A 72,089-nucleotide genomic window follows, 5' to 3' on the forward strand; every position below is an offset into this window, starting at 1 on the left:
CTTTTCCCAATATGCTCATTGCCATTTTGCCCTGATGACAGAGTCCTTTGCCTTACAGAAGCTTTGTAGCATTATGAAATCCATTTTGTTAATTGTTGATCTTAGAACATAAGCCATTGGTGTTTTTTTAAGGAAATTTTCTCCAGTGTCTATGTGTTTGAGATTCTTAACCAACTTTTTCTTCTATTAGGTTGAGTGTATCTGGTTTGATGTGGAGGTCTTTGATTCACTTGGAATTAACCTTTGTACAGGGCTATGAGAATAGATTGACTATATAAACAAACTGAAAGAAAAAACCCACATGATCATTTCATTAAATGCTGAAAAAGCATTTAACAAAATTCAACACCCCTTCATGATAAAAGTCCAGGAAGGAATAAGCATTCAAGGCCCATACCTATACATAGTAAAAGTCATATACAGCAAACCAGTAGCTAACATTAAGCTAAATGGAAAGAAAATTGAAGCAAATTGAAGAAAATTGAAGTCCCACTAAAATCAGGGACTAGACAAACCTACTTATTCAGTATAGTTCTTAAAGTCCTAGCTAGAGCAATCAGACAACAAAGGAGATAAAAGTTATAAAGTTTGGAAAAGAAGAAATCAAAATATGACTATTTGCAGATGATATGATTTTATATTTAAGTGATCCCAAAAGTTCCACCAGAGAGCTACTAAACCTGATAAATACCTTCAGCAAAGTGGCTCGGTATAAAATTAACTCAAATAAATCAGTAGCCTTCATCTGCACCAAAGAGAAACAAGCCTACAAAGAAATTAGGAAAATGACACCCTTCATAATAGTCCCAAATAAAATAAAATACCTCAGTGTGACTTTAACCAAGCAAGTAAAAGGTCTATATGATAAGAACTTCAAGTCTTTGAAGAAAGAAATTGAAGAAGATCTCAGAAGATGGAAAGATCTCCCTTGTTCATGGATTGGCAGGATTAATATAGTAAAAACATCCATTTTACCAAAAGTGATCTACATATTCAATGCAATCCCCATCAAAATTGCAATCCAATTCTTCATAGAGGTAAACAGAGCAGTTTGCAAATTAATCTGGATTAACAAAAAACCCAGGATAGCTAAAACTATTCTCAACAACAAAAGACTTCCGGGGGAATCACCATCCCTGAACTCAAGCAGTATTACAGAGCAGTATTGATGAAAACTGTATGGTATTGGTACAGAGACAGGCAGATAGACCAGTGGAGTAGATTTAAAGACCCAGAAATGAACCCCCGCGCCTATAGTCACTTGATTTTTGACAAAGGTGCCAAAACAATCAAATGGAAAAAAAGATAGCACTTTCAACAAATTATGCTGGTTCAACTGGGGGTCAGCATGTAGAAGATTGTAGATGGACTTGAACTTTGTACAGGGTGATAAGAATGGGTTTAAGTGGATCAAGGACCATCCAGATACATTCAAACTAATAGAAGAAAAAGTGGGGAAGAATCTCGAACACATGGGCACTGGAGAAAATTTCCTGAACAAAACACCAATGGCTTATGCTCTAAGATCAAGAATCGACAAATGGGATATCATAAAGCTACTAAGCTTCTGTAAGGAAAAGGACACTGTTTTTATGACAAAACAGTAACAGACAGATTGGAAAAAGATCTTTACCATTTCTACACCTGATAGAGGGTTATATCCAAAATATACAAGGAACTCATGAAGTTAGACTGCAGGAAGACAAATAACCCTATTAAAAATAGGGTTCAGAGCTAAAGAAAGAATTCACATCCTAGGAATATCAAATGGATGAGAGTCACCTAAAGAAATATTCAACATCTTTAGTCATAAGGGAAATGCAAGTCAAAAGAACTCTGAGATTCCACCTAACACCAGTGAGAATGGCTAAGATCAAAAACTTCAGTGACAGCAGATGCTCAAGAGGATGTGGAGAAAGGGGAACATTCCTCCAATTTTGGTGGAATTGCAGACTGGTACAACCATTCTGGAAATCAGTCTGGAGGTTCCTCAGAAAATTGGACATTGCACGACCTGAGGACCCAGCCATACCTCTCTTGGGCATGTACCCAAAAGATGCTCCAACATACCACAAAGACACATGCTCCACTATGTTTTCAGCAACCTCATTTACAATAGCCGGAAGCTGGAAAGAACCCAGATGCCCTTCAACAGAGGAATGGATACAGAAAATGTGGTAAATGTATACAATGGAATACTACTTAGCAATCAAAAACAATGACTTCATGAAATTCATAGGCAAATGGATGGAACTGGAAAACATCATTCTGAGTGATGTATCCACATCACAGGAAAGCACATATGCAATCATTGATGAGTGGATATTAGCAGAAAAGCTCAATTTACCCAAGATGCACAGACCACATGAAACTCAAGAAGGATGACGAAAATGCAGATGCTTCACTCCTTCTTTAAAAGGGGAACAAGAATACCCGTAGGAGGGGATAGGGAGGCAAAGTTTAGAACAGAGATGAAGGAACCCCCATTCAAAGACTGCCCCACACGTGGCCCATGCATGTACAGCAACCAAACTAGATAAGATGGATGAAGCAAAGTGGTTCAGTCTGACAGGAACCGGATATAGATCTCTCCTGAGAGATGCAGCAGGAATATGGCAATTACATAGGCGAATGCCAGCAACAAACCACTGAACCGAGAATGGCACCCCTGTTGAAGGAATTCGAGAAAGGTCTGAAAGAGCTAAATGGCTTTGAGTCCCCATATGAACAACAATACCAACAACCAGATTTTCCAGAGACTAAGCCACTACCCAAATATTCTCGGGTCCAAATTTATAGGTAGCAATGAAAACCAGTAAGGTCACCTGTGGAAGGGGAAGCCCTTGGCCCTAACAAGGCTGAACCGCCAATTAACAGAATTGTTGGGGAAAGGGCAGTAATGTGGGGAGGATGGGGAGGTGAACAAACATATAGATGGAGAAGGGGAGGGGTTATGGAGATGTTGGCCTGGAAACCGGGAAAGTGAATAACATTTGAAATGCAAATAAGAAATACCCAATTTAATAAAGATGGAAAAAAATAGAATGGATCGGATGGCATTCTTCTATGTGCTGACCTCCACTTGAACCAGCATCCTTTGCTGAAAATGCTATCTTTTTTCCATTGGATGGTTTTGGCTCCTTTGTCAAAAATCAAGCAAACATAGGTTTGTGGGTTCATTTCTGGGTCTTTAATTCTATTCCACTGGTCTATCTGCCTCTTTTTGTACCAATACCATAGAGTTTTTTTAAAATCACTATCTCTCTGTAATACTGCTTGAGTTCAGGAATAGTGATTTCCCCAGAAGTCCTTTTATTGCTGACGATAGTTTTAGCTATCCTGGGTTTGTTTTCCATTCCAGATGAATTTGCAAAATGTCCTGTCTAACTCTATGAAGAATTGGATTGGAATTTTGACGGTGATTGCTTTGAATCTGCAGATGGCTTTTGGGAAAATGGCCATTTTTGCTATTTTAATCCTTCCAACCCATGAGAGATCTTTGTATCTTCTGAGATCTTCTTGAATTTCTTTCTTCAGAGACTTGAAGTTCTTATCATTTAGATGTTTCACTTGCTAGATTAAAGTCACACCGAGGTAACTTATATTATTTGGAACTATTATGTAGACTGCCATTTCCCTAATTTCTTTCTCAGCTTGTTTATGTTCTGTGTAGAGGAAGGCTACTGATATGTTTGAGATAATTTTGTACCCAGACACTTTGCTGAAGGTGTTTATCAGGTTTAGTAGTTCTCTGGTGGAACTTTTGGGGTCACTTAAATATACTGTCATATCATCTACAAATAGTGATATTCTACTTCTTCCTTTCCAATCTGTGTCCTTTTGTCCTTTGTTGTCTGATTGCTCTGGCTAGAACTTCAAGAACTATGTTGTGTAAGTAGGGAGAGAGTGTTTAGCCTTGTTTAGACACTGAATTCAGTGTGATTGCTTCAAGTTTCTCTCCTTTTAGTTTAATGTTAGCTACTGGTTTGCTGTATATGGCTTTTACTGTCTTCAGGTATGGGCCTTGAGTTCCTAAACTTTCTAGTCCTTATATCATGAAGGGGAGTTGAATTTTGCCAAATGCTTTCTCATAATCTAATGAAATAATCATGTGGTTTTTATCTTTGAGTTTGTTTGTATGATGGCTTTTGTTGATGGTTTTCCATGTATTAAACCATCCCTCCATCCCTGGGATGGAGCCAACTTGATCATGATGGATCATTGTTTTGATGTGTCCTTGGATTCAGTTTGCAAGAATTTTATTGAGTATTTTCGTGTTGATATTCATAAGGGAAATTGGTCTCAAGATCTCTTTCTTTGTTGGGTTGTTTCGTTGTTTAGGTATAAGAGTAATTGTGGCTTCTCAGAAGGAATTCGGTAGTGCTCTGTCTCTTTCACTTTTGTGGAATAGTTTGGAAAGTATTTGTATGAGATCTTCTATGAAGGTCTGATAGAATTCTTCACTAAACCCTTCTGTTCCTGGAGTCTTTGGTTGGGAAAGTTTTAATGACCGCTTCTATTTCTTTAGTAGATATGGAGTTGTTTCAATGGCTCATCTCTTCCTGATTTAACTTTGATACCTGCTATTTGTCTAGAAAATTGTTCATTCCCTCCTGGTTTTCAAGTTTTGTTGTATATAGGTTTTTGTAATAGGATCTGATGATTTTTTGAATTTCCTCTGATTTTGTTGTTATGTCTCCGTTTTCATTTCTGATTTTGTTAATTTGCATGCACTTTCTGTGCCTTCTAGTTAGTCTGGCTAAGGGTTTATCTATCTTTTTGATTTTCTCAAAGAACCAGCTTTTCCTTCTGTTGATCCTTTGTGTAATGCTTTCTTTCTCTACTTGCTTGATTTCAACCCTGAGTTTGATTATTTCATGCCTTCTACCCCTCTTTGTGTATTTGCTTCTTTTTGTTCTAGAGCTATTAGGTGTGATGTCAACCTGTTGATGTATGCTCTCTCCTGTTTCTTTCTGCAGACACTCAGAGCTATAAGTTTTCCTCTTAGCACAGCTTTCATTTTGTTCCATAAGTTTGGGAATGTTGTATCTTCATTTTCATTAAATTCTAAGAAGTCTTTAATTTCTTTCTTTATTTCTTCCTTGACCAGGTTATCATAGAATAGAGCATTGTTCACTCTCCATATATGGGCGGGTGTTATATCCTTCTTGTTTTTGAAGAGCAGCCTTAGCCTGTGGTGCTCTGACAGGACTCATGGGATTATTTCTATCTTTGTTTAGCTCTTGAGGCCTGTTTTGTGACTGATTATATGTTCAAATTTGGAGAAAGTACCATGAAGGAGTGAGAACAAGGTATATTCTTTTGTTTTGTTTTGTTAATGTTCCATCAATATCTGTTAAGTCCATTTGGCTCATGACTTCTTTTTGTCTATGTCTCTGTTTCATTTCTGTTTCCATGATCTGTCCATTGATGAGAAAGGGGTGTTGAAATTTCCTACTATGAATGTATGAGTTGTAATGTGTGCTTTGAGCATTAGTAAGGTTTCTTTTGTGTATGTAGCTTCCCTTGTATTTGGATCATCATTATTTAGAATTGAGAGTTCATCTTGGGGGACTTTTCCTTTGATGAATATGAAATGTCCTTCCTTATCTTTTTTGATGACTTTTGATCGAAAGTTGATTTTTTTCAATAATAGAATAGCTATTCCAGCTTGCTTCTTTAGACCAGTTGATTGGAAAGTGGTTTTCCAGCCTTTTATTCTGAGGTAATGTCTATCTTTGACCCTGAGGTGTGTGTTCTCTAGGCAGCAAAATGCTGGGTTCTCATAATGTATCCAGTTTGTTAATCTGTGTCTTTTTATTGGGGAATTGAGTCCATTGATATTGAAAGATATTGAGGAATAGTGGTTGTTGCTTCCTGCTACTTTCATATTTGGAGGTGAGATTATGTTTGTGTGACTCTCTCTCTCTCTCTCTCTCTCTCTCTCTCTCTTTGCAAAAAGATTAGTTTCTTGCTTTTTCTAGTGTGTAGCTTGCCTCCTTGTTTCGTGCATTGCCATTTATTATCTTTTGTAGGAATGATTTTGTAAAAAGATATTTGTAAATTTGATTTGTTATGGAATATCTTGGTCTCTCCATCTATGTTAATTGAGAGTTTTGCTGGATGCAATAACCTGGGCTGGCGTTTGTGTTCTCTTAGGGTCTGTATGACATCTGTCCAGGATCTTCTGTCTTTCATAGTCTCTGGTGAGAAATCTAGTGTGATTCTGATAGGTCTGCCTTTATATGTTACCTGACATTTTTCCCTTATTGCTTTTAATATTCTTTCTTTGTTTTGTTCATTTGGTGTTTCGACTATTATGTGACAGGTGTAGTTTCTTTTCTGGTCCAATCTATTTGGAGTTCGGTAGGCTTCTTGTGTGTTTATTGGCATCTCTTTTTTAGGTTAGGGAAGTTTTCTTCTAAGATTTTGTTGAAGATATTTACTGGTCATTTAAGTTGGAAATCTTCACTCTCTTCTATACCTATTATCCTTAGGTTTGATCTTCTCATTGTGTCCTGGATTTCTTGTATGTTTTTGGCTAGGAGTTTTTGTTCTAACTCCTCTATTGGGGGCCCCATTTTCAGTCCAATGGTTCATTAAGAGCATCTGACTCTGTCTTTCTCAGGTTCTCTTTTGGGTATTATCATTCTCTAATGACCAAATATTCAAATCTATAAGCCTATAGGTAATATTTTTCTTCAATGTTCCAGACAATGTAATATTATAGGAAAGGTATTGTAGAACAAAAACACTAAAGAAATTCATGCTATTTACAAAGGCAAAAAAAGTGGATTGGGGATAGACAGGTATAGAACACCATAACTGTGAGTGAGTGTGTGTGTGTGTGTGTGTGTGTGTGTGTGTGTGTATAAAAGTTAATTTTTGCATAGTAATACACTTTCACTGATAGATTTGTTATTCTAATAAGTCATATGATGTGATGTCCTTGCTAACTACTTCCTTGGTGTCTCTTCTAACATGGTGAGGTGTGAGGTAAAGGTTTTGTTTGTGTCATCTCTGCAACAAGAAACATATTTTGGCTTCCCTGGTACAGAATGAAAATCTGAATGAAGACATATGATTCCTTGGAAGAAACTTTCTCAAGAATGTGAACATTTCTTGCAAAACATGCACAAAACTTTGTACTTACATGGTGATGACTCTGTTTCATATTAAGTATTTGAATGCTACCTATGCCCTTAGGTTGCTAACATGGGAGTGCCAATTTGGGGAAAGCATGTTATCTTAGAGCATTACTATATTTTCCTACTGTTAATATAGACTACATAAAATGAACAAGAATTTATCTAAACATTTATGTAAATGAAAGGTGTAAATAAACAGCTTGCAGAATGTCATCAATCAATGTAGATGAAATAGCAATGATTCAGTAACTCTAAATTGACTCTACAATTCTATAATTTTGGAAAGCTTGCCTTCTAAAAGTGTCAAAATGATTTTTTACTTTTCTATAAACAGAATCTATGCTTCATGGTGTATACATTACATTAGTAAATAAGATCCTAAATTTTTGGCTTCAAGTGGCACGACATGGACCTTACTGAAAAAAGTTTGATTTCAAAAGCAGTGTACCGAGGAGGCAACTTAATGGGCCTTGGCTGCTGAGAGTGGCTTTTATTTTAAAATGAAATTATATCACTTCCTGTACATTAATTAATATGATATGCCTGATTATTTTATCACAATGGAAATATTTCCTGGAAATCTGAAACAAGATTGCTATAGGTAGCTGTTATTTTATGATAATTATACTTTTGTAGGTTTTTCAAGAGAATTTGGAAGAGATTATGACTTAGCTGTATTGTGCCTCTCCTGCTCTCACATACTAGACATCTCAGGAACTCTCCATGCATAATGTAATGCTAACTTTCATGTGTATGATACAAATGGCATTGCCATTGCTACACCACCCCTTCTTCCTATATCTATAGGAGGATGATACATGAGTTATTCAAAATAGCATGTATTTATGGCAAAGATACTAAGGTCAATGTCACTATACTGATAGAGACAAATCAGAAACTGGTTGAACTAAGAGGAACAACCCTTCAAGATTGAGCAGAAATTGACAATTTATGGATAAAGACCACATTGTCTGTAAATATCTATGTGGCAGATGATGCTTTAACATTTGAGACTTCTCACATAACATGCAGGATCATCTAGATTTTGCATAGGAGCATTAGATAACAATTCTTCTAGAAAAATTCATAAACTATGATAAGTAAATATACATGAAAACACCACATGATGCCAATGACCTGACAAGTCCACATCATTTCTGTGGGAAAGGCACAGGCCTGAAAAGACAATGATTGGGTCTTGCCACATATCTAAAGATGATAAGACATAATACCACGTGTGTTTCCTCTCACTGAACTCGTTCTCACTTAAGGTAACTGTAAATATCAACCATGTTTTGATTGCTTGCAAAGTAAAGAAAAAAAGTAATACTTTGTTTGTGGCACTATTAAACTCAGTTGCTTAAACTCTGCTGGCTATCACGTGCAGAATTTTGGCATTTACTGAAATCTACAAAAACATAACTTCACTGACTGAAGTGGGTCGAGATTGAAACATGTCAAATTAAAATTATCCTAGAAGTGAAAAATCTAGTACACCAAATGAAAACATCAGTGGAGAGCCTATTCAATATGCAGTACAGTATATCAGGATAGGAGAAGTAGTGCAGAAATTGAGTCTAAATTTAAAACAGAACAGAATCAGACCATCAGTAGTTAAGACACAACTAAAAACAAAGAACCCCACAAACCTTTGAATCCTAGTCATAGACGAAGATACCAAACATGACACTAAGAGCATAGAGGATATTTTTAATAAAGTTATAGCAGAAACATCTTATGACCTATTGAAAGAGATGTTCACCATCGTACCAGAAGCTGACAGAGTGACAAAAGAACAGGAATAGAATAGGAACTTTCCATGATGGTATTATAGTGAAAACACTACAGAAGAAACATTTTTGTTTCTTTTTTTATTTTGCCAATAATCCTCTGCGTATTTTCTTTTGATGCCTTTTGAGTTAAGTAAATATGTATGTTTTTATTTATATATTCATATATGTTTTATAACGGTAGTTTTATGATAGTCTTTAGATAATGTTTCATGTACCAGAAATTAGCCTTAAAGTCACTATAGATAACCTTGAACTGCAGATGATTCCTTCTCTACTTCTGGATGACAGACGGTTGCAGTAAAATTAACCACAATGCCATATTTATGCAGTTATGGAATCAAACCAGAGTTTCCGACATGCCAAGCAGTGAATTCTTTTCCCTGAGCTATTCTTATTGACATAATATCACAGTACATATGCATGGCTAATGACCACCTTCATGCTCTGCCTCAGTCTTTTGAGGTCTGGAATTTCATGTCTGTGCCATCACAAACAGATATGTGTGAAGTTTAAAAATTACTTTACTTCTTTTAAACCTTTTTATGATTATGAGGAAGGTAACTTACTAGTAATGGCCTGTGAGTTATTTCCTGCACCTGTGTTGTTGAATGATGTATACTCACTTCCCGTAGTTCAGAGAACAGATTATGATTATTATTACATAGATTTTATGACTAATGTTTCTTGATCTGGGTTAAAGAGAGCATTTATTAACATTCTACCCATCTGCAGTCTATGTTGGCAAGTTGTGTTCTCCATGAAAAGTTGGATAGGGGAGAATCTCTCCTTATACTCCCTTAGTTACTTAGCAGAACATGGGGTATTACCCTGGTACCACTATCATCCCCTACAGGTCTTCCTGTGTCTCTTCTCATGACTCTTTTTATGGACTGTTACTTTTTTTTTATACATGTAATGTTCCCCAGAAACCATGTGTATAGACATGGTCCTTAGCTATAATGGGAAAGTTATGGGCTTTGTTGCATAAAGCATGATTCTGGAAATGGAGGAATCTTTGCAGATTATAGTTCAGATACACATCCTAACAAAAACTGTGCTTCTGGTCACCTGGAAATTTGAGCATTCAACCTCATCCTCCAGTTTCCAAAGTCTAGAGCTATTTCCACCATAATACCTTTCCCACCATCATAAACTGTATTTCTTGATTGATCCTCACTGTACTTAATTTCATTGGTTGCTATGTACAGCAATAAAAATTTAACTTACATATTCTTTCCCTCAAAGACAAATAATTCTCTACTAAATAATTCTCATTGATTTATCATTTCTTATCATTACAAAATTATGAAGTCCTAATTTATTATTAGTAATTATATTTATATAATATATTGAAGTTAATATTGACTTGGAGACTCCATGAATGATGACAGTTGAGCTTCCTGGAGAAGGCCTACTGTTTGGCACAGCTGCACAATGCAATGAGTGTATATTTGCAAAGCACAGCCTCGGGGGCTTCATCTCAAGATTGCTTCTTGTGACTGATGTGCCTTATCATGCTTTTTGCTACTTTATTCCTTATAGCTGGCACAGTGTAATTGGTAGTGCAGAAAAGCTCATTGAATGTAGCCTGGTGTGATTACTTTCTAGGTTATAGCTCACTCTACTGGGAAATTTTCCTACAGATCAAAATGAATATGAACTTTCATTAAATAATATGGTTTAGATGAATTAATGATATTATGGAATTCATGATTTGATTTAAACATATGTAGGAAGTTACTGTACTTGATAGAATGCTTTAGGATACTGTTTAAATTGTATTTCCAGAGACATATAATAAAAGTATAATTAAGAACAGAATTGCCCACTTGGGGAATAGTGAGTACTACATCAGTTAGAAAAAGGAGTACACTGACCTTTCATGAATTGCAATCACATAATTGCTCTTGGTGAAAAAATAGGCCTGAGACAAGCTAATAATCAAAGAAAATATTTCATTCTAGTTGCATCTGAGTTCCTAGATCTTGTGATCTAGGGATATGGCCATAGGTTTCCTTGTGCACCATGAAAAGAAATGGTTATAAAGAGTGGTTAGCTCTATGATGATTACTAATTTTACCTGGATAAGACATTAAAAATAAGACATAGGGTAAATGATAATTAGTTTTCTAGGTAAATACAAATTGTTGTCAGCTGAGCATAGGAAAATGTTTACCTTTGTAAATTGCCTTGTTTAAACTTTGTTAATCAATGACAAGAGAATTATTGCTTTGTGGATATGATGAAATTGTGGAAAGGTAGATGGGGAATGGTGAGTTAGATATGAGTTCAAAAGAATAATACATCATCAATAATCCTGTTGGAATTTCCTATTGTATAATAATTTTAATCTGTTTTTGAAGTATAGGTATTTTGATGATTGCTTTTACAGAATATGTAACTCTTGGCTGTGAGGTAATAGTTTTCTTAGATAGAGAACTCTGTCTTAGGTGGTACAAAAAGACTGAGAGAAAAATAAATTAGTCGAAGCTTGCTTGTTGGAGTTTGCTCCATCCATCAAAATGTGTGTATGCATTTACATGTACGGTTTGAGTTTTGGTCCGTACTATCAGTGAGTGAATTTTTATATGTTTATCTGTATGCATGCCTGTATGTGTACGTAGGCATGTTTGAACTTGTAGGAGCTTTGCTACATCCATCAAATATTTACATATGTATGAATATATGCATTTAAATTTGTTGGCACAAGTTTGTTGGAAGTTGCTTCATCCACCAAGAACTTGTGGATGAGTGTGTGCTTTATATTGTTGTGACTCCACAACTCCTCTTTGAATTTTGGAACATATTGTCAGAACTTGGCTTAGACAGTTAACAGTCAGTATCATGTTTGAACTGAGTAGTAAATTACCTACTATCCACAGTTTTTCCTTATGTATTTAAGGATCACTTTCTCTTACTTGCTTTGGAATAAATCTGGGACAGCAGCACTACTGCCTCAGATACTATACATGTAAACTAGAAGGTGTTCTTTAAGTTGAAGTGAGTATCTCATGGACCTACCTTTTCCTTTCCTGTTGAGTTGCCATCATCTAAGTCTGTTCAATTTATTTTTCACAAGTCATATTTTCAAAGTGAGATGGTCTCCTTAGATCTTTCTGAATCCCACTTCCCAAACTAAAGTCCTAAACCATTCCCATTTAAAGGGTTTAAGTACTGATCATGATAGTGAAACATGTAGTTGTAATTAAAAGTCCAGACATGAGAATATTGCTAAATGTTGAAAAATATATGAAGTAGTTTTGTCATCATAACCAAGTATTTTCTCTTATTCCCTCTACATCAATCTTCCCATAAAGCTAACATTTAGGATTCTCAGCTCTAGAAGAAGGTGGAGTTCAAGGACTGTGTCTACTACTTAAGACAACAGGATGTGGCAGATAATTCTAGCCCTGAATCATGCTGAGGCCCATCAATAAGTAGCACATCAAGGCTATCACTACTCCATTTACTGAGCACAGTACTTTTCAGATCCCTTTTTTGAGTATATTCAGACCAAAGAGTTGAAATTTGAATTATGTTGAAACATAGAGTAGAAACTTACCCTTAAGTATCTCCAAAGAAGTACAGAAAGTAAGGAGAGTGGGGATAAAGAAAAAGGACTACTGGACAGAATTGGTGAACAAGCAGGTTTAAGAAAGAAGTTTAATGAACTTTAGATTAAACGAACGCATGGTGATGGGTCAGAAGTTCTAGTAATAATACATGGTGAGATGGGTCCTAAAACTGTTATCTACTTCATTTCCTCCAAGTAGGCCCTACCATGAGTACCCTGGTAAAGGCAGTAAGAGGAGATTTACCTGAACCCATTGCCTTCAGATATCTGGAGCACACATATCTCACTGGCCACAAAGTTCCCTAATGTCAAGATACAATTTACATACATCTCAAAATGCATGATGGCAGGATTCACTGAAGGCTGTTATTAGGAAGTAATTCTGACAATTGGTGTTTTCCCAGGGAAGAATTTTGAGTTAATCACAGACCCGATATCCAGCCTTGTTACACTGGGTTTTCCATAGTTGTAGAGATCAGAGCTCCAGATACTTATCTTTTTCTTTCATTTCAAATTGTTGGCTGCCCTGTTCTCTAGACAATAGTAGATCCTGACCAATATACTACATTTCTAAACAGAGATTTCCATACTGGGCCAGGGAAAACAAAGTCTGAAGTTTTGACACACCTTGGAGAAATGGCAGAGTCTGAAGATCAAGACTGAATGAGGGAATAATCATCATGAATGAAGAGGAAGTGTCTGTATTCTGAATTCCCAGAGTGGAAATTCACAGAGTGTTCATGTATTTGTAAACAGAAATGTCTTCGTTCTTCATATGCTCTCTTCCTTAAGCATGTAGTCTCCATCAAAATAAAATGCAGTTGAGAATGTTCCTCATATACTTTCTTTTTAAGCTAGTTTCCAATCAGCAAAACTTCTTTCCATTCCTCTATATTAGGTACTTGTGTTTCTTAGCTTGACACTAGTTTTGTTTACCTGCCTAGAATGTTGGTTTTGGACTGACCACTACATAATTTCTTCCATTTGTCTTAGGCCTTGTAACTCTTTACTCTCATTTTTCTACTGGATATGCATTTACTTGCTTATAGAACACACATAGCTATTGGCTCTAAGTCTTAATTTGTTTTGAGACTTAGCATTCAAAGTTGGTGAAAGAGTGAGATGCCATGAATTCAGCAATCTGCAAGAACATGCCTTATTTCATCTATCAAAATCCAGGTCACTATTTGAGAAGATTTAAACATGGTTGCTTTATAAAGACATATAGTTGGGGAACCATCATTATTATGTAATCTAGAAACTAGTATCCTTTTTTTTTTTTTTTTTTTTTTTTATTAACTTGAGTATTTCTTATATACATTTCGAGTGTTATTCCCTTTCCCGGTTTCCGGGCAAACATCCCCCTCCCCCCTCCCCTTCCTTATGGGTGTTCCCCTCCCAACCCTCCCACCATTGCCGCCCTCCCCCCAAAGACTAGTTCACTGGGGGTTCAGTCTTAGCAGGACCCAGGGCTTCCCCTTCCACTGGTGCTCTTACTAGGATATTCATTGCTACCTATGGGGTCAGAGTCCAGGGTCAGTCCATGTATAGTCTTTAGGTAGTGGCTTAGTCCCTGGAAGCTCTGGTTGCTTGGCATTGTTGTACTTTTGGGGTCTCGAGCCCCTTCAAGCTCTTCCAGTTCTTTCTCTGATTCCTTCAATAGGGGACCTATTCTCAGTTCAGTGGTTTGCTGCTGGCATTCGCCTCTGTATTTGCTGTATTCTGGCTGTGTCTCTCAGGAGCGATCTACATCCGGCTCCTGTCGGTCTGCACTTCTTTGCTTCATCCATCTAGTCCAATTGGGTGGCTGTATATGTATGGGCCAAATGTGGGACAGGCTCTGAATGGGTGTTCCTTCAGTCTCTGTTTTAATCTTTGCCTCTCCCTTCCCTGCCAAGGGTATTCTTTTTCCTCATTTAAAGAAGGAGTGAAGCATTCACATTTTGATCATCCGTCTTGAGTTTCGTTTGTTCTAGGGATCTAGGGTAATTCAAGCATTTGGGCTAATAGCCACTTATCAATGAGTGCATACCATGTATGTCTTTCTGTGATTGGGTTAGTTCACTCAGGATGATATTTTCCAGTTCCAACCATTTGCCTACGAATTTCATAAACTCGTTGTTTTTGATAGCTGAGTAGTATTCCATTGTGTAGATGTACCACATTTTCTGTATCCATTCCTCTGTTGAAGGGCATCTGGGTTCTTTCCATTTTCTGGCTATTATAAATAAGGCTGCGATGAACATAGTGGAGCACGTGTCTCTTTTATATGTTGAGGCATCTTTTGGGTATATGCCCAAGAGAGGTATAGCTGGATCCTCAGGCAGTTCAATGTCCAATTTTCTGAGGAACCTCCAGACTGATTTCCAGAATGGTTTTACCAGTCTGCAATCCCACCAACAATGGAGGAGTGTTCCTCTTTCTCCACATCCTCGCCAGCATCTGCTGTCACCTGAGTTTTTGATCTTAGCCATTCTCACTGGTGTGAGGTGAAATCTCAGGGTTGTTTTGATTTGCATTTCCCTTATGACTAAAGATGTTGAACATTTCTTTAGGTGTTTCTCAGCCATTCGGCATTCCTCAGCTGTGAATTCTTTGTTTAGCTCTGAACCCCATTTTTTAATAGGGTTATTTGTTTCCCTGCGGTCTAACTTCTTGAGTTCTTTGTATATTTTGGATATAAGGCCTCTATCTGTTGTAGGGTTGGTAAAGATCTTTTCCCAATCTGTTGGTTGCCGTTTTGTCCTAACCACAGTGTCCTTTGCCTTACAGAAGCTTTGCAGTTTTATGAGATCCCATTTGTCAATTCTTGATCTTAGAGCATAAGCCATTGGTGTTTTGTTCAGGAAATTTTTTCCAGTGCCCATGTGTTCCAGATGCTTCCCTAGTTTTTCTTCTATTAGTTTGAGTGTGTCTGGTTTGATGTGGAGGTCCTTGATCCACTTCGACTTAAGCTTTGTACAGGGTGATAAGCATGGATCGATCTGCATTCTTCTACATGTTGCCCTCCAGTTGAACCAGCACCATTTGCTGAAAATGCTATCTTTTTTCCATTGGATGGTTTTGGCTCCTTTGTCAAAAATCAAGTGACCATAGGTGTGTGGGTTCATTTCTGGGTCTTCAATTCTATTCCATTGGTCTATCTGTCTGTCTCTGTACCAATACCATGCAGTTTTTATCACTATTGCTCTGTAATACTGCTTGAGTTCAGGGATAGTGATTCCCCCTGAAGTCCTTTTATTGTTGAGGATAGCTTTAGCTATCCTGGGTTTTTTGTTATTCCAGATGAATTTGCAAATTGTTCTGTCTAACTCTTTGAAGAATTGGATTGGTATTTTGATGGGGATTGCATTGAATCTGTAGATTGCGTTTGGTAAAATGGCCATTTTTACTATATTAATCCTGCCAATCCATGAGCATGGGAGATCTTTCCATCTTCTGAGGTCTTCTTCAATTTCTTTCTTCAGTGTCTTGAAGTTCTTATTGTACAGATCTTTTACTTGCTTGGTTAAAGTCACACCGAGGTACTTTATATTATTTGGGTCTATTATGAAGGGTGTCGTTTCCCTAATTTCTTTCTCGGCTTGTTTCTCTTTTGTATAGAGGAAGGCAACTGATTTATTTGAGTTAATTTTATACCCAGCCACTTTGCTGAAGTTGTTTATCAGGTTTAGTAGTTCTCTGGTGGAACTTTTGGGATCACTTAAATATACTATCATATCATCTGCAAATAGTGATATTTTGACCTCTTCTTTTCCGATCTGTATCCCTTTGATCTCCTTTTGTTGTCTGATTGCTCTGGCTAGAACTTCAAGAACTATATTGAATAAGTAGGGAGAGAGTGGGCAGCCTTGTCTAGTCCCTGATTTTAGTGGGATTGCTTCAAGTTTCTCTCCATTTAGTTTAATGTTAGCAACTGGTTTGCTGTATATGGCTTTTACTATGTTTAGGTATGGGCCTTGAATTCCTATTCTTTCCAGGACTTTTATCATGAAGGGGTGTTGAATTTTGTCAAATGCTTTCTCAGCATCTAATGAAATGATCATGTGGTTCTGTTCTTTCAGTTTGTTTATATAATGGATCACGTTGATGGTTTTCCGTATATTAAACCATCCCTGCATGCCTGGGATGAAGCCTACTTGATCATGGTGGATGATTGTTTTGATGTGCTCTTGAATTCGGTTTGCCAGAATTTTATTGAGTATTTTTGCGTCGATATTCATAAGGGAAATTGGTCTGAAGTTCTCTTTCTTTGTTGTGTCTTTGTGTGGTTTAGGTATAAGAGTAATTGTAGATTCGTAGAAGGAATTCGGTAGGGCTCCATCTGTTTCAATTTTGTGGAATAGTTTGGATAATATTGGTATGAGGTCTTCTATGAAGGTTTGATAGAATTCTGCACTAAACCCATCTGGACCTGGGCTCTTTTTGGTTGGGAGACCTTTAATGACTGCTTCTATTTCCTTAGGAGTTATGGGGTTGTTTAACTGGTTTATCTGTTCCTGATTTAACTTTGATACCTGGTATCTGTCTAGGAAATTGTCCATTTCCTGAAGATTTTCAAATTTTGTTGAATATAGGTTTTTATAGTAAGATCTGATGATTTTTTGAATTTCCTCTGAATCTGTAGTTATGTCTCCCTTTTCATTTCTGATTTTGTTAATTTGGACGCACTCTCTGTGTCCTCTCGTTAGTCTGGCTAAGGGTTTATCTATCTTGTTGATTTTCTCAAAGAACCAACTTTTGGTTTTGTTGATTCTTTCTATGGTCCTTTTTGTTTCTACTTGGTTGATTTCAGCTCTGAGTTTGATTATTTCCTGCCTTCTACTCCTCCTGGGTGTATTTGCTTCTTTTTGTTCTAGAGCTTTTAGGTGTGCTGTCAAGCTGCTGACATATGCTCTTTCCTGTTTCTTTCTGCAGGCACTCAGCGCTATGAGTTTTCCTCTTAGCACAGCTTTCATTGTGTCCCATAAGTTTGAGTATGTTGTATCTTCATTTTCATTAAATTCTAAAAAGTTTTTAATTTCTTTCTTTATTTCTTCCTTGACCAGGTTATCATTGAGTAGAGCATTGTTCAATTTCCACGTATATGTGGGCATTCTTCCCTTATTGTTATTGAAGACCAGTTTTAGGCCGTGGTGGTCCGATAGCACGCATGGGATTATTTCTATCTTTCTGTACCTGTTGAGGCCCGTTTTTTGACCAATTATATGGTCAATTTTGGAGAAAGTACCATGAGGAGCTGAGAAGAAGGTATATCCTTTTGCTTTAGGATAGAATGTTCTATAAATATCCGTTAAGTCCATTTGGCTCATGACTTCTCTTAGTCTGTCGACATCACTGTTTAATTTCTGTTTCCATGATCTGTCCATTGATGAGAGTGGGGTGTTGAAATCTCCCACTATTATTGTGTGAGGTGCAATGTGTGTTTTGAGCTTTAGTAAGGTTTCTTTTACGTATGTAGGTGCCCTTGTATTTGGGGCATAGATATTTAGGATTGAGAGTTCATCTTGGTGGATTTTTCCTTTGATGAATATGAAGTGTCCTTCCTTATCTTTTTTGATGACTTTTAGTTGGAAATTGATTTTATTTGATATTAGAATGGCTACTCCAGCTTGCTTCTTCTGACCATTTGCTTGGAAAGTTGTTTTCCAGCCTTTCACTCTGAGGTAGTGTCTGTCTTTGTCTCTGAGGTGTGTTTCCTGTAGGCAGCAGAATGCAGGGTCCTCGTTGCGTATCCAGTTTGTTAATCTATGTCTTTTTATTGGGGAGTTGAGGCCATTGATATTGAGAGATATTAAGGAATAGTGATTATTGTTTCCCTTTATATTCATATTTGGATGTGAGGTTATGTTTGTGTGCTTTCATTCTCTTTGTTTTGTTGCCAAGACGATTAGTTTCTTGCTTCTTCTAGGGTATAGCTTGCCTCCTTATGTTGGGCTTTACCATTTATTATCCTTTGTAGTGCTGGATTTGTAGAAAGATATTGTGTAAATTTGGTTTTGTCATGGAATATCTTGGTTTCTCCATCAATGTTAATTGAGAGTTTTGCTGGATACAGTAACCTGGGCTGGCATTTGTGTTCTCTTAGGGTCTGTATGACATCAGTCCAGGATCTTCTGGCCTTCATAGTTTCTGGCGAGAAGTCTGGTGTGATTCTGATAGGTCTCCCTTTATATGTTACTTGACCTTTTTCCCTTACTGCTTTTAATATTCTTTCTTTATTTTGTGCGTTTGGTGTTTTGACAATTATGTGACGGGAGGTGTTTCTTTTCTGGTCCAATCTATTTGGAGTTCTGTAGGCTTCTTGTATGCCTATGGGTATCTCTTTTTTTAGGTTAGGGAAGTTTTCTTCTATGATTTTGTTGAAGATATTTACTGGTCCTTTGAGCTGGGAGTCTTCACTCTCTTCTATACCTATTATCCTTAGGTTTGATCTTCTCATTGAGTCCTGGATTTCCTGTATGTTTTGGACCAGTAGCTTTTTCCGCTTTACATTATCTTTGACAGTTGAGTCAATGATTTCTATGGAATCTTCTGCTCCTGAGATTCTCTCTTCCATCTCTTGTATTCTGTTGGTGAAGCTTGTATCTACAGCTCCTTGTCTCTTCTTTTGGTTTTCTATATCCAGGGTTGTTTCCATGTGTTCTTTCTTGATTGCTTCTATTTCCATTTTTAATTCCTTCATCTGTTTGATTGTGTTTTCCTGGAATTCTTTCAGGGATTTTTGCCATTCCTCTCTGTAGGCCTCTACTTGTTTATTAATGATTTCCTGTGTTTCCCTAAGTGTGTTCATGTCTTTCTTGAAGTCCTCCAGCATCATGATCAAATATGATTTTGAAACTAGATCTTGCTTTTCTGGTGTGTTTGGATATTCCATGTTTGTTTTGGCGGGAGAATTGGGCTCCGATGATGGCATGCAGTCTTGGTTTCTGTTGCTTGGGTTCCTGCGCTTGCCTCTCGCCATCAGATTATCTCTAGTGTTACTTTGTTCTGCTATTTCTGACAGTGGCTAGACTGACCTATAAGCCTGTGTGTCAGGAGTGCTGTAGACCTGTTTTCCTCTCTTTCAGTCAGTTATGGGGACAGTGTGTTCTGCTTTCCGGCGTGTAGTTTTTCCTCTCTACAGGTCTTCAGCTGTTCCTGTGGGCCTGTGTCTTGAGTTCACCAGGCAGCTTTCTTGCAGCAGAAAATTTGGTCTTACCTGTGGTCCCGAAGCTCAGGTTCGCTCGTGGGGTGCTGCCCAGGGGCTCTCTGCAGCGGCAGCAACCAGGAAGACCTGTGCCGCCCCTTCCGGGAGCTTCAGTGCACCAGGGTTCCAGATGGTCTTTGGCTTTTTCCTCTGGCGTCCGAGATGTGTGTGCAGGGAGCAGTCTCTTCTGGTTTCCCAGGCTTGTCTGCCTCTCTGAAGGTTTAGCTCTCCCTCCCACGGGATTTGGGTGCAGAGAACTGTTTATCTGGTCTGTTTCTTTCAGGTTCCGGCGGTGTCTCAGGCGCAGAAGTCCTGCCGCTCCTGGGCCCTCCCCCACGGGAGCCCAGAGGCCTTATACAGTTTCCTCTTGGGCCAGGGATGTGGGCAGGGGTGAGCAGTGTTGGTGGTCTCTTCCGCTCTGCAGCCTCAGGAGTGCCCACCTGACCAGGCAGTTGGGTCTCTCTCTCACCAGGTCTGGGAGCAGAGAGCTGCTGCGGGCCGGGATCCGCGGGTGTGGGACTTCCGGTAAACACAGACCGTTCCTCCTAGAGAAATTCTGCTTCCGTGTCCCAAGCTCACCAGGCAGCTTTCTTGCAGCAGAAAATTTGGTCTTACCTGTGGTCCCGAGGCTCAGGTTCGCTCGTGGGGTGCTGCCCAGGGGCTCTCTGCAGCGGCAGCAACCAGGGAGACCTGTGCCGCCCCTTCCGGGAGCTTCAGTGCACCAGGGTTCCAGATGGTCTTTGGCTTTTTCCTCTGGCGTCCGAGATGTGTGTGCAGGGAGCAGTCTCTTCTGGTTTCCCAGGCTTGTCTGCCTCTCTGAAGGTTTAGCTCTCCCTCCCACGGGATTTGGGTGCAGAGAACTGTTTATCTGGTCTGTTTCTTTCAGGTTCCGGCGGTGTCTCTGAAACTAGTATCCTTTTAATCAGAGCTTTGGTAGATTCTCATAATTTTCAGGCAGCAGATTGATTTATTGCCTCTATAGATTTGTTGGCCTTGATTTAAGCAAATTGGGAAATTGGAAATTGACTTTCCTTAGGTTGATGAAGAATTTGAACATTTTCTTATTTACATTTTTACTAGTTGCCTACCCTATTTTGAAAAGCTTCATTTTATTTGCTGTGAGGGGGACACTTTTTCTGAATGAATGAGATTCAGTATGTTATTTGATAAGAAGTGTCTAATGCTGATCCAGCTATTTTCCATATGCCCAAATATTAAGTTGTGGTGCTAATAGTTTCCTTTTGAATATGCCCATGTTTCAAGACTAAGGACAATGGTTTTTATCACATAATTCTTCAATAACACTTTCAGAGCTTCTTAATTGGGGAAAACTGAGGATTTTATTGGAAGCACCAAGAGTTAATATTTCATAATCACCAAGAGGTGAAGTGCCTGTCTGTCTGTCAAAACTGACAAGGTTCCTGGATCTGGAAGTTCCTATACTTTCTCCTAAGGCTTCATGTTGTGAATTTCAAACACCAGAAACTAAACAGTTGGGGTTACAGGTAAAGACTCTATAGTCTGACAGGTCTAGCAGGTAGAAGGTTTAGTTTGTATTCCTAGGATGAGAAGGAAATCTTAAAACTTTTGGATGCCTTTTCTCTGAGTTTACTTTTATGCTTAATGAAACATAGAGAAGTCTTCACAAAAAGACCTTAAAATAAGATGGAAAGAATGAGTGGAAACAGCTGGATGATATCATCACTTTTTAAAGAGAATAGGTAGCCTTTTCATTTTTCAGGGGTCTTTGAAGAATAAGGAACTGAGTTAGACACCTCGAATATTACTTAATTCGAAACATGCCGTGAATCATCACTCAGTCCACCTATGGGCAAGTTGGTAGTCTTAAATATAAAGATGAGGACCAGAACTTTTTCCAGGATTTTATGAAGATGATCCACAAAAGTTAAATACTGGAAATGAAATATCTACAGAGTTCACCCAGAACTGATTCAGATAAATTTTTAGAAATTATTGCTTTTGTCAACTGTGGAAGTCCTTAATGCCCAGAACACCTCCAAGAGTTTGGCAATTCCTTATTGTTGTAGAAGATGGTTGTAAACTGGAAAATATCATCCTGAGTGAGCTAACCCAATCACAGAAAGACATACATGGTATGCACTCATTGATAAGTGGCTATTAGCCCAAATGCTTGAATTACCCTAGATCCCTAGAACAAACGAAACTCAAGACGGATGATCAAAATGTGAATGCTTCACTCCTTCTTTAAATGAGGAAAAAGAATACCCTTGGCAGGGAAGGGAGAGGCAAAGATTAAAACAGAGACTGAAGGAACACCCATTCAGAGCCTGCTCCACATGTGGCCCATACATATACAGCCACCCAATTAGACAAGATGGATGAAGCAAAGAAGTGCAGACCGACAGGAGCCGGATGTAGATCGCTCCTGAGAGACACAGCCAGAATACAGCAAATATAGAGGCGAATGCCAGCAGCAAACCACTGAACTGAGAATAGGTCCCCTATTGAAGGAATCAGAGAAAGAACTGGAAGAGCTTGAAGGGGCTCGAGACTCCAAAAGTACAACAATGCCAAGCAACCAGAGCTTCCAGGGACTAAGCCACTACCTAAAGACTATACATGGACTGACCCTGGACTCTGACCCCATAGGTAGCAATGAATATCCTAGTAAGAGCATCAGTGGAAGGGGAAGCCCTGGGTCCTGCTAAGACTGAACCCACAGTGAACTAGTCTATGGGGGGAGGGCGGCAATGGGGGGAGGGTTGGGAGGGGAACACCCATAAGGAAGGGGAGGGGGGAGGGGGATGTTTGCCCGGAAACCGGGAAAGGGAATAACACTCGAAATGTATATAAGAAATACTCAAGTTAATAAAAAAAAAAAAAAAAAAAACCTGAAAAAAAAAAAAAAAGGAAAAAAAAAAAAGAAGATGGTTGTAGAATAGTCTTGCTAGACATAGCATCACCTTCTTCATTTTATAGTGCACATGAAATGTGTAGGTGATCCTTAGTTTTCTGATTCAGGTGTCTCCCTTGGGATGGAGACAGGGTGCCATGCAGTGTTGTGTCGTGCTTTTACAAAGTGAGCAGAATCTGATTGTCTCTGTGCTCCAGGGTTAATGCAATCTTTCTTCTTGTAGGTATCCTGGGAACACATGAAGATGCACCCAGGTTCATTGTCATAACTTTTCAACTCTTCCCAGCCAGGTCTGTTTCCTCTACTCTTATTAGACATGCTTTTGTTAAATGACATCTATTTTTGAGTTGAATGACATTCATGTTCCCAGTGTCCTGTTTGCAGTGGCTTTACTATTTTGTGGCATTGCTCCTGAGTAAATATACGACATTGAGATTGGTATCACCCTTCATAAATCAGTAATGTCTCAGTCAGTGTCTAATTGCTGTGAAAAGACACAAAAGGAATAGAAATTTAAAAAAAACATTAATTTGGGTTTATTTGGAGTTTTAGCATTTGGTTCATGATAACTATGGGAGGAACAAATTAGCACACAGCCAAACAGGATGCTGGAACAATAGCTAATATTTTATCCATGGATATCAGGAAGAGTGAAACTGAGTTAACTTTTATACCATGCAAGTGACATAGTTCCATTGACAATGACACACCTATTACAACATGACCACAAGTCCTGATTCTTTTCAAACAGTGCCACATTCTGAAGAATAATCATTCAATATATGAGTATATGAGAGCCATTCATTTAAAAAAGTCTAAAGTGCTTTGAAATTTGCTTCTTTCATACAGGAAAATGCTAGCCTTTTCTTAGAATTTTTTTAAGATTTAATTTTGAGGCTACCTTAGTTACCATTCTCACTGTTGTGACAAAATATTTTTAAAAAAGCAACATAAGAAGGCAACTCTAGCTCAGACTCTTAGAAATGTAGATAAAAAAGCCTAAATTGTCCACCTCCTCTTACAAGGCAAGACTTCTAGTAGAGCGAATAAAACAACAAGCAAGCCATAATATTTCAACCTATAACTTTTCTTCCCCACATGATTTTCTGGGGGTAAAATTGGTGCAGAAATTGTGGGAATGGTTAACCTGCTTAAGATTCATTCCCTAAATGAAAGCCCAACACTGACATTGTTTGTAGAGCAAGGAATAGTTGCTGGATAGCCCAGAGAACTAGTATAGAACCAAACACAACAGGCAAAAAAGTAAATGAAATGATTAATAATGATATTCTACTATACTTATTCATCAGTGATAATTGATTTCAAGCCCAGTCACTATGGGTAAGAGGCTTGCTATGGGTACTGATAAAAATAGATGCAGAAACACACAGGCAAACATTAGGAAGAAGATAGGAAACCCAGTGAGAGGGAAGAGGGATTGTAGGAGCTAGAGGAAGTCAAGGACACTGAAAGAAACTCCACAGAATCAGACAACTGAAACCCATAGTGTCTTCCAGATACTGAACCTTCATATGTGGATCATTCATGGCAGTGATCCTCAGCACATATGACATAGTGCGTAGCTTGATCTTCTTGTGAGATTCCTAAGATTAAGTGAGGAAGTTACCTCAGTCTCTGTGGTGTGCCTTTGATAGTCTTTTTCTTTACTGGATGGCCTTATCAAGATTTAATAGAAGAGTCTTCAATCTGAAATTCCATGTCCAGATTATATCCTTTGAACCTAGAACTTTTTTGAAGAGAAAATAAAGAGTATATAGGAAGGTGGCCAGTAAAACTGGAGGGGAGAGACTAAAAGGAGAGGAGAGAGGCAGAACTTCAATTAGGTTGTAAAAGAAATAAAATTATAATTACTAAAGATTTTTATAAAAGCAACTGAAGGAAGAATTTGTGTTTCTTCACAGTTTCAGTGAGAGTGTATTATATTAATAAGATTATCGTTTCAGGATCATGTAACATTTGGACTCTTGGAAGAGGCGATGAAGGAATGATAGGGTTTTTTTTTGTTGTTGTTGTTGTTTATTTGCTTGCTTGCTTGCTTTTTTTTTACTTGAACAATTTATTATCTTAGCACAAGAATAAGCTCCAAAATTAATGTGCATTTCCTACATCAGTTTACTGAATCTAAATTATCCCTCAGAGAATTGTATGTTTAGGATTTCTAAAGTCACTTAAAGTAAAAGAAAATAGCCATCATATAAACAGTATACATATTATTTATAATATTATTCACATACTGAATGGTAGCTGATATGTTGACCAGAGTGAATTATCTCCACAGTATTTTATCATCATAATTCTCTCAATGATTTTTATTCTGAGTTTGGGAGTTATATATATAAATAAATGCCAATTCCTCCAGATCAAGGCTGCCTTTACAGCACTAAGATGTTTTATCAATTCAAAAATTATTACATATGCAGAAAATATTCAGTAGATAAGAATTGTTAAATTACATGGACGTGAGCTTTTAAATACTCTTTTAAATATATTTATTCTTTTAATCTAATTATATATGTGTGAATATGTTATGTGAGTCCAGGTGCTTTATAGGCCAGGAATAAATGATCTTCCCTCCCAGGAACAGAAAATACAAGTAATCTAAGCTCACTGATGTGGATGCTGGAAACTGAACTTGTAAAATTGACCCCTCTCTCTACCAGAGCAGTATCTACTCTTAACCATTGGCTACCTCTCCATCACCTTGAACTTGACAGTTCTTAAAACATGATTACATGTTTTTTGGTGTACATAAGTACTGTCTAGAGAATAGAAGATACATTAGGCATCTCTCTGACATGATCCCTTTTCAGATTTCTATTAACTGAATCACATGGAATTAATGTTGAAGAAATTCACATATCAAGGAATGAGTACTTAACACTGCCATATCCACAAGATACATGAAGAGTCATGGAGAGTTATGAAGCCAGGACAGCTGCTTGACACAGTTCTAGCAAAGCATTACTACAATCACTGTCCTTCTATTTCTAAATGTTTTGGTTGTGGTGTCTCTGTATTGCATGGTTTAGGATTATGCATTTATTGTCTTTTCCTGATAACAAAAAGTTATGTCTAAGTTCTTTTAGGAAAATCCTAAAATTAACTTTATCTGACCTGTATTTGAAAGTGTTCATTATGGATCGGAGATCAATAAGGAAAGATTAGCACATGCTCTTGGAATCTTTTTATGGAATCTTTCTCTGAGGAAACTCAAATGGTATAATTGATGCATATCAAATAGAGGCAATTTACAAACTGGGACTGGCCAGGAATAAAGATGATAAAGTAAAGGTCCCTTTTTATTATAATATATTAGAAGTCTCAAAAATGAAGTTTAAAGATGGGGGTGGGGTCATAAAGGGTACACTCCTGAAAGAATAAATTTCAGTAAATAAGATATCTTGACTAAAGTAAAAATACCCTACTTTATAGCACAGATTATGAAACATAGTAAAAGAAGTCACGGAATAGGTTTTGTTATTCATTAAAAGAAAAGTTCAGATGTTCCCCCCCCCCCCTCTCTCTCTCTCTCTCTCTCTCTCTCTCTCTCTCTCTCTCTCTCTTTGCTTGTAGGCATTCAAAGAGCACAAATTGCCATCCAAATCACATTTTGTCATATACTAAATGTGTTTGCTTTGCAGGTGATATTTCTTGGATACTTTAAATTCATAAGTCTAATAACAATCTTTTTTTACTTTCTTTGTACTTTCTATTAGTGACTGAACTGATAAATACTGGATATGTAATGAAAAGTCAAATATATAATCTATATCACTAAGATAATCAACATTCTGTCTTTGTTCTGTATAACCTGTATAATAAAGAATCTCCTTATTGGTAGTCTGTCAGTTTTGAGATTCTCTGGACCATCACACCAGAGTCACTCCATCCTCTAGCTAATTCCTTATCTCTCTGTAGGCTACATTTTCAACCAAGTCTGTCTAACTCTCCTTTCTGTGATGAGGAATCACCCTCATATCTTGTAACACCTCTGACAATAACTGACATCTTATTTTATGAGTGGCAATACTGAAGTCTAAAGGAGAAATAACTTGCAGAAAAAACTGAGACTGAGTTGAGATCTGCACTGAAACCTGTGATCTCATTCTGCTTCACACCTGAGATGATCATAAGCTATTGGCCCTGCCCAATGTCTATGGCTTCAATCTGAGGCTGTAGCTTTATTTAACTCTGCATCTTCCTCAAATTCATCACAGAATCCTTGTTTCTCTTAGACTTCAAACATCCACCTGAAAATATACATTGGTCTCTTTCTTCAATAATATCTCCTGCTTCCTGTGATCTAAGTCTCAGTGTCAGGGACATATGTGTTCAAAGGACAAAATGTGAATGTTTATCATGCTACATACAATTCCTTTTTTATTGGGTATGTTTTATTTACATTTTAAATGTTATCCCTTTTCCTGGGGATAACATTTTCCCATTTATAAACCACCTATCCCATTTGCCCTCCCCCTACTTCTTTGAGTGTGTTCCCCCACCCATCCACCATCCCCATCCTGCCTCACCAAAAGTGCATTCCCCTACACTGGGGCATGGATCCTCAGCAGAACCAAGGGCTTCTCCTCCCACTGGTGCCCAACAGGGCCATCCTCTGCTACATATGCAGCTGAACCCATGGGCGTGTCCATGTGTACTCTTTGGATGGTGGTTTAGTTTTGGGATCTCTGGTTGATTGTTATTGTTATTCTTATGGGGTGCAAACACTTTAAGTTCCTTCAACATTTTCTCTAACTCCTCTAATGGGGACCCCTTTCTCAATTTAATGGTAGGCTGTGAGCATTCACCTCTCTATTTGTCATGTTTTTTCAGAGTCTTTCAGGAGAGAGCTATAACAGGCTCCTGTCAGCCTGCACTTTTTAGCATGAGCAATACCATCTTTCTTTGTTGGCTTATATGTATATGGGCTGGAGCCCAGGTGGAGCAAGTTCTGAATGGCCATTCCTTCAGTCTCTACCCCAAACTTTTTTGCATTATCTCCTCTTATCAATGTTTTTGTTCCCCCTTCTTAGAAAGATTGAAGCATTCTCACTTTGGTAATTCTTGAGCTTCATGTGGTCTGTGGATTGTATCTTGGTTAATCAGATCTTTTGTCTAATATGCACTTATGCATGAATACCTACCATGTGTGTTTTTGTGATTAGGTTACCTCACTAAGGATGATATTTTCTAGTTCTATCCATTTACCTTTAAATTTTATGAAGTCATTGTTTTTAATAGCTGAGTAGTTCCCATTTTGTTAATGTACCCCATTTTCTGTATCCATCCCTCTGTTTAGGGATATTTAGGTTGTTTCCAGCTTCCGGGTATTATAAATAAGGCTTCTATAAACATAGCGGAGCATGTGTCCTTGGTATATGTTGGAGCATCTTCTGAATATATGCCCAGAAGGGGTATAGCTGCGTACTCAGGTAGCACTATTTTCAATTTTCTGAGGATACACCAGACATTTCCAGAGTGGTTCAACCAGGTTGAAATCCTACCAATAATGGAGGAGTGTACCTCTTCCTACATATTCTCAATAGCATCTGTTGTCACCTGAGTTTTTTTACCTTAGCCACTCTGACTGGTGTGTGGTGGAATTGCAGGCTTGTTTTTATTTGCATTTCCCTGAAGAGTAAGAATGGGGAACATTTTTTTAGGTACTTCTCATTTATTCGATATTAATCCACTGAGTATTCTTTGTTTAGCTCTGTACCCCATTTTAATAGGGTTATTTGATTCTTTGGAGTCTAACTTCTTGAGTTCTTTGTATATATTGGGTGTTAACCCTCTGCCAGATGTAGGAGTGGTAAATATCTTTTCCCAATCTGTTAGTTGGCATTTCTTCCTTTTGAAAATGTCCTTTGCCTTACAGAAGCTATACACAATCTTATGGGATAAAATGGAAGCAATGATCACAGGAAAATTCATAGCTCTGAGTGCCTCTAAAATGAAACCAGAGAGAACATACATTAACAACTTGATAGCACACCCATAAGCTATAGAAAAAAAAGAAGAAAATATATTCAACAGGTGTAGATGCCATTAAATAATCAAACTCAGAGTTGAAATCAACCAAGAAGAAAATTCTATACAATGAATCAACAAAACCAGTAGCTGATTCTTTGAGAAAACCAACAAACTAGGCAGACCCTTTTCCAGACTAACCAGATGGCATAGAGTCAATACCAACTTAACAAAATCAGAAATGAAAAGGAGACATAAAAGAGAGACTGATGAAATTCAAAAATTTTCAGATCCGACCACAAAAGCCTATACTGAAAAAACCTGGAAAATCTGGAGGAAATATACTTTTTTAGAGAGATACCGGGCATCAAAGTTAAATCATCACCAGAAAAAAAATTTAAACAGTTTAAATGTTAAAGAAATAGAAGCAGTCATTGAAAATCTCCCAGCCAAACAAAGCCCATAATAAGGTGGGTTTATTGGAGAATTCTATCAGTCCATCAAAGAATATGTAACACCAATACTCTTCAAACTATTAAAGAAAATATAAACAGAAGAAACTCTACTCAAATTGTTCTTTGAAACCACAATTACACTTATTCTTAAAGCACACAAAGACCCAATGAAGATAGAGTACTTCAAACCAAAGTTACCATTGATGCAAAAATACTCAATAAGTTGCTCACAAAATGAATCCAAGAACACATCAAAATGATCATTCAACTTGGTCAAGTAGGCTTCACATTAGGGATGTAGGAATGGATCAATATTATGAAATGCATCATTTTAATCCACTGCATTAACAAACCAAAAAGAAAAAAAATACATGTTCATCCCATTATAGGCTGAGAAAGCATTTGACCAAAGTCAACACCATATCATGATAAATATCTTGCAAAGATCAGAAATTCAAGTCCCATACTTAATCATAGTAAAAGAAATATACACCAAACCAATAGCCAAAAGCAACATAAATGGAGAAAAACTTGAAGCAATACCACTAAAATCAGGGACTAGATTCCATACCTATTCAATATTGTACTTGAAGTCCTAGCCAGAGTAATTAGATAACAAAAAGATGTCAAAGGGATACAGATTAGAAAGGAAGAAGTAAAAAAAATCACTATTTGCAGATGATATGATATTATACATAAGTGACCTCAAAAATTCCACAAGAGAACTCCTATAGCTGATAAACAACTTCAGGAATGTTGCTGGATATAAAATTAACTGATATAATGCAGTAGCCTAACTCTACTTAAAGGATAAACAGCCTGCAAAACAAATTAGGGAAACAAACACCCTTCATGATAGTCACAAATTATATAAAATAGGTTGCAATGGTTCTAACAAAGCAAGTGGAAGATCTTTGTGACAAGAACTTCAGACCTCTGAAGAACGAAATTAAATAAGATCTCAGAAGATGAAATTAAGTTACATGCTTATGATTTGGCAGAATAAATATATTAAAAATGGCCATCTTGCCAAAAGCAATCTACATAATCAAGGCAATGCCCATCAAATTTCCAAGTAAATTCTTCATAGAGTTAGAAGGAACAAATTGCAAATTTGTTTGGAATAAGAAAAAATAAAGGATACTGCAAACTATTCTCAACAAAAAAGAACTTCTAGGGGAATAATGACTCCTGAGAAGTTCAAGCTGTATTACAGAGGAATCATGATAAAAACTGCATGTTATTGGTACAGAGACAGGCACTTAAATCAATGGAATGTAATTCAAGACCTAGAAATGAACCCACACACCTGATTTTTAACAAACGATCTAAAAGCATGCAGTGGAAAAGGGACAGCATGTTCAAAAAATGGTGCTCCATCAACGGGTTCTCATCAGGTAGAAGAATGCAAATCAATCCATTTTTATCCCCTTGTAAAAATCTCAAGTTCAAGTGGATCATGAACCTCCATATTCAACCAGGTACACTGAAACAAATAGAAGAGTAAGTGGGGAAGAACCTTAAACACATAGGCTCAGAGTAAAAATTCCAGAACAGAACAACAGTGGATTATACTGTAAGATCAAGAACTGACAGCAATGTATAAAAACAAAAAAGTGAAAGAAAGAAGGAACAATAGAGGAGACACCGCCGGAACCTGAAAGAAACAGACCTGATAAACAGTTCTCTGCACCCAAATCCCGTGGGAGGGAGAGCTAAACCTTCAGAGAGGCAGACAAGCCTGGGAAACCAGAAGAGACTGCTCCCTGCACACACATCTCGGACGCCAGAGGAAAAAGCCAAAGACCATCTGGAACCCTGGTGCACTGAAGCTCCCGGAAGGGGCGGCACAGGTCTTCCTGGTTGCTGCCGCTGCAGAGAGCCCCTGGGCAGCACCCCACGAGTGAACCTGAGCCTCGGGACCACAGGTAAGACCAAATTTTGTGCTGCAAGTGACCTGCCTGGTGAACTCAAGACACAGGCCCACAGGAACAGCTGAAGACCTGTAGAGAGGAAAAACTACACGCCCGAAAGCAGAACACTCTGTCCCCATAACTGACTGAAAGAGAGGAAAACAGGTCTACAGCACTCCTGACACACAGGCTTATAAGACAGTGTAGCCACTGTCAGAAATAGCAGAACAAAGTAACACTAGAGATAATCTGATGGCGAGAGGCAAGCGCAGGAACCCAAGCAACAGAAACCAAGACTACATGCCATCATCGGAGCCCAATTCTCCCACCAAAACAAATATGGAATATCCAAACACACCAGAAAAGCAAGATCTAGTTTCAAAATCATATTTGATCATGATGCTGGAGGACTTCAAGAAAGACATGAACACACTTAGGGAAACACAGGAAAACATTAATAAACAAGTAGAAGCCTACAGAGAGGAATCGCAAAAATCCCTGAAAGAATTCCAGGAAAACACAATCAAACAGTTGAAGGAATTAAAAATGGAAATAGAAGCAATCAAGAAAGAACACATGGAAACAACCCTGGATATAGAAAAGCAAAAGAAGAGACAAGGAGCTGTAGATACAAGCTTCACCAACAGAATACAAGAGATGGAAGAGAGAATCTCAGGAGCAGAAGATTCCATAGAAATCATTGACTCAACTGTAAAAGATAATGTAAAGCGGAAAAGGCTACTGGTCCAAAACATACAGGAAATCCAGGACTCAATGAGAAGATCAAACCTAAGGATAATAGGTATAGAAGAGAGTGAAGACTCCCAGCTCAAAGGACCAGTAAATATCTTCAACAAAATCATAGAAGAAAACTTCCCTAACCTAAAAAAAGAGATACCCATAGACATACAAGAAGCCTACAGAACTCCAAATAGATTGGACCAGAAAAGAAACACCTCCCGTCACATAATTGTCAAAACACCAAACGCACAAAATAAAGAAAGAATATTAAAAGCAGTAAGGGAAAAAGGTCAAGTAACATATAAAGGCAGACCTATCAGAATCACACCAGACTTCTCGGCAGAAACTATGAAGGCCAGAAGATCCTGGACTGATGTCATACAGACCCTAAGAGAACACAAATGCCAGCCCAGGTTACTGTATCCAGCAAAACTCTCAATTAACATTGATGGAGAAACCAAGATATTCCATGACAAAACCAAATTTACACAATATCTTTCTACAAATCCAGCACTACAAAGGATAATAAATGGTAAAGCCCAACATAAGGAGGCAAGCTATACCCTAGAAGAAGCAAGAAACTAATCGTCTTGTCAACAAAACAAAGAGAATGAAAGCACACAAACATAACCTCACATCCAAATATGAATATAAAGGGAAACAATAATCACTATTCCTTAATATCTCTCAATATCAATGGCCTCAACTCCCCAATAAAAAGACATAGATTAACAAACTGGATACGCAACGAGGACCCTGCATTCTGCTGCCTACAGGAAACACACCTCAGACACAAAGACAGACACTACCTCAGAGTGAAAGGCTGGAAAACAACTTTCCAAGCAAATGGTCAGAAGAAGCAAGCTGGAGTAGCCATTCTAATATCAAATAAAATCAATTTCCAACTAAAAGTCATCAAAAAAGATGAGGAAGGACACTTCATATTCATCAAAGGAAAAATCCACCAAGATGAACTCTCAATCCTAAATATCTATGCCCCAAATACAAGGGCACCTACATACGTAAAAGAAACCTTACTAAAGCTCAAAACACACATTGCACCTCACACAATAATAGTGGGAGATTTCAACACCCCACTCTCATCAATGGACAGATCATGGAAACAGAAATTAAACAGTGATGTCGACAGACTAAGAGAAGTCATGAGCCAAATGGACTTAACGGATATTTATAGAACATTCTATCCTAAAGCAAAAGGATATACCTTCTTCTCAGCTCCTCATGGTACTTTCTCCAAAATTGACCATATAATTGGTCAAAAAATGGGCCTCAACAGGTACAGAAAGATAGAAATAATCCCATGCGTGCTATCGGACCACCACGGCCTAAAACTGGTCTTCAATAACAATAAGGGAAGAATGCCCACATATACGTGGAAATTGAACAATGCTCTACTCAATGATAACCTGGTCAAGGAAGAAATAAAGAAAGAAATTAAAAACTTTTTAGAATTTAATGAAAATGAAGATACAACATACTCAAACTTATGGGACACAATGAAAGCTGTGCTAAGAGGAAAACTCATAGCGCTGAGTGCCTGCAGAAAGAAACAGGAAAGAGCATATGTCAGCAGCTTGACAGCACACCTAAAAGCTCTAGAACAAAAAGAAGCAAATACACCCAGGAGGAGTAGAAGGCAGGAAATAATCAAACTCAGAGCTGAAATCAACCAAGTAGAAACAAAAAGGACCATAGAAAGAATCAACAAAACCAAAAGTTGGTTCTTTGAGAAAATCAACAAGATAGATAAACCCTTAGCCAGACTAACGAGAGGACACAGAGAGTGCGTCCAAATTAACAAAATCAGAAATGAAAAGGGAGACATAACTACAGATTCAGAGGAAATTCAAAAAATCATCAGATCTTACTATAAAAACCTGTATTCAACAAAATTTGAAAATCTTCAGGAAATGGACAATTTCCTAGACAGATACCAGGTATCGAAGTTAAATCAGGAACAGATAAACCAGTTGAACAACCCCATAACTCCTAAGGAAATAGAAGCAGTCATTAAAGGTCTCCCAACCAAAAAGAGCCCAGGTCCAGACGGGTTTAGTGCAGAATTCTATCAAACCTTCATAGAAGACCTCATACCAATATTATCCAAACTATTACACAAAATTGAAACAGATGGAGCCCTACCGAATTCCTTCTACGAAGCCACAATTACTCTTATACCTAAACCACACAAAGACACAACAAAGAAAGAGAACTTCAGACCAATTTCCGTTATGAATATCGACGCAAAAATACTCAATAAAATTCTGGCAAACCGAATTCAAGAGCACATCAAAACAATCATCCACCATGATCAAGTAGGCTTCATCCCAGGCATGCAGGGATGGTTTAATATACGGAAAACCATCAACGTGATCCATCATATAAACAAACTGAAAGAACAGAACCACATGATCATTTCATTAGATGCTGAGAAAGCATTTGACAAAATTCAACAGCCCTTCATGATAAAAGTCCTGGAAAGAATAGGAATTCAAGGCCCATACCTAAACATAGTAAAAGCCATATACAGCAAACCAGTTGCTAACATTAAACTAAATGGAGAGAAACTTGAAGCAATCCCACTAAAATCAGGGACTAGACAAGGCTGCCCACTCTCTCCCTACTTATTCAATATAGTTCTTGAAGTTCTAGCCAGAGCAATCAGACAACAAAAGGAGATCAAAGGGATACAGATTGGAAAAGAAGAGGTCAAAATATCACTCTTTGCAGATGACATGATAGTATATTTAAGTGATCCCAAAAGTTCCACCAGAGAACTACTAAACCTGATAAACAACTTCAGCAAAGTGGCTGGGTATAAAATTAACTCAAATAAATCAGTTGCCTTCCTCTATACAAAAGAGAAACAAGCCGAGAAAGAAATTAGGGAAACGACACCCTTCATAATAGACCCAAATAATAGAAAGTACCTCGGTGTGATTTTAACCAAGCAAGTAAAAGATCTGTACAATAAGAACTTCAAGACACTGAGGAAAGAAATTGAAGAAGACCTCAGAAGATGGAAAGATCTCCCATGCTCATGGATTGGCAGGATTAATATAGTAAAAATGGCCATTTTACCAAAAGCAATCTACAGATTCAATGCAATCCCCATCAAAATACCAATCCAATTCTTCAAAGAGTTAGACAGAACAATTTGCAAATTCATCTGGAATAACAAAAAACCCAGGATAGCTAAAGCTATCCTCAACAATAAAAGGACTTCAGGGGGAATCACTATCCCTGAACTCAAGCAGTATTACAGAGCAATAGTGATAAAAACTGCATGGTATTGGTACAGAGACAGACAGATAGACCAATGGAATAGAATTGAAGACCCAGAAATGAACCCACACACCTATGGTCACTTGATTTTTGACAAAGGAGCCAAAACCATCCAATGGAAAAAAGATAGCATTTTCAGCAAATGGTGCTGGTTCAACTGGAGGGCAACATGTAGAAGAATGCAGATCGATCCATGCTTATCACCCTGTACAAAGCTTAAGTCCAAGTGGATCAAGGACCTCCACATCAAACCAGACACACTCAAACTAATAGAAGTAAAACTAGGGAAGCATCTGCAACACATGGGCACTGGAAAAAATTTCCTGAACAAAACACCAATGGCTTATGCTCTAAGATCAAGAATCGACAAATGGGATCTCATAAAACTGCAAAGCTTCTGTAAGGCAAAGGACACTGTGGTTAGGACAAAACGGCAACCAACAGATTGGGAAAAGATCTTTACCAATCCTACAACAGATAGAGGCCTTATATCCAAAATATACAAAGAACTCAAGAAGTTAGACCGCAGGGAAACAAATAACCCTATTAAAAAATGGGGTTCAGAGCTAAACAAAGAATTCACAACTGAGGAATGCCGAATGGCTGAGAAACACCTAAAGAAATGTTCAACATCTTTAGTCATAAGGGAAATGCAAATCAAAACAACCCTGAGATTTCACCTCACACCAGTGCGATTGGCTAAGATCAAAAACTCAGGTGACAGCAGATGCTGGCGAGGATGTGGAGAAAGAGGAACACTCCTCCATTGTTGGTGGGATTGCAGACTGGTAAAACCATTCTGGAAATCAGTCTGGAGGTTCCTCAGAAAATTGGACATTGAACTGCCTGAGGACCCAGCTATACCTCTCTTGGGCATATACCCAAAAGATGCCTCAACATATAAAAGAGACACGTGCTCCACTATGTTCATCGCAGCCTTATTTATAATAGCCAGAAAATGGAAAGAACCCAGATGCCCTTCAACAGAGGAATGGATGCAGAAAATGTGGTACATCTACACAATGGAATATTACTCAGCTATCAAAAACAACGAGTTTATGAAATTCGTAGGCAAATGGTTGGAACTGGAAAATATCATCCTGAGTGAGCTAACCCAATCACAGAAAGACATACATGGTATGCACTCATTGATAAGTGGCTATTAGCCCAAATGCTTGAAATACCCTAGATCCCTAGAACAAACGAAACTCAAGACGGATGATCAAAATGTGAATGCTTCACTCCTTCTTTAAATGAAGAAAAAGAATACCCTTGGCAGGGAAGGGAGAGGCAAAGATTAAAACAGAGACTGAAGGAACACCCATTCAGAGCCTGCCCCACATTTGGCCCATACATATACAGCCACCCAATTAGACAAGATGGATGAAGCAAAGAAGTGCAGACCGACAGGAGCCGGATGTAGATCGCTCCTGAGAGACACAGCCAGAATACAGCAAATACAGAGGCGAATTCCAGCAGCAAACCACTGAACTGAGAATAGGTCCCCTATTGAAGGAATCAGAGAAAGAACTGGAACAGCTTGAAGGGGCTCGAGACCCCAAAAGTACAACAGTGCCAAGCAACCAGAGCTTCCAGGGACTAAGCCACTACCTAAAGATTATACATGGACTGACCCTGGACTCTGACCCCATAGGTAGCAATGAATATCCTAGTAAGAGCACCAGTGGAAGGGGAAGCCCTGGGTCCTGCTAAGACTGAACCCCCAGTGAACTAGTCTATGGGGGGAGGGCGGCAATGGGGGGAGGGTTGGGAGGGGAACACCCATAAGGAAGGGGAGGGGGAAGGGGGATGTTTGACCGGAAACCGGGAAAGGGAATAACACTCGAAATGTATATAAGAAATACTCAAGTTAATAAAAAAAAAAAGAAGGAACAATAGAAAGAAACAAACAAAGAAAGAAATTAAGAAAATTTTAAGTTTTAAAGAACATTCAAGTGATTTCTAGAGGCAGTGGGGAAAGAGCACTCTATGCTACATTAAGATTTCATAATGCTGGGCTTTTCAGCATTAAAGGAAAGATGGTTATAAACCAATTGCAGCTTCCCCATTAATCTCCTCAGTATGATAACACAGAAAGGTCTTCATGGATATTATCTAATAGACACATCCACACTTCTATTATGTAGTATGTGAAGAATCATAACTTTCACCTCACAGATAATGATGCCAAAATCAGAGTTATCAAATTATTGTTACAAGTGTTCGAAAACAAGGAAACACAAGTTTTGAGAAACTGAGAAATAGATTTATGGACAATAATATTGCCTTTAACTGTTCGCACTCCCACAGCTCCAGAATTTCGCTTCAGAAATGAGTCCATTCCAGAAAGACTATTAAAATTGTAAAGAATAACTCTTAGAGATATGAGTTTATGAATGTCTATGGGTGCTGTGAATCATGTGCTGGTGAAAAATAGGCTGCTATATTCATACAAGAGACTAGCTGATTTCAAATTCTACATTGAGACATATATTTATAGATTGAAAGGGATATTTCAAAAGGAAATTGGGGACTAATAAATTTGGGACATGGTAAGGAGAGAAGCAAAATTCTCTAAAAATGTACTCAGATATTCCTGATGTTCAATTCATTGTGACTGAATGGAGTGATAAACCACTATTGAATAATACAGAGCAACTGATGCTCAGTTTCTTGGAAGGATGAGTCCAGGAAATGACAGCATCAGCATTGAAAGTACTGGTTTTCAAGTCTCCTTTATTTTCCCTGGCATGCCTTGTCCTCAATCAAAACCTTTAACATCACATTTCTTTAGCCTTGTTTGGTATGTCCAAGGAGTCTTGAACTCATGATTAGTAAGTGTAGCCATATCTGTGGCCAACTTCCCCAAAGCATGTGTCTTGGAAGGGTACACAATTCTCCTGGAGTGAATTTCTATGAATCTTGGCAGAGTTCTTCTTCCACATTCTTCAAATAGGACCAAAACTCTAAGCTCAGTGACTCCTTCTACCTTTTGTCCCCATCATCTCTCATGTTATTCTACGTATTATCATTACATTTTCTTCTTAACTTAAAAAAGTGAAGATGGTTCACACTGACTCTAACCAATGAAAACAATTAGTAATCACACTGATTGATCACGTGGGAAATACATGACGTTAATTCAGGGATTCTATAAAGTGAAGATCTGAGTACTCATTATGTAACACATACTGAATATGTGCTAAAGGCTTCCATTTCACTCCTGGCCACACTCCAATTTCAGAGCGAGGATATAATGTTTCATATAGTAAAATAATTTGTTTAGTAGTATCTCAGATTATTTATATAACAGCTTTAAGAGGAAGAAATGATATTTTCCCTAATGAGAATGGAAGACAACAGGCTTTGGTAAGCATGGTTAACTTTTAGTCATACAGAAGCTGAGAACAATGTAAAGGAAAGCTAAACCCAGCCTTGATTATAGGAGTCTATTTCCACTTTAAATTCCTTATTTTTCCATCATTATTTAACTAGTTACTGGAGTCTACTCAGTGTATTTAATAGGAAATATTGAGGAAACACTGAAGAAAAGAAGTCTGTTTGTTATCTTGATGAGGTTGAGCATAGTATTTGCTATAGATTGTGATAAGTCTCTCTCTCTCTCTGTCTCTCTCTCTTTCTGTCCCTCTCTCTCTTCTCTCTCTCTCTCTCTCTCTCTCTCTCTCTCTCTCTGTCTCTCTTTCTCTGTAGGGGGATATAGTGAGAGATAGAAGTGTGTAAAGTGAAAGATCTCAGTATCTGAGAGCACAATCAGCTACAGATCTTAAAATCACTAGTTGGAACACCCGGTCAAAATTCTCTCATAAAAACTTAATGGCCAAGAGTATAGGTTTCTGGATAGGGAGTATAATTCATGGAGAGATCATGCAAAACAGAATTCTGCCCAGAAGCTTCCTGTATGACTTTTCTGTCTGCCTTGACCCAGCATTCTGATATCCTGTGGTTCTAACTTTTAAGAATCTATGAACACTCACTGTTCTTGCAGGGAACATTAGAACATTCATCATGTTGGTTTACAAGCCTGTGTATTCCAGTAGAAGGGGATCTATTGCCATTTTGTGCATTGCATAGGCAATAAGCTCATGCACAAATTACACATCAACTACATAAAAAACACTCAGACATGTAAATAATATAAAGTGGTACATACTAAAATAAGTACATCTTCCGGTCTCTAGCTGGGGCCCGAACCTCGCTGATCCTGTCTCACAGCTCTGTGCTCCCATACCCTATGGGACAAGCTCATCACCCAGACAGGTGGGCATTCCTGAGACTGCAGGGCTGGAGAGAGCCACAGCACTGCCCACCTCTGCACACATCCCTGGCCAAAGAGGAAACTATATAAGGTCTCTGGGAACAGCAAGATAGGGGCATTCAACGCTGCAGGACAGACATCACCCGGATCTGAAGAGGCCTGGTCAAACTGTTCCCTGCACCTAAATCCCATGGGAGGGTGATCTAGACCTTCAGACAGGCAGACATGCCTGGGAAGCCAGAAGAGACTACTCTCTGTCAACATTTCTGACTCTAGAGGAAAACACCTAGCTCCATCTGGGCCCCCTGTTCACAGGCTGCCAAGTGAAGGAGGATCAGGCCTTTATGGTTGCTGCCCTCACGGGGAGTTAAAACCCAGATCTGAGAATCAACACCAGGCTCTGGACAAGAGGAAAGACCAACTTTTATGCTCCAAGTGACCTGCCTCGTGAACTCAGGACACATGGCCACAGGTACACCTGAAGACAAATAGACAGAAACTGCTACATGCCTGAAAGCAGAACACTCTGTTCCCAAAACTGACTGAAAGAGAACAGGAAAACAGGTCTACAGTACTACTGAAACACAGGCCTGTAGGACAGTCTAACCCCTGTCAGAAATAGCAGAACAAGTTAACACCAGAGAAAACATGATGGCAAGAGGCAAGAGCGGGAAACCAAGCAACAGAAACCAGGACTACATGGCATCATCGGAGCCCAATTCTCCCACCAAAGCAAACACTGAATATCCAAACACACCTGAAAAGCAAGATCTAGATTTAAAACCACATTTGATCATGATGCTGGAGGACTTCAAGAAAGACATAAAGAACTCCATTAGACAAATGCAGGAAAACACAAACAAGCAGAAGCCAACAGAGAGGAAATGCAAAAATGCATGAAAGAATTACAGGAAAACACAATCAAACAGGTGAAGGAATTAAAAATGGAAATAGAAGCAATAATGAAAGCACAAAGGGATACAACCCTGGATGTAGAAAACCAAGGGAAGAGACAAGGATATAAGAATCACCAACAGAATGCAAGAGATAGAAGAGAGAATGTCAGGAGCAGAAGATTCTATAGAAATCATCGACACAACTGTCAAAGACAATGTAAAACTGAAAAAGATACCACTGGCCCAAAACATACAGGAAATCTAGGACAAAATGAGAGTATCAAACCCAAGGATACTAGGTATAGAAGAGAGTGAAGACCCACAACTCAAAGGACCAGTAAATATCTTCAAAAAAATCATAGAAGAAAACTTCCCTAACCTAAAGAAAGAGATTCCCACAAACATACAAGAAGCCTACAGAACTCCAGATAGATTGGACCAGAAAAGAAGCTCCTCCTGTCACATAATAGTCAAAACACCAAATGCACAAAACAAAGAAAGAATATTGAAAGCAGTAAGAGAAAATGTCAAGGAACATATAAAGACAAACCTAACAGAATTACACCAGACTTCTCACCAGAGATTATGAAAGCCAGAAGATCCTGGACAGATGTCATACAGACCCTAAGAGAACACAAACACCAGCCCAGGTTATTGCATCCAGCAAAACTGTCAATTAACATAGATGGAGAGACCAAGATATTCCATGACAAAAGCAAATTTACACAATATGTTTCTACAAATCCAACCCTACAAAGGATAATAAATGGTAAAGCCCAACACAAGGAGGCAAGCTACACCCTAGACAAAGCAAGAAACTAATCGTTTTGCAACAAAACAAAGAGAAGACAAGCACAAACATAATCTCACATGCAAACATGAATATAACAGGAAGCAACAATAACTATTCCTTAATATCTCTCAACATCAGTGGACTCAATTCCCCAATAAAAGACACAGATTAACAAACTGGATACACAAGGAGGACCCAACATTTTTCAGTATACAGGAAATACACCTCAGAGACAAAGACTGACACTATCTCGGAGTAAAAGGCTGGAAAACAATTTTCCAAGCAAATGGTCTGTAGAAGCAAGATGGAGTAGCCATTCTAATATCGAATAAAATCAATTTTCAACCAAAAGTTTTCAAAAAAGATAAGGAAGGACACTTCATATTCATAAAAGAAAAAAGCCACCAAGATGAACTCTCAATCCTGAATATCTATGTTCCAAATACAAGGGCACCTACATACATAATAGAAACCTTACTAAAGCACAAAACATACATTGCACTTCACAAAATAATAGTAGGAAATTTCAAAACCCCACTCTCATCAATGGACAGATCATGGAAACAGAAATTAAACAGAGTCTTAGACTAACAGAAGTCATGAATCAAATGGTTTTAACATATATTTGTGGAACATTCTATCCTAAAACAAAAAGATATACATTGTTCTCACCACCCCAGGGTACTTTCTCCAAAATTGACCATATAATCAGTCATAAAACAGGCCTCAACAAATACAGAAAGATAGAAATTATTCCATGGGTCCTATCAGACCACTACATGCTAAAGACTGTCTTCAATAACAATAAGGAAAGAATGACCACATGTACATGGAAGTTGAACAATGCTCTACTCAATGATAAACTGGTCAAGGGAGAAATGAAGAAAGAAATTAAAGACTTCTTTGAATTTAATGAAAATGGAGGTACAACAAACTTAGGGGACACAATGAAAGTTGTACTAAGAGGAAAACTCATTGCTCTGAGGGCCTGCAGAAAGAAACAGGAGAGAGCCTATATCAAGAGCTTGACTGTACACCTAAAAGCTCTAGAACAATAAGAAACAAACACACCCAGGAGGAGTGGAAGGCAGGAAATAATCAAACTCAGAGCTCAAATCAACCAAGTTGAAACAAAGAGGACTACACAAAGAATAAACAAAACCAAAATGGTATTCAATGAGAAAACCAACAAGATAGATAAACCCTTAGCCAGACTAACCAGAGGAAACAGAGAGTGTGTCTAAATTTAAAAAATCAGACATGAACAGGGAGATATAACAAAAGAGTCAGAGGAAATTCAAAAATCATCAGATCCTAGTACAAAATCCTATGTTCAACAATACTTGAAAATCTGCAGGAAATGGACAATTTTCCTAGATAGATACCAGGTACCGAAGTTAAATTAGGAACAAAGAAACCATTTAAACAACACCATAACTCCAAATGAAATAGAAGCAGTCATTAAATGTCTCCCAAACAAAAAGAGCCCAAATCCAGATGGGTTCAGTACAGAATTCTATCAGAACTTCATACAAGACCTCATTCCAATACTATCCAAACTATTCCACGAAATTGAAACAGATTGAATGCTACTGAATTCCTTCTATGAAGCCACAATTACTCTTATACCTAAACCACACAAATACCAAACAAAGAAAGAGAACGTCAGACCATTTCCCTTATGAGTATTGACACAAAGATACTCAAAAATTTCTTGCATACCGAATCCAAGAGCACATCAAAACAATCATGCATCATGATCAAGTAGGCTTCATTCCAGGGATGCAGGGATGGTATAATATACTGAAAACCATCAATGTAATCCACTATGTAAACAAACTGAAAGATAAAATCCATATGATCATTTCATTAGATGCTGAGAAAACATTTGACAAAATTCAACACCCCTTCATAATAAAAGTCCTGGAAAGAACAGGAATTCAAGTCCCATAATGAAACATAGTAAAAGCCATATACAGCAAACCTGTTGCTAATATTAAACTAAACGGAGAGAAAATTAAAGCAATCCAACTAAAATCAGGGACTAGACCAGGCTGCCCACTCTCTCCCTCCTTATTCAATATAGTTCTTGAAGCCCTAGCCAGAGCAATCAGACAACAAAAGGAGATCGAAGAAATACAGATTGGAAAAGAAGAAGTCAAAATATCAGTATTTGCAGGGGTTGGGGATTTAGCTCAGTGGTAGAGCGCTTGCCTAGCAAGCACAAGGCCCTGGGTTCGGTCCCCATGCCAAAGAAAAAAAAAGAAAGAAAGAAAGAAAGAAAGAAAGAAAGAAAGAAAGAGAGAAAGAAAGAGAGAAAGAAGATGCAAAATATCACTATTTGCAGATGATATGAAGGTGTATTTAAGTGATCCCAAAAGTTCCACCAGAGAACTACTAAACTGATAAACACCTTCAGCAAAGTGACTGGGTATAAAATTAACTCAAATAAATTAGCAGCCTTTTTCTACACATAAGAGAAACAAGCTGAGAAAGAAATTAGGGAAATGACACCCTTCATAATTGTCCCAAAGAATATAAAATATCTTGGTGTGACTTTAACCAAACATGTGAAACATCTGTATGTTAAGAACTTCAAACCTCTGAAATAAGAAATTGTAGAAGATCTCAGAAGATGGTAAGATTTCCCATGCTCTTGGATTACTGTAGTAAAAATGGCCATTTTACCAAAAGCGATCTAGAGATTCAATGCAATACACATCAAATTTCCAACCCAATACTTCAAGAGGTAGATAGAACAATCTGTGAATTCACCTGTTATAACAAAGAATGCAGGATAGCTAAAATTGTCCTCAACAATAAAAGGACATCTGGGGGAATCACTAACCTTGAACTCAGGCAGTATTACAGAGCAATAGTGATAAAAACAGTATGGTATGCATACAGGGACAGATAGAACAGTGGAATAGAATTGAAGACCCAGAAATGAACCCACACTCCTATGGTTACTTGATTTTTGACAAAGGATTCAAAACTATCCAATGGAGAAAAGGTAGCATTTTCAACAAATGGTGCTGGTTCAACTGGAGGTCAGCATGTAGAAGAATGCAATTTGAACTGTTCTTCCCACCCTTTAGAAAGCATAAATCCAAATGGATCATGGAGCTCCACATCAAACAAGATACATTCAAACTAATAGAAGAAAAATGGGGAAGAATCTCAAACACATGGGCACTGGAGAAATTTTCCTGAACAAAACACCAATGGCTTCTACTCTAAAATCAAGAATCGACAAGTGGGATCTCATAAAACTGCAATTCTTCTGTAAGGCAAAGGACACTGTTGCTAGGATAAAATGGCAAGCAATAAACTGGGAAAAGATCTTTACCAATCCTACAAATGACAGGGGGCTTATACCCAAAATGTACAAAGAACTCATGAAGTTAGTTTGCAGGAAGACAAATAACCCTATTAAAAAATGGGGTTCAGAGCTAAACAAAGAATTGACAGCTGAGGAATGCCAAATGACTGATAAGCACCTAAATTAATGTCCTACATCTTTAGTCATAAGGGAAATGCAAATCAAAACAACCCTGAGATTCCATCTCACACCTGTCAGAATGGCTAAGATCAAAAACTCCGGCAACAGCAGATACTGGCAAGGATGTGGAGAAAGAGGAACACTCCTCCATTTTTGGTGGGATTGAAGACTGGTACAACCATTCTGGAAATCAGTCTGGAGGTTCCTCAGAAAACTGGACGTTGAACTGCCTGAGGATCCAGCTATACCTCTCTTGGGCATATACCCAAAAGATGTCCCAACATATAACAAAGAAATGTGCTCCACTATGTTCATAGGAGCCTTACTTGTAATAGCCAGAAGCTGGAAAGAACCCACATGCCCTTCCAAAGAGCAATGGATACAAAAAATGTGGTACATCTACACAGTGGAATATTACTCAGCTATCAAAAACAATGACTTTATGAAATTCATAGGCAAATGGATGGAACTGGAAAATATCATCCTGAGTGAGGTAACCCAATCACAGAAAAACACACATGGTATGCACTCATTGATAAGTGGCTACTAGCCCAAATGCTTGAATTACCATGAATGGAAAGAATACATGAAACTCAAGAAGGATGACCAAAATGCTTCATTCCTTCTTTAACAGGGGTCAAGGACACCCTTGGAAGGGAATAGGGAGGCAAAGATTAGTTAAGAGTCTGAAGGAATGCCCATTTATAGCCTGCCCCACATGTGGCCCATACATATACAGCCACCAAACTTCTAAGTGCAGTATACTGAATGGTATGTTGCCAAACCTGCCTCAACTCATCACAAAGTTTAAGGCCATGTACTCTCAGTTATAAAAATGAGCCACAAGTAGGTTTTCTTCCAACAATGTATGAATGCCAACCACAAAATTAAAGTAATAGAAATGAGAATGTCTATAGAATATTCCCATAATGCTCTCATACAGACAAGAGCAATTGTAATACTTGACAAGTGAAGAAAGCCTAACTTAAGCCCAGAGCTCCTACTAAAGACCAGAAATTCCTGGGTATTGTTCAAGGTAGTTCTGACTGCCATCAACCTCTTTACAATTACATAACACCTGAAGTGTGTTGTATTTCTAATGTTTCTGAGCCAGATGCTGGCTCTTGCTAAACAAAGAAGTTGCCATGCAAAAGTGGGTGTCCCATATACGAAGAAAGAAGAATCATATTTTCAGTAACCTCCAGTGTTGTTGACCTCTCTTCCTGTTGGTGTCCAGTGAATAGAAGAAGCTGCCCAGGCTTCTTGTCTCAACTGCTTTGGGTCTCCCAACATGAGGATAAGTTCTTTAAACCTTGTCAAAATTGCTTGGGTTAATTGGTAATTACCCTTGAATTGAATGTCAGACATGCCCCCAGTCCTCTTTGCTAGGGGCTTCACTACCTTTCCTCTTTCCTGGAATTGCTCTGGACCAAACAAATTACTATTCAAATGAAAATCCTGCCAGTGACTGTCATATTCCACAAATCTATACTTCGAGGTTTTTTTTTTTTTGATTCATTATTACAGACAATGCTAACAATCATTTATAATTTCTTTGTGAATTAAATCAAATATGTACTAATAAGCATTTTCATTTTGACAACAATCCATGAAAAAAGAAACTTATGGAAGGATTGTTTTTCTTCCCAGTTCCTGGGAAAAGTCTATAACATCAAAGACACACTGCTGTCAGGAGCATTGGAGCATTTGGTAACTTTATTTATAGTGAGCAAAGAGATGAGTCAATACAAGTGATCCTCTTAGGGTTTTTTTGTTTGATTGTTTTTTTTTTTGGTTTGTTTTTTTACCAATTCTAACACTGTCAGAGTTGCATAAATTTAGATTAAGTTTCCCGGATCAATTTAACAAGTACAGATAATCCCCAACAGGCTCCTATATTCAGTGTTCCTAAATTATGTTAATCCAAAAGAAGCAGATTACTGATCATATGCATCAAATGTAAATTATTAAAAATAACATTCATATGATAAATATTATTTAATATGACAGCATTTTTTAAATTATCTTCTGTTTTTTCATATTTACCTGAATTAGAGTTGAACTCAGTACAGAGTCAAATCACATTTATATATAACATTCATCCCTCTTCAACCAGACTAAATATACAGCCACATAAGATATTTTATCAGTTCATAAAGTGATTGCATATATGCAAATACTCAGTAAATAAAATTTTTGGATTATATGGATTTGAGCTTTGTAATTCTCATTTTAAAATATTAATTACTTCAAACATTCTGTATGTTTATGAATACTGTGCATATGATTGAAGGTGCCCTAGAGGACAGAAGCATCTCACCTGCCCTGAAGCTGGACTTACAGCTGATGTAAGCTCACTGTTACAGAGTCTGGGACTTGAATGTGTCCTCACTCCATAATAGCAGTCTGTGCTCTTAAATATTTGGTCTCACTCCATAATAGCAGTCTGTGCTCTTAAATATTTGGTCTCACTCCATAATAGCAGTCTGTGCTCTTAAATATTTGGTTTCACTCCATAACAGCAGTCTGTGCTCTTAAATATTTGGTCTCACTCCATAATAGCAGTCTGTGCTCTTAAATATTTGGTCTCACTCCATAACAGCAGTCTGTGCTCTTAAATATTTGGTCTTACTCCATAATAGCAGTCTGTGCTCTTAAATATTTGGTCTCACTCCATAATAGCAGTCTGTGCTCTTAAATATTTGGTCTCACTCCATAATAGCAGTCTGTGCTCTTAAATATTTGGTCTCACTCCATAATAACAGTCTGTGCTCTTAAATATTTGGTCTCACTCAGACCCTTTAGTTTGGTAGTTAAAAAGTGGGTGGACTTACATACATAATTAATGCTTGAAAATGAAAGAAGTATTTTAGATTTCTGTAACATGTTGTCCTTTAGACAACCATTTTAATGTGATTATATGGAACTAAATTTGGGGAAACACACATGTTGGGGAAGGCATTATGGATCCTTTCTGACTGTGAGGGGCAATCCTGAAGACTGAGGAGAAATAAATTACCCAAGTTCTAGCCATAGTCTGATTTTTACCTTGAGATTTGCAGACATATTTGCACACCAGGCTAGAATTGGAAGGAGTGAAGCTTAGCGGGCATATGGGTCAAATAAGCTGGTAGCTGACATTAGTATGGGAGAAATAGCCTTCTGCAGAGGTTTTAGTGAAATGGCTCTCTTTCCTCAGGGTGAAGAAAAGCTATATAAGCCTTGGAGAATGAGTATATGTTTTCAGGATGAGTGTACATAATTGGCTCAGACCAAGGTGTTGTGAATGCTTTGTTTTCATGAATGAAATTCCATGTGCTAGCTGTTCCTGCTCTTATAAGAGGAAAGGACGTTTAACCTGAAACATGGCCAGCAGGTTCTGTGAGGAGTTCTTGAGCAGCAGGGATTAGGGTGGTATTTTAAGGGTATATGCACAATGACAGGAACCAGGAGAATCGGCATCCTCATCCTACCAGGCTCAGGATGCAATCTTCAGGGTGCGGACACATCTTGATGTCACTCTTCCTTCCTCAGGAACAGCTCCTCTGGTTGCAGAGCTTTCCAGTCTGACACCTACGTGAGACATTGAGTTGGGATCAACCCTTAGCCAGGTGGCATGGTTCTGCTCTTCAACTATTTGAGCCATATGTCATTCTCCCTGGATTGGTGTCTTTGATTTTGTGTTTTGGCATTAGTCTATACATCTCCTCCCACGGTGTCATTGCCAGACACTTGTTCCTTTTAAATTCAGGCACATATTGTGAAGACAAATACATGCTCCATTCCTCGGCAACCATTAATGCTATTCTATATTCCTGAGTCTCAATGTCAGGGATGAATGTGTGTAATGGTCAGAGTCTAAATCTTTATCTTTTTTTTCTTTATTAACTTGATTATTTCTTATTTACATTTTGAATGTTATCCCCTTTCCCGGTTTCCGGGCAAACATCCCCCTAACCCCTCCCACTCCCCTTCTTTATGGGTGTTCCCCTCCCCATCCTCCCCCCATTACCGCCCTCCCCCCAACAATCACGTTCACCTGGGGTTCAGTCTTAGCAGGACCAAGGGCTTCCCCTTCCACTGGTGATCTTACTAGGCTATTCATTGCTACCAATGAGACTAGAGTCCAGGGTCAGTCCATATAGCAAACAAGTGCAGGACGACAGGAACTGGATGTAGATCTCTCCTGAGAGACACAGCCAGAATACAGCATATACAGAGGCAAATGCCAGCAGCAAACCACTGAACTGAGAACAGGACCCCCATTTAAGGAATCAGAGAAAGGTCTGGAAGAGCTTGAAGGGGCTCGAGACCCCATATGAACAACAATGCCAAGCAACCAGAGCTTCCAGGGACTAAGCCACTACCCAGAGTCCCAATCTTTAGCCTGCACTTACAGTGATTTTTACAGTAAAAAGATTGAGGGATTGTGAAGATATAATAGTAGCAAATATAACTTAAAGGTAGACCCCAGACATCTTTCCCATTCCATGTTGTGTAAGACATACCCTCATGTAACTTGGGTTTTGTAAGGACACAGGTCAGGTACTATATTACATATGCAAAGTGCCCCTCTGAGAGTGCTTCCTGCATGCACTCTTTTTATTTCCAATTGTTTATATTGCATTAACATTGTTTTTATGAAGAAAGAAACATGTTAAGAAGGACTCAACTGATGCCCATACTACACTGTATGTCATGAAGAGGGACAACACCGAGCTACTTTCTCAAGTGGACTATACCTGAGGATTCGAAAAGGAAGCACAAAACGTTCTGAACCAACAAATACCTCCCTTGTAAGTCTCTTAGGACAACAGTTCACAAAGGTCTTCATGAATTTTACCAATATAAACACTCATTCACTTCAAGCAAAGTTGTGTGGAAGAATCACGATTTTCACCTCACAAATACGGATGGCACCCATCATCTAATATCCAAAGAATGTTATAAGTGACCCAAAGCAAAGAAACGTGGACTCAGATATGGGCTTCTTGCTGCTAAGCCAATTTGTCTGTGCTCCCACTAACAGAGCTCCAGCATTCCTGATTAGACTGGGGTTCTGCACGGAAAGACTGTTAGTATAGTAGAGTGTCAAGTAAAAGAGAGATATGTTCATGAATTTTAAAGGGTGGAGTGCTCAGGGTTTGGTTTAAGATAGCTGGTAAGTTGATAAGAAGCGACTAGGTATTGGTAACCACAGTCACAAGGACAATATTCATAGACTGGGACAAGTGAGTTAGCAGTGATGTCAGAGATGTGATATAGTTATGAAGATGAACAAATGTTGCTAAAAACAGACCCTCAGTATTGCTGTTGCTCATTTAGTTGTGACTGAATGGAGAGCTTAATACACTCTAGAAGAATATAGAGCAACTGATGCTCAGTTGTCTGGGATGAACAAGTCCTGAAAGAGACATCAGCAGCATGGAGAGCACTGGTGTGAAGATTTTATTCCCCTGAAATTTGCACCCACACACACAATGTCAATGCCTGTGACATGAAATTTCTGTAGCACTGGTTGGGCAGAAGAAACATGAGCAGAATTCCTGGTTCGGAACTCTGGCCATGGCTATGCCCACCTTCTTCAAGGAAAAGCACATTGATGTGAGGCTAATCTTTGAGGGCATTGCTGTTCTTCTTCCTGTACTCCAGTGCCATTCTTCCTATCATGTCCCAAATCTCATCAAAGGGCATCTCCTTCCCCTTGTCATTCAGTATTTTGTTTTTAGTAGCTTCATCCATTGCCTGGAAGAGAGATGACTGTTAGTATTGACAGTATTCAGGGAAGCCTACCAGTTCCCAGTACAGTTCATGGGAAAAGTGACCCAGAAATCCCATTTGAGTATGAAAGTGTAGAAATGAGTGCTTGTGATGATCCACACCAAGCAGATGATATTTCTTTTGAATTTGGTTCTGGCAGCCCTCTAAATCCAGAGCTAGGACTCTGATTTTCAGACAAAGACAGCACAGTAAGTCTAAAAATGTCCCATATTGGTAATTATAAAAATGTAGCCTGCATAAATGCCATCTTCCTTGAGGAAGACAGGAGACACCTGGCCTAGCAAAGAGTGAAGTGTTTTTACAGTTGCAGGGGCTGAGAACAGAGAAAAGAAGAGGGGATATAAACCTAACTTTCAGTTGAATGTAGCAGCGCTCCCTGATCTCTTTTCAGTCATTTGTCCCTAATTATTTCTCCTGGAGGCAACTGACTGGTGGAGCCCACTCAAGCTACTTACTGGGAAACATGAAAAAAACATGACTGACTGGTGGATCTTTCTAGTTTTTTTTCCATCTTTATTAAATTGGGTATTTCTTATTTACATTTCAAATGTTATTCACTTTCCCGGTTTCCATGCCAACATCCCCTTAACTCCTCTTCCTCCCATTCTATATGGGTGTTCCCTTCCCAATCCTCCCCAATTACTACCCTCCCCCAAGAATCCCATTTACTGTGGGGTCCAGCCTTGGCAGGACTAAGGGCTTCCCCTTTTTCTGGTGCCCTTATAGGCTATTTATTGCTACCTATGCAGTTGGAGTCCAGGGTCAATTCATGTATAGTCTTTGGGTAGTGCCTTAGTCACTGGAAGCTCAGGCTGGTTGGCATGGCTGTTCACATGGAGTCTCAACCACCTTCAGCTCTTCAGTCCTTTTTCTGTTTCCTTCAACGGGGGTCCCATTCTCAGTTCAGAGGTTTGTTGCTGTCATTCACCTATGTATTTGCTGTATTCTGGCTGTGTCTCTCAGGAGACATCTACATCAGGTTCCTATCAGCCTGCACTTCTTTGCTTCATACATCTTATCTAGTTTGGTGTCTGTGTATGTATGGGCCACATTTGGGGTAGGCTATGAATGGGCGTTCCTTCAGCCTGTGCAGGGATGGATGTGAGGGGCTCAATCGTAATAATGATGAATCTTAGTGAGTCTGAGAGCTCCACCAGATGCACATCTTACACTCTTTCCCTGGAACATCTTGGTTTAGCCTCTCCTTGTATATAACTTAACAATTCAGATTTCAGATTAGGGAATAGTATTCATGGAGGGACAAAGAAGAGCACCTCTGGCCAGAAGCTTCTTGTAAAAATTCTCTGTCTGTCTCGATACAACATTCTGATTTTCTGAGTTTCTCATTTATGACAAGTTTAAACTGGGGCTGGAAATATAGGTAAAGCATTAAGAACACTTGCCCTTTTTACAGGCACATGGGTCTTGTACTTATGGTAGTAAAAAACATCTTTATTATATTGAATAAAGGTAATTCTATACATTTCCTCCATATCCGTCAAACACACACACACACACACACACACACACACACACACACACACACACAAAGAGAGAGAAGAGAAAGCTCTCCTCTCTCTCTCTTTCCACCCTGGTTAGACTAGAGAATACTAGCTGCATTGGAATATGCTTTCCATGTGCTCCTTCTGCTTGAATTTTCTTCCCTAGATCTGTCGAATAAAGCATCCATCTAGGACTACCTCAAGTCCCCATTCAGGGCTTAGTATTCCTCCATTTCATAGTAAATCACTATTGTGGCATGGACCTGGCCTTAGGTCTAGTATTCCCAATTGATAGTGGAAGTTACATCTCTCTTACCATAGCAACTTGAATTTGCTTTATCAAAACCAACCAACACACACACACACACACACACACACACACACACACACACTCACACAAAATATCCCACCCAGTCTATCTTCCTGGCAATTAAGGAAGTGAAATTAACTGTGTTTTAATTTTGTGCCTCTCTGTCATTGGTGAGCAGATATATACCTTTGTTTAGAACCCGGACTTTCACAATACATTGCAACTGCAGTTTCCTAACTACCAATATCTAAGTATGACCACCCCAGTCACCCTGAGAGGAAAGAGTTTGAACTTTCGCTCTGACTTTGCAGACTATACACTCCACCATCAGTAAGAAGTACTTACCTTTAGAAAATTTGGAAGTTCCTCTCTAAAGAGCCTTTTTACTTCCTGGACATCCAGTTTGTCTATCTTTTTCACGGAGAACTCTTGTAATATCATTAAGAGCTCCATTATCTCCTGCTCAGTTGAGGTCAAATTTTGGGCCATCTTATACTGTTGGAAGAATGGAAACAAGAAAGTTCCAAGGAGAAATTGTTCACCTTTACTTGACCTGTTTTCTTGAAAGGAATAAATTGTAAGATCAGAGGAACATCAAATAAAAAAGAAATGCTACATTACTAGTGCTGGGAAGAAAGCTTTTTAATCATATGTAAAAAATGAGATTTTGATATTCTATAGAAAATCAAAAATTACAGCATTTTGTAACACAAGGCTCTTACAAACAGTAAAGAAAACAACAAACCTGTCAAGGTCAGTTGGAAAGTCTTCAGGAGAAAGGATTAAAACACTTCTGTTTCAAGGAAAAAATAAATCATTATAATCCAACTTGTAGCACCCTGATAGGGAAATTGAAAGATAACTTACCAAACTGTGGAGCTACACAGATTGTGTGTCAGAGGAGGTGAACACAAATATTTATAAGTAAGCCTTTGCTGGAGTCATGACTTTCCTAGGAAAATACTGAGTCACAACTTAATAATCTAGTTACCCTCCCAATCCTAGAGCTGGGACAGAACTAATATCTCTATATATCTTTCTCTTCCTCTCTTCTTCTCTCTCTACTTTTCTTTCTTTGTTTCTCTTCTCCAGTCTTTCTTCTTCTCCCTTCCAGTGTCGCTACCTTCTTTGCTTGCTATTTTACTCTCCCTCTTTCAAATAACTAACATGAGAGTAAAGCTGGCCAGAGGACTTCCTGATCTGGCTTCAGTAAGAGAAGATGGACCTAATTTTTTAGATACTAGAGGCCCCAGGGAAGTGAAAGGCCTGATCCTGTTGAGTGGAGCAACCTCTCAGAGGCAAGGGTGAGGAGGACTGGAATGAGCAACTGCAGGAAGAAGGCCAGGAAAGGGAGATGGGTAGAATTTAAATAGGATAAAAAGAAACAAAATGAGAGAAAATAGACTAAGAATTGAAATAGTGTTCTCCAAGAAATATATATATATATATATATATATTCATTGAATACTTCAAATATTTTTGATGTCCTTAGACATGAAGAAACTGCAAATTAAAACTAATTTATCTCATCCTCAATCTAGGTATAATGTCTATCATGAAGAAGACACAGGCTGGTAGCATTGGGAAAAATATCTCCTCTTCAGTATTAGTAAGAATGTGAAGTAGAATAGCATCTGTGAAGATTTATGTGGGAACAAACATAGAACTATCATATGGCACAAGTAATCATTAAAGAAGTTACTAGGGGAGGGAAAGATCTGTGCTTATGTACCACTTAGATTAACATAGAAAACATTTCCAGACCAAAAGAAATCTATAGATTCAATTCTGTTTCCAGCAAAATTCAAACATTATTCTTCACAGACCTTGAAAGGACAATTTTCAGCTCCACATAGAAATAACAAAACTGCACAAAAACGAAAACAATAAGATAATGGCTGGAAATCAGACTATTCTTGATCTCAATTTACACTATATACCTATAGCAATAAAACCTGTATGGTATTGGTATAAAAACAGGCAAGCTGATCAACAGCATGATATCAAAGCCCCATATGTAAATCCATATACCTATGGACACCTGGTTTTTATTAATAGGTCAAAAACCCACACTAGAACAAAGGATAGCACCTTCAACAAATAATGAAGGTCATACTGGATACTTGCAGGGAGAAGAGTAAAAATAGAACCATATGTATCACCCTCAACAATACTGAAGTACATGTGGATCAAAGAGACCTCTTTATTAAACCAGATACACTGAATCTAATAGAAAAAATGACAGGTGACTACATCCTGAAGAGAACACTAATACCAAAGCACTTAGACCAACAACTGACAAATGGGACCACATAAAACTGAAAAGCTTCTTTATTGTAAAGGACACTGTCATTCAGACATAGGGGCTGCCTACATATACATGGGTAAAAGATTTTCACCTACTCCACACCTTCTAAAGGATTAATACCAAAATATAGAAAGAAACCAAGAAGCCATATAACAAGTAAACTAATAATCCAAATAACAAGTGGGGTACAGACCTAAACAAAGAATTTTAAATGGAAGAAACTCAAATGACTGAGAAATAAAGAAAACTTCAGCATCTGTAGCCATCTGGGAAATGCAAATGAATACTACTTTGAGATTTCATCATACACCTCTCAGAATGGCTAGGGTCAACAGAACCTGTGAGAGATCATTTGGTGAGGAAATGGAGCAAAGGGGACATTCTTCCCTTACAGCTGAAGGTGCAGACTTATATAAATAGTAGATAGAATTCAATATAGCAGTTCTTCAGAACTCCAGTGGGTATCAATCTAACTCAAGGAGCAGGGATATCACTCAGGGCCATGTATCCATAGGATGTTTGGTCTTACAGCACGTATACATGTTCAAAGTGTTCATTGTGGCTATATTCATAAAAGCCAGTAAATAAAAATAACCTAGATAAAATGAAGATTGGATAAAGAAAATATGGCACATTTACACCATGGAGAATTCATCAGGATAAAATACTATATCATGAATGTAAAGAAAAGTTGATCAAACTAAAGAAAATCATGCTGAAGCAATTAACCCAGAGCCATAATAACAAATCTAGTGTGTATTCTTTGAAAAGCTTCAGGTCCTACCAAGAGATACAGGGGGTTTTGCAAGAGTGTTTCATTGCCTGCAGAGATGGAGCCTTCTCAATTATATGCTGCTGTTGTATCCACTTCTTTCAATCGAAAAGAAAAGAGGAAAAGAAGAAAAGAAAATCATAGAAATGGGTTTGATAAAAAGATTTAAAATGAAAACTAAAATGAAGAAACTGATAAATATCAAGAACAGGGAGGAAGCAGTAGCATTGGAATAATTATTGCTGTTCCTAATTTGATAAATTTGGCAAGCCTCTGACCAGATTGGACAACTCAGTTATGGTCCTCTCACATGGGCCTGACCCAGCAATGCCAGGAAATCAACAGAAGTAAAATGGAAACATCTTACAGATATGCCTGGGAATGCAATACCGTTTTAACAGTGAAACTGGACTTATTTTACAATTCCTTATCAAAATATACAAGTTCTATAATTTCAGACACATTGCCATGTGACATCTATTGGGAAGAAGCAGTTGAACTCTTAAATGGTTAAATGTTACTCAAAAGTTGTTGACTTAAATTGAATAGGTCAACTCTACTGTGAAAACATGGCCATCTGCAGGCCAGAGAAAGAATTTTCCAGCTGCTTCCATTGCCTTATGTAATCTCTAACATTATGCTATAATTCTGAACAGGTGCCTTGGGCAGTAATAGAACTCAGGTCAGGTATAATACTTTATTTACTGAAGACAAACCTGACTGTATACTATTGATAAAGGGATATTAATTCAGGATTCTATTGAATACTGCATCTGAAGTATGTGTTATTTCATTCAAACACATGGGCTTATAAGCATTGGGCCATTTAGGCCTCTAATATAGGGACTTCTCAAATATATCAGAGGTTAAAATCTCTTAGATGCCTTGGACTGGAAAAAAGAATTAGCTGTTTTAAGACTTTCATATTTCACTCTGTCATAAAATTCTGTGGACAAAATCTGATGCGACATTGGGAATTATACTCCCAGCAACTAATGGGATGAGCCTTTTTCATGGGGACAATTAATCACTTCCACATTTCCAAACCAGTGCAGAGGAATGGCTGAGACAGATTCTAGAGTTGCCAGTGACTTCTCTGCTTTCCCAATAAGCTCTAGCTGTATTAATCTTCCTATGCATCTTCCTGCTTAACTCCTGATCATGAACTCTGCACTGATCCTATCTGCCTATTGTTTAAACTTTAAACTCCATGACCAAGCATATCTGATACAGGTTTCTGTAAATGAATATTCTTCCTTGTAGGAAATGATGAGCTCAGATGAATGACATGATTACACTTTTCACTATAAATTTAGTACAATAGAATAAAATTATATATCCCTAAATCCTGGTATTTGAAGTACTCCTTCATTCAAATCCAAAGACTGAAAATGAAGCTAATATCCATGTATGGCTCCAGAAATGCCTCAGGTATGATTTTGAAATTGTCTAATGGTGAAATTTGATTGCCAGTCAGCAAGTCAAATTTTCTATATCATGATGTTTTGAACATCAAGGTAAGGGATCTTAAAAGTTCATGTGATTAAGATAAATGATTTCATTTTATGCTTTAGGTCATTTGAAACATATTGAAAAAAAAGCTGAAGGATGTCAATATGGGTGAGAATAACATTCAAATCTTTCATATATGAACTTTCTAATTACTTACATGTAATTTTCTTTTACTCCAAAATGCCTGTGAATATAAGAATGTTCCCATTCTTCCTAGAATACACATGCATATAATTTAATTCTCTGTTGTTAGAGTAAGTTTTCTGAGTCAGGATACAGTTAACAACAGTGTAGCTGCAATTAATTTTTCAGGAAAATTCACAGTGAAACTTCAATGTACCATTGTAATCATAGTTTATTGCTGAATTATAACATTACTCAAAAAGAATTTTGAATAATACAAAGCTATAGTTAGTGAATTTTCTGCATTGTGAGATTACATGGGTTCTTACATGCAAAGTAAGAAAACTGCTATACAAATGACACATAATGGAATTCTGTTATCATTTAGCCGGCTTCCTAGAATAGTGTCAAATATCAAGAAGCTGACCTGTAAAAATATTTTGGAAACACTTTACATAAATAGATGGACATACCATAATGAAACCTCTTAATTTTGTACAAGTAATGTATACTATAATAACAAAAAATAAAATTGCGATTGTTGGGGGGAGGGTGGTAATAGGGGAGAGGATGGAGAGGGGAAGCAGATATAGAGGGGGAGAGGGAGGTGTTAGGGGGTTGTTGGCCCAGAAACTGGGAAGGGGAATAACAATCCAAATGTAAATAAGAATTACTCAAGTTAATAAAGACAAAAAAATATGTGATAAATTTTGCATGCCATTTTTCTTGGCAAAGTTGTTATCCTTATGAAAATAAATTCCTTTTTTGAAACATACTCAATGTATTCTCTGTTCTAAACTTGTTGCCCACCTATTATTAATTTTATACTTATCTCACAGATTGAATGCAGGATCTCAAGGCTATATACATGAAAGTTTATCAAGCTTTTTTCCCTACTAATTACTAATTAACCCAACAGAATGAATTAGTTAAAACCATAAAGGTCCTAGAGACGCAACGTTCCAGTTAGCTTTTTGTCATTGACTCTCCATTTAGAGACATCACAACCCTTTGGAAAGAAAACTGCATATCTCAAACTGATAAAGTTATGCATAATCTTTTCCCTACAAGCTCAGTAAATAATTTATTCCAGGTCTTTGCAATTATTTATTGTATATATGTCTGCTCATATGTGATTTCCTTTGCTTTTGGCACAAGGAATGCACAGGAACTTATTCTAATCTACCTTCTGTCTTTCATTTGTTCTAAAGGTCACTGACAGCCAAACTCTAAATCTCATCCCTGCTGAATTTCTGCTAGCAAAATTTCACATACCTAAGAGTCACGCAAAAGCCATACTTGTCCAAAATTTCTAAATTGGTTTGTAGAACATCTCCTTTGCGGTTTTGTCTCTATTGGATTGAAAGAAATTATCTCTGATAGATGGATATTATTATAGACTGGAATTTGACAAGTAGAAATATATTTAGGACTTTATATTTTCTCAACTATGATGCAGGTAACAGTTCAAGCTCAAAAACCTGGTATTGATGTCATATCTAACATAGATTGCTTGCTTCTATGAATATTCCTAAGAAAATCAATACTGATAATGACCCTGTATATCCCTCTAACAAGGTCCAATATTTATAACAATGCTCTCATGTTACACAGAAGACTGGGATACTATGTAACAGTGCAGAAGCACTGTAGCATTGAAGCTCTAGTCACACAAACAATGAGGATAGAGAGCTGAGACTATAGAGCACAGCAACTATGATTATCTAGAGAATTGTATACAAGTTTTGAATCTTTACACAGTAATGGCTCTTATCCCCCCAAAGAATTGCTATTCGAATAACTCAAAGACATGAGGTCATTGCTAACTCCTATTTAATGTTCTGTTCTTTGTTCACAAGATTAGGAAAAAAAGATGTTTAGGTAAAGGTTAAAAGTTTTGTTTCTATCATTACAGAAGCTGGACATTTTCTGGTTTTATTAGCACAAAATGAAAATATGTCTTCATAACTCAGTATATCAGGTTCTGGAGAGTGGCAAAAGCTATCAGTTCAGCAATCTGCAAGGCCATACCTGTTTTAATCTTTGAGATCTCAGGTGTATGGTCTGACAGATGGACACATGGCTTGGTTCCTGAATGTACATGTTTAGGTAAGCATCATCATTAGGTGAACAAGATCCAAACATCTTGCAGACCAGGACTTACATAGATTCCAGTAGTTTTCAGGAGACAGCTTGATTTATTAACCTGGATTTATTTGTTAGCATTGATTAAAGGAGGTCAGTTGGCAGAGCTTCTTTCTTGGGTAAGTTGGCCCTTGCCTATCTTTTCTTCGATGAAGAAATTGAAAATTTTCTCACAACCTTATTTTACTAGATGCCTGTCCCATAGTGAAAAGCACACATTGTTGGTCATGAGATGCACAATATTGATGAATGAATGAGCTCTAGAATGTTATTTAACCATAAATGTGGGTTTTCTTTTTTTTTGTCTTGTTTTGTTTTATCTTTATTAACTTGAGTATTTCTTATTTACATTTCGATTGTTATTCCCCTTCCCGGTTTCCAGGCCAACATCCCCCAACCCCTCCCCTCCCCTTCTATATGGGCTTTCCCTCCCCATTCTCCCCCAATTACCCCCCTCCCCCCAACAATCACGTTCACTGGGGGTTCAGTCTTGGCAGGACCAAGGGCTTCCCCTTCCACTGGTGCTCTTACTAGGATATTCATTGCTACCTATGAGGTTGGAGCCCAGGGTCAGTCCATGTATGGTCTTCGGATAGTGGCTTAGTCCCTGGAAGCTCTGGTTGGTTGACATTGTTGTTCATATGGGGTCTCGAGCCCCTTCAAGTTCTTCCAGTCCTTTCTCCGATTCCTTCAACGGGGGTCCCGTTCTCAGTTCAGTGGATTGCTGCTGGCATTCGCCTCTGTATTTGCTGTATTCTGAGTGTGTCTCTCAGGAGAGATCTACATCCGGCTCCTGTCAGCCTGCACTTCTTTGCTTCATCCATCTTATCTAGTTTGGTGGCTGTATATGTATGGGCCACATGTGGGGCAGGCTCTGCATGGGTGTTCCTTCTGCCTCTGTTCTAAACTTTGCCTCCCTATTCCCTGCCAAGGGTGTTCTTGTTCCCCTTTTAAAAAAGGAGTGAAGCATTCGCATTTTGATCATCCTTCTTGAGTTTCATGTGTTCTGTGTATCTAGGGTAATTCGAGCATTTGGGCTAATAGCCACTTATCCATGAGTGCATACCATGTGTATTTTTCTGTGATTGGGTTACCTCACTCAGGATGATTTTTCCAGTTCCATCCATTTGCCTGAAAACTCTCGTCTTTCTTCTTAATAGTTAAGTAGTATTCCATTATGTAATGAACCACATTTTCTGTATCCATTCTTCTTTTGTGAGACATTGGGTTGTTTCCAGCTTCTGGCTGTCACAAATAAGACTTCTATGAACATACTGGAGCACATGCCCCTGTGGCCTGGTGGGGCATCTTTTGGGCATATTCCCAATAGTGGTATAGCTGGGTCTTCAGGTAGATCTATTTCCAATTTTCCAGGAACCGCCATATTGATTTCAACAGTGGTTTTACAAGCTTGCAGTCATACATACACAGGTATTTCTCTGCCATTCGATATTTCACAGCTGAGAATACTTGGTTTCTCTCTGTGCCACATTTTTAATAGCTATTTGATTCTCTGGAGTCTAACTTCATGAGTTCTTTGTATGGTTTGGATACTGAGCCTCTCTCAGATTTATGCCATTGGTAAAGATCTTTTCCCAATCTGTGGGTTGCTATTTGTAGTTCACCATATAAACAAACTCAAAGGAAAAAAACACATGACCATCTCATTAGATATTGAAAAAGCCTTTGACAAAATACAATACTCCTGCATGTTAATAATATTGGAGGGATCAGGAATTCAAGGTCTATACCTAAACATAATAAAAGCAATATACACCAAACCAACAGCCAACATCAAACTAAATGAAGAGAAACTGAAAGCAATCCCATTAAAATCGGGAACAACACAAGGCGGCCCATTCTCTCCCTACCTATTCAATACAGTACTCCACGTTCTAGCTAAAGAGATTTTGTCTGGGTGTGGAGAGGATGTTGCTAGTGACACCTACTGGAGAGAGGTCAGAAATACTTTAAAGATCCTGTTTGCTATATGTTCTTTCCTATCTCCCCCTAAATCTGATCCTGACCCCTTTTCCCCTCCTCTTCACTTCTCCCACTCAGGTCCCTCCCTTCCTCTGTCTCCCATGAATATTTTGTTCCCCCTTCAAAGTGGGACTCAAGCATCCTCACTTGAGCCTTCCTTCTTGTTTAACCTCTTTCAATCTGTGGGGGTGGATTATAGGTATCCTATATTTTTTGACTAATATCCACTTAACAGCAAGTACATACCATGCATGTCCTATTGGACCTGGATTACCTCACTCAGGATGATTTTTTTCTAGTTCCATCCATTTGCCTGCAAAATTCATGATGTCCTTGTTTTTTTAATATCTGAATAGTATTTCACTGTGTATATTTACCACATTTTCTATATCCATTCTTCAGGTGAGGCACATATGAGTTGTTTCCAGCTCGTTGCTATTATAAATAAGGCTGCTATTAACATAGTGAAGTATGTGTCCTTGTCATATGGTGAGGCATCTTTTGGGTATATGCCCAGGAGTGGTATAGCCACGTTTTCAGGTAGAACTATTTCCAATTTTCTGAGGAACAGCCAGATTGATTTCCAGAAGGGTAGTTCCAGTTTGCAATCCCACCAACAATGGAGGAGTGTTCCTCTTGCTCCACATCCTTGGCAGTATGTGCTGTCCCTTGAGTTTTTATCTTAGACAGTCTGGTTGGTGTGAGGTGGAATCTCGGGGTCATTTTGAATTGCACTTCCCTGATGACTAATAATGTTCAACATTTTTTTTAAATTAACTTGAGTATTTCTTATATACATTTCGAGTGTTATTCCCTTTCCCGGTTTCCAGGCAAACATCCCCCTAATCCCTCCCCCTCCCCTTCTTTATAGGTGTTCCCCTCCCCATCCTCCCCCCATTGCCGCCCTCCCCCCAACAATCTAGTTCACTGGGGGTTCAGTCTTAGCAGGACCCAGGGCTTCCCCTTCCACTGGTGCTCTTACTAGGATATTCATTGCTTCCTATGCGGTCAGAGTCCAGGGTCAGTCCATGTATAGTCTTTAGGTAGTGGCTTAGTCCCTGGAAGCTCTGGTTGGTTGGCATTGTTGTACATATGGGGTCTCGAGCCCCTTCAAGCTCTTCCAGTCCTTTCTCTGATTTCTTCAATGGGGGTCCTATTCTCAGTTCAGTGGTTTGCTGCTGGCATTCGCCTCTGTATTTGCTGTATTCTGGCTGTGTCTCTCAGGAGCGATCTACATCCGGCTCCTGTCAGCCTGCATTACTTTGCTTCATCCATCTTGTCTAATTGGATGGCTGTATATGTATGGGCCCCATGTGGGGCAGGCTCTGAATGGGTGTTCCTTCTGTGTCTGTTTTAATCTTTGCCTCTCTATTCCCTGCCAAAGGTATTCTTGTTCCCTTTTTAAAGAAGGAGTGAAGCATTCACATTTTGATCATCTGTCTTGAGTTTCATTTGTTCTAGGCATCTAGGGTAATTCAAGCATTTGGGCTAATAGCCACTTATCAATGTGTGCATACCATGTGTGTTTTTCTGTGATTGGGTTACCTCACTCAGGATGATATTTTCCAGTTCCAACCATTTGCCTACAAATTTCATAAAGTCATTGTTTTTGATAGCTGAGTAATATTCCATTGTGTAGATATACTACATTTTCTGTATCCATTCCTCTGTTGAAGGGCATGTGGGTTCTTTCCAGCTTCTGGCTGTTATAAATAAGGCTGCGATGAACATAGTGGAGCACGTGTCTTTTTTATATGTTGGGCATCTTTTGGGTATATGCCCAAGAGAGGTATAGCTGGATCCTCAGGCAGTTCAATGTCCAATTTTCTGAGGAACCTCCAGACTGATATCCAGAATGGTTGTACCAGTCTGCAATCCCACCAACAATGGAGGAGTGTTCCTCTTTCTCCACATCCTTGCCAGCATCTGCTGTCACCTGAGTTTTTGATCTTAGCCATTCTCACTGGTGTGAGGTGAAATCTCAGGGTTGTTTTGATTTGCATTTCCCTTATGACTAAAGCTGTTGAACATTTCTTTAGGTGTTTCTCAGCCATTCGGCATTCCTCAGCTGTGAATTCTTTGTTTAGCTCTGAATCCCATTTTTAATAGGGTTATTTGTCTCCCTGTGGTCTAACTTCTTGAGTTCTTTGTATATTTTGGATATAAGGCCTCTATCTGTTGTAGGATTGGTAAAGATCTTTTCCCAATCTGTTGGTTGCCGATTTGTCCTAACCACAGTGTCCTTTGCCTTACAGAAGCTTTGCAGTTTTATGAGATCCCATTTGTCGATTCTTGATCTTAGAGCATAAGCCATTGGTGTTTTGTTCAGGAAATTATTTCCAGTGCCCATGTGTTCCAGATGCTTCCCTACTTTTACTTCTATTAGTTTGAGTGTATCTGATTTGATGTGGAGGTCCTTGATCCACTTGGACTTAAGCTTTGTACAGGGTGATAAGCATGGATCGATCTGCATTCTTCTACATGTTGCCCTCCAGTTGAACCAGTACCATTTGCTGAAAATGCTATCTTTTTCCATTGGATGGTTTTGGCTCCTTTGTCAAAAATCAAGTGACCATAGGTGTGTGGGTTCATTTCTGGGTCTTCAATTCTGTTCCATTGGCCTATCTGTCTGTCTCTGTACCAATACCATGCAGTTTTTATCACTATTGCTCTGTAATACTGCTTGAGTTCAGGGATAGTGATTCCCCCTGAAGTCCTTTTATTGTTGAGGATAGTTTTAGCTATCCTGGGTTTTTTGTTATTCCAAATGAATTTGCAAATTGTTCTGTCTAACTCTTTGAAGAATTGGATTGGTATTTTGATGGGGATTGCATTGAATCTGTAGATCGCTTTTGGTAAAATGGCCATTTTTACTATATTAATCCTGCCAATCCATGAGCATGGGAGATCTTTCCATCTTCTGAGGTCTTCTTCAATTTCTTTCTTCAGAGTCTTGAAGTTCTTATTGTACAAATCTTTTACATGCTTGGTTAAAGTCACACCGAGGTACTTTATATTATTTGGGTCTATTATGAAGGGTGTCGTTTCCCTAATTTCTTTCTCGGCTTGTTTCTCTTTTGTGTAGAGGAAGGCTACTGATTTATTTCAGTTCATTTTATACCCAGCCACTTTGCTGAAGTTGTTTATCAGCTTTAGTAGTTCTCTGGTGGAACTTTTGGGATCCTTTAAATATACTATCATATCATCTGCAAATAGTGATATTTCGATTTCTTCTTTTCCGATGTGTATCCCCTTGACCTCCTTTTGTTGTCTGATTGCTCTGGCTAGAACTTCAAGAACTATATTGAATAAGTAGGGAGAGAGTGGGCAGTGTTGTCTAGTCCCTGATTTTAGTGGGATTGCTTCAAGTTTCTCTCCATTTAGTTTAATGTTAGCAACTGGTTTGCTGTATATGGCTTTTACTATGTTTAGATATGGGCTTTGAATTCCTATTCTTTCCAGGACTTTAATCATGAAGGGCTGTTGAATTTTGTCAAATGCTTTCTCAGCCTCTAATGAAATGATCATGTGGTTTTTTTCTTTCAGTTTGTTTATATAATGGATCACGTTGATGGTTTTCCGTATATTAAACCATCCCTGCATGCCTGGGATGAAGCCTAATTGATCATGGTGGATGATTGTTTTGATGTGCTCTTGGATTCGATTTGTCAGAATTTTATTGAGTATTTTTGCATTGATATTCATAAGGGAAATTGGTCTGAAGTTCTCTTTCTTTGTTGGGTCTTTGTGTGATTTAGGTATAAGAGTAATTGTGGCTTCATAGAAGGAATTTGGTAGTGTTCCATCTGCTTCAATTTTGTGGAATAGTTTGGATAATATTGGTATGAGGTCTTCTATGAAGGTCTGATAGAATTCTGCACTAAACCCATCTGGACCTGGGCTCTTTTTGGTTGGGAGACCTTTAATGACTGCTTCTATTTCCTTAGGAGTTATGGGGTTGTTTAACTGGTTTATCTGTTCCTGATTTAACTTCGATACCTGGTATCTGTCTAGGAAATTGTCCATTTCCTGCAGATTTTCAAGGTTTGCTGAATATAGGAATTTATAGTAAGATATGATGATTTTTTGAATTTTGTCTGAATCTGTAGTTATGTCTCCCTTTTCATTTCTGATTTTGTTAATTTCGACACACTCTCTGTGTCCTCTCGTTAGTCTGGCTAAGGGTTTAATCTATCTTTGATTTTCTCAAAGAACCAACTTTGGTTCTGTTGATTCTTTCTATGATCCTTTTTGTTTTTACCTGGTTGATTTCAGCATGATTTTCATTATATCCTGCCTTTTACTCCTCCTTGGTGTATTTGCTTCTTTTTGTTCTAGAGCTTTTAGGTGTGCTGTCAAGCAGGTGACATATGCTCTTTCCTGTTTCTTTCTGCAGGCACTCAGCGCTATGAGTTTTCCTCTTAGCACAGCTTTCATTGTGTCCCATAAGTTTGGGTATGTTGTACCTTCATTTTCATTAAATAATAAAAAGGCTTTAAATTCTTTCTTTATTTCGTCCTTGACCAGGTTATCATTGAGTAGAGCATTGTTCAATTTCCACCTATATGTGGGCATTCTTCCCGTATTGTTATTGAAGACCAGCTTTAGGCAATGGTGGTCTGATAGGACGCATGGGATTATTTCTATCTTTCTGTACCTGTTGAGGCCTGTTTCTGACCAGTTATATGGTCAATTTTGGAGAAAGAAATATGAGGACCTGAGAAGAAGCTATATCCTTTTGTTTTAGGGTAGAATGTTCTATAAATATCTGTTAAGTCCATTTGGCTCATGACTTTTCTTAGTCTGTCTACGTCTCTGTTTAATTTCTGTTTCCATGATCTGTCCATTGATGAGAGTGTGGTGTTGAAATCTCCTACTATTATTGTGTGAGGTGCAATGTGTGCTTTGAGCTTTAGTAAGGTTTCTTTTACGTATGCAGGTGCCCTTGTATTTGGGGCATAGATATTTAGGATTGAGAGTTCATCTTGGTGGATTTTTCCTTTGATGAATGTGAAGTGTCCTTCCTTATCTTTTTTGATGACTTTTAGTTGAAAATTGGTTTTATTTGACATTAGAATGGCTACTCCAGCTTGCTTCTTCCGACCATTTGCTTGGAAAGTTGTTTTCCAGCCTTTCACTCTGAGGTAGTGTCTGTCTTTGTCTCTGAGGTGTGTTTCCTGTAGGCAGCAGAATGCAGGGTCCTCGTTGCGTATCCAGTTGTTAATCTATGTCTTTTTATTGGGGAGTTGAGGCCATTGATGTTGAGAGATATTAAGGAATAGTGATTATTGCTTTCTGTTACACTCATATTTGGATATGAGGTTATGTTTGTGTGCTTTTCTTCTCTTTGTTTTGTTGCCAAGACGATTAGTTTCTTGCTTCTTCTAGGGTATAGCTTGCCTCCTTATGTTGGGCTTTACCATTTATTATCCTTTGTAGTGCTGGATTTGTAGAAAGATATTGTGCAAATTTGGTTTTGTCATGGAATGTCTTGGTTTCTCCATCTATGTTAATTGAGAGTTTTGCAGGATACAGTAACCTGGGCTGGCATTTGTGTTCTCTTAGTGTCTGTATGACATCTGTCCAGGATCTTCTGGCTTTCATAGTTTCTGGTGAAAAGTCTGGTGTGATTCTGATAGGTCTGCCTTTATATGTTACTTGACCTTTTTCCCTTACTGCTTTTAATATTCTTTCTTTATTTCGTGCGTTTGGTGTTTTGACTATTATGTGATGGGAGGAGTTCCTTTTCTGGTCCAATCTATTTGGAGTTCTGTAGGCTTCTTGTATGCCTATGGGTATCTCTTTCTTTAGGTTAGGGAAGTTTTCTTCTATGATTTTGTTGAAGATATTTACTGGTCCTTTGAGCTGGGAGTCTTCACTCTCTTCTATACCTATTATCCTTAGGTTTGATCTTATCATTGAGTCCTGGATTTCCTGTATGTTTTGGACCAGTAGCTTTTTCTGCTTTACATTATCTTTGACAGTTGAGTTGATGATTTCTATGGAATCTTCTCCTCCTGAGATTCTCTCTTCCATCTCTTGTATTCTGTTGGTGAAGCTCGTATCTACAGCTCCTTGTCTCTTCTTTTGGTTTTCTATATCCAGGGTTGTTTCCATGTGTTCTTTCTTGATTGCTTCTATTTCCATTTTTAATTCCTTCAACTGTTTGATTGTGTTTTCCTGGAATTCTTTCAGGGATTTTTGTGACTCCTCTCTATGGGCTTCTACTTGTTTATTTATGTTTTCCTGGAATCCTTTTTGGGATTTTTGCAATTCCTCTGTAGGCTTCTACTTGTTCGCTAAGGGAGTTCTTCATGTCTTTCTTGAAGTCCTCCAGCATCATGATCAAATATGATTTTGAAACTAGATCTTGCTTTTCTTTTGTGTTTGGATATTCCGTGTTTGGTTTGGTGGGAGAATTGGGCTCTGATGATGTCATGTCGTCTTGGTTTCTGTTGCTTGGGTTCCTGCGCTTGCCTCTCGCCATCACATTATCTCTAGTGTTACTTTGTTCTGACATTTCTGACAGTGGCTAGACTGTCCTATAAGCCTGTGTTTCAGGAGTGCTGTAGATCTGTTTTCCTGTTTTCTTTCAGCCAGTTATGGGGACAGAGTGTTCTGCTTTCAGGCGTGTAGTTTTTCCTTTCTACAGGTCTTCAGCTGTTCCTGTGGGCCTGTGTCTTGAGTTCACCAGGCAGGTCTCTTGCAGTAGAAAAGTTGGTCTTACCTGTGGTCCTGAGGCTCAAGTTTGCTCAGGGGATGTTGCTTATGAGCTCTTCATGGCGGCAGCCACCAGGAAGATCTGCGCCGCCCTTTCCGGGAACTTCTGTGCAGCAGGGTTCCAGATGGAGTTTGGTGTTTTCCTCTACAATCAGTAATGTGTGCAGAGTGCAGTCTCTTCTGGTTTCCCTGGCGTGTCTGCCTCTCTGAAGGTTTAGCTCTCCCTCCCATGGGGTTTGGGTGCAGAGAACTGTTTATCTGGTCGGTCCCTTAGGTTCCGGCGGTGTCTCAGAAGCAGCAGACCTGCTGCTCCTGGGCCCTCCTCTAAGGGAACCCTGCCATCTACTATTCTTGGGTGTATTTTCTTCCTTTTGTTCTAGAGCTTTCAGGTACGTTGTCAAGCTGCTAATCTATGCTTTCTCCAGTTTGTTTGGAGTCACTCAGAGCTATATTTTTTCTTCTTAGCACTGCTTTCATTGTGTCCCAAAAGATTTGCTATGGTGTACCTTCATTTTCTTTAAGTGCTAAAGGGTTTTTAAGTTCTTTCTGTATTTCTGCCTTTACCAAGTTATCATCGATAAGAGCATTGTTCAGCTCCCATCGACTATTATGTGACTGGACAGATTTCTTTTCTGGTACCATCTATTTGGAGTTCTGTAGGCTTCTTGTTTACTCATGGGGATATTTTTCTTTATCTTAGGAAAACTTTTTTCTATAATTTTGTTGAACATGTCTACTTGCACTTTAAGTTGGGAATCTTAGCTTGCTCATGTATCTATTATCCTTAGGTTTGATCTTCTCATTGTGTCTTGGATTTCTTGGATGTTTTGGTTTAGGAAGCTTTTGCATTTTGCATGGGGCATTTCTGTTCTTTTGTTGTTATTGAAGACCAGCATTAGTCTGTGGTGATCTTACAAGTTTCATGGCATTATTTTAGTCTTATTTTATCAAATATATGGTCGATTTTGGAGAAGGTTGCATGAGATGATGAGAAGAAGGTATATTCATTTGTTTTAAGATGAAATGTTCTATAGATATCTATTAAATCCATTTGGTTCATAACTTATATTCACTGGGCCTCTGTTTAGTTTCCATTTGCATGACCTTTGCATTGGTAAATGTGGGGTGTTGAAGTTTCCCACTATTTTTGTATGAGCTGCAATGTGTGCTTTAAACTTCAGTAAAGTTTCTCTTATGAATGCGGATGCCCTTGTATTTAGAGCATAGATAGGAAGTGTCCTTCCATATCTTTTTTGATAACTTTTGGTTGAACGTCGATTTTATCAGGTATTATTATGACTACTCTATCATATTTTTGGGGACCATTTGCTTGGAAATTTTTTCTAGCTTTTTACTCTGAGGTAGTATCTGTCACTGAGGTCCATTTCCTGTATGCAGCAACATGGTGGGTCCTGTTTTTGTATCCAATCTGTTCTTTATACCTTTTTATTGGGGAAATTATTCCATTACTATTAAGACATATTAAAGAATAGTGATTATTGCTTCCTATTATTTTTCTTGTTAGAGGTGGAATTATGTTTTTGTGGCTATCTTCTTTTGGGTTTGTTTTGAGAAGATTACTTTCTTGCATTTTCTAGGGTATACTTTTTCTCCTTCTGTTGGAGTTTTCCATCTATTATCCTTTGTATGGCTGTATATGTGGAAAGATATTGTGTAAGTTTGGTTTTGTCATGGAATATCTTGCTTTCTCCATCTATGGTAATTGAGAGATTTGCTGGCTATAGTAGCCAGGGCTGGCATTTGTGTTCTCATAGGATTTGTATGACATTTTCCCAGGATCTTTTAGGTTATATAATCTCTGTTCATTAGTTTGGTTTAATTTTGATAGGTCTGCATTTATATGTTACCTGACATTTTTCATACTGCTTTTAATATTCTTTCTTTGTTTGGTATATTTTGTGTTTTGACTATCATGTGACAGGAGGAATTTCTTTTCTGGTCCAATCTATTTGGAGTTCTGTAGACTTCTTGTTTGCTCATGGGTGTATTTTTCTTTAGGTTAGGAAAGTTTTCTTTTGTTAAAGAAATAATTTTGATGAAGATATTTTCTGGCCCTTTAAGTTGGGAATCTTTGCTCATTTCTATACCTACTATCGTTAGGTTTGATCTTCTTACTGTGTCCTGGATTTCCTGAATGTTTTGGGTTAGAAGCTTTTTGCATTTTGCATTTTATTTGACTTTTGTCTCAATGTTTTCTATGGTATCTTCTGTATGTGAGATTCTCTCTTTTTTATCCTGTATTCTGTTGCTGATGCTTGCATCTATGTCTCCTGATCTCTTTCCTAGGTTTTCTATCTCCAAAGTTGTCCCATTTTGTGATTTCTTTATTGTTTCTCTTTCTATCTTTATATCCCAGATTGTTTTGTTCAATTCTTTCACCAGTTTGTGTTTTCCTGTAACTCTTTAAGGGATTTTTGAGTTTCCTCTGTCTGCTTCTATCTAATTGCCTGTGCTCTCCTGTATTTCCTTAAATGGGTTATTTGTATCCCTGTAAGAAACCTCACTTATCATTACGATACTTGATTTTTAAACCCAAAGGTTACTTTTCTGGTGTGTTGTGGTATCGAATACTTTCTGTGGTGGGAGAACTGGGTTTTGATGATGCCTAGTAGCTGTAATTTCTGTTGCTTTGGTTCCTGCACTCACCTCTCTCTATCTGGTTATCTCTGGTGTTAGTTGGTCTTGCTGTCTCTGACTGTAGCCTGTCTCCCCTGTGAGGCTGTAAACCTATGAGGCTGTGAGCCTGTGATGCCAGGTATGTCAGCACTCCTAGGAAACTTGCTCTTTCAGCATTGGATTTATTATATGGAGAGATGTGCCACAGGGCAAACTTCATGGTGCACATGGAGACTGGACAAAGTTATTCTTCTTTCTTTCAATTTGTCAATATTTTATATTAAATTGATTGATTCTGATTTTGGACCATCCCGGCATATCTGGAATGTCGCATAGTTGATCATGGTAGATGATCTTTTTCATGTGTTCTTGTATTTAGCTTTGAATATTTTGTTGTTTATTTATGGATCTATGTTCATCAGTAAAATTAGTCTGAAATTCAATTTCTTTGATGAATCTTTGCAGGGTTTGAGTTTCACTGTACTTTGGTCTCATGAAACAACTTTGGCAATGCTGCTTCTGTTTTTACTTTGTGGAATAATTTGTGGAACATTGGTGGGTTTTTTAGTCTGGTAGAATTGTGGTGTAAAACAGTCTTGCTGTGGGCTTTCTTGGATTAGGAAATGTTTAATGACTGCTTTTATTTCCTTGGATGTTATGGGACCATTAAGATTGTTTGACTGATATGTAAACTTTGGTAAGTGATTATGATGAAGAAAATTATCCATATCTTTTAGATTTACAAAGATTTGGTTGTTTAGATTTTTAAAGTATTACTTAATGGTTCTTTGGATTTTCTCTGTGTCTGTTGTTATGACCCTAATTCATTTCTGTTTTCATTAATTTAGATATTTTCTCTCTTTCCTCCTTTTTCAATATTAGTTAGTTAAGATATGGGTTTGCCATCTTGTTGATTTTCTCAGAAAACCAATTTCTTGTTTTATCATTTTATTCATTTTTTCATATTTTATTAATTTTAACCATCAGTTTGACTATTTTTGATGTCTATGTTTATGTCTTGAGAAATTTTAACAGTTTAATTGCACTCCTGATTGAAATAGTTTGAAAAGCTAGATGACTCAAGGTCATTGATTGTTAGTGGCGTTTTGGAAGTTGTTTCAAGAAAAGTCTCTGGAAAAAACGTTAGCTGAAGCAGGATCTTCAAGGAGCTGTAATTGCAGGTCATTTTAGCATCCCTGAGTGTGACTCCCTTGGTGTTTTATTTTGTGATATATAAACCTTAAAACCTACATTTAATTTTATAAAGATATTTTATTTCCATGCCGTTCTCTTAGTGTTTTCTTAGTAATATGTAAAGCTTATAACCAATATTCAATCTTACAAAAGTAGTTTATTGAATGTCCAAGGTTTATAGATCAGTTCAGGGTACATTTTTGCTCTATGTTTGAACAAGTGTCATACAACATTTTTGTGTTAGTTTGATTAATAACTGGCTGTAATATGGCACTTTTAATTTTGAGGACTATGTAACCAACAAGATCTATTTGCTTAAGACATGGTTAAGTTTTGGCTAGAGTCATTTTTTTTTTGTCTCAGTCAGTTTTAGGGATTTCCCATAAAGATGGAGCAGCAAATCATGTTGCCTGTTTGCTTGGTATTTTTATCTTCTTCATGTTAACACAAATATGGAAATTTTCTCGTAAAATATCATGTCCTTGGTCCAGCAACCCAAATTCCTCAAAATTTTAGACTGATTCAATTTAGCAGCCTCTGTCTTACTTAGTTCTGCTCTACTTTAACCTCTCAAGTACACGATAAGTAATATCTTTATAAATTTTGAACTTATAAACACCATCATTTTG

The 72,089-nt window shown here is 38.1% G+C and overlaps 2 protein-coding genes across 4 annotated transcripts; one reads left to right on the forward strand and one right to left on the reverse strand.

Moving 5' to 3' along the window:
* Positions 1–7,554: 7,554 nt before the first annotated feature.
* Positions 7,555–27,970, forward strand: LOC147996368 (uncharacterized). Its single transcript, XM_087638619.1, has 5 exons — positions 7,555–7,603; positions 19,642–20,614; positions 21,715–21,818; positions 22,824–22,890; positions 25,432–27,970. Exons 1-2 carry the CDS (start codon positions 7,555–7,557, stop codon positions 20,607–20,609), a joined length of 1,017 nt encoding a protein of 338 aa, XP_087494745.1. The 3' UTR covers positions 20,610–20,614; positions 21,715–21,818; positions 22,824–22,890; positions 25,432–27,970.
* Positions 27,971–49,898: 21,928 nt separating this feature from the next.
* Positions 49,899–53,244, reverse strand: S100vp (S100 calcium-binding protein, ventral prostate). Of its 3 annotated transcripts, NM_176076.4 has the most exon segments (4): positions 49,899–50,218; positions 52,412–52,561; positions 52,812–52,859; positions 52,934–53,244. In NM_176076.4, coding segments are annotated over 2 exon segments (279 nt in total). In that variant the 5' UTR covers positions 52,556–52,561; positions 52,812–52,859; positions 52,934–53,244; the 3' UTR covers positions 49,899–50,083.
* Between the last annotated feature and the right edge of the window lie 18,845 nt (positions 53,245–72,089).

Source organism: Rattus norvegicus, chromosome 2 (genome assembly GCF_021556685.1).
Source record: "Rattus norvegicus strain SHRSP/BbbUtx chromosome 2, alternate assembly SHRSP_T2T, whole genome shotgun sequence".
Lineage (NCBI taxonomy): Eukaryota > Metazoa > Chordata > Mammalia > Rodentia > Muridae > Rattus > Rattus norvegicus.

Coding starts and splice junctions, on each gene's coding strand:
- LOC147996368 (XM_087638619.1), top strand. CDS start 7,555: ATGGACCTTACTGAAAAAAGTTTGATTTCAAAAGCAGTGTACCGAGGA. Junction 7,604..19,641: donor AAAAGCAGTGTACCGAGGAG/GCAACTTAATGG, acceptor TCCTCTCTACAG/GTCTTCAGCTGTTCCTGTGG.
- S100vp (XM_087619575.1), bottom strand. CDS start 52,555: ATGGCCCAAAATTTGACCTCAACTGAGCAGGAGATAATGGAGCTCTTA. Junction 50,219..52,411: donor AACTTCCAAATTTTCTAAAG/GTAAGTACTTCT, acceptor TCTCTCTTCCAG/GCAATGGATGAAGCTACTAA.